General features: G+C 39.5%; 1 protein-coding gene across 2 annotated transcripts; it reads left to right on the top strand.

Annotated features, from left to right (window-relative positions):
- The first annotated feature begins 45,402 nt into the window (after positions 1–45,402).
- Positions 45,403–58,876, top strand: RAB33B (RAB33B, member RAS oncogene family). Of its 2 annotated transcripts, XM_081303208.1 has the most exons (3): positions 45,403–45,892; positions 46,118–46,385; positions 57,366–58,876. In XM_081303208.1, exons 2-3 carry the CDS (start codon positions 46,137–46,139, stop codon positions 57,804–57,806), a joined length of 690 nt encoding a protein of 229 aa, XP_081159334.1. In that variant the 5' UTR covers positions 45,403–45,892; positions 46,118–46,136; the 3' UTR covers positions 57,807–58,876. The 2 variants fall into 2 exon arrangements, with proteins under 2 accessions (XP_081159334.1, XP_081159333.1); XM_081303207.1 differs by lacking the exon at positions 45,403–45,892 and having other exon boundaries at positions 45,908–46,385.
- The last annotated feature ends 4,580 nt before the right edge of the window (positions 58,877–63,456 follow it).

Here is a 63,456-nt window from a genome sequence, read left to right as displayed (position 1 = left end):
GGTAGTATTTCTGTTTATCATCCTCTTGTCCCTCTGTTGAACCTAAGGAATTTCCTCAAAATACTCTGAGCCATTATACTTTATTTATGTTAAGAATATATTTGTCACATGTAATTTTTTTCCCCCTCCTATAGTTTTTCAGACGAATGGTTGTGACTGGTCTTGTAGGAAGCAGATGCCTGGAGAACCTCTAATTTTCTATTGTCTGTTCTTTGTGGCATTGGTTGGCAGTGAATCTACTCATCCTTCATTTCTTTAGCAACCAGCCACCCAGGTAACATCATGCCCATTGAAATTGTTATGTGAGGATCATCACTGTTTTTCTTCTTTCAAATAACAGGGTACTGGTAACACCATCTATGTAGAATACATTTTTAATAGCCTGGTATCTCTGCTTTTAATCATTACAAAGAAAGAGACCCAAGGCATGAATCCACTATTTCTATCTGAACACTTAGAGCCAGTCAATACCTGCGATTCATGCTGATCTCAATTTGGGTTAGGTGGTTGAATCATTTAAGTCATAAACTTGACACTTATAATTATAAGAGTCCTAAGGGAACTAGGATGCCCAGGCTCACGAGCAAAGATTCTGATGTATATGATCTGGAGTCACTGTTGGTGATTGGCTTGCCTTCCTTTTTCTCTTTCCTTTTCTTCTGACCCTTTCTGTCCCCAGGGATCCAAAATTGAGAACTACCGAAATATTTTACAATATTGGATTGCCCCTCCCAAGGGATCAAAGGGTAAATAACTGTGGAAGTGCAAAGATATTAAAAGTTTGACTTGCTTTACATTAAGCGGCAGAATGTAGGTTTTAATTTTGTTAAGAGCTTTTGTAGTTTCAAAGTCCATGCTTTTCATGCTGTTACTATTGTACCAGAGACGATAATAGAGAAAAAAAAAATCACCTCTCAAGTTTTATTAGATGTATGGTAATGACTCCATTCAAACAACTTTTTAATTATAATTGCCATAGATAGGACCTTGAGTTTTTAAGTGAATGAATACCAGAGCAAAACAGAATCAGGAGGTAAATATTAAATAAGAACAGGTAGATAGATATATTATTTAATATATCCATATTCCATAACCCTGAATCAAGTGCCCATTTGTTCCCCTATAGGTATTATAGGACTGCATTTTCCATAAATGAATGAATCACTATTATAAATCTTGTGAAAGGAACCATGATTCTAGGATAGGTGGAAATTAGGATGAGAGTGTTTGCCTGGTAGAGACTGCATGTAGCCTGGCATTGTGGCACTGAGACAGGAGGATTGCAAGTTTAAGGCCAGCCTACCAATTCGGTGAGACCCTATTTCAAAATTTAAAAAACAGAAGGTCTGTGTATATAGCTCAGTGGTGGAGTTGAATCAGTCGTACTTGGAGTGGGGGGAGATGATGTGAAAGAAGCTAGGTTTATCTTTGTAAATGTAGGACAGTTGTTGAATTTGAAGACCATGCACATTTGAAATGGTGCTGCTAGCAATGGGATAAGAAGCAGAACAGGAGGCACCAGGATTTGTAGTTGGGCTAATAAATAATCCATTCTCTGAACTCTTTACTATGTGCCAGGCAGACATTTGGCATTTAGCTTTAATTTAATTCTTGGAAAACACCACAGGAGTTAGGTGGTATTACCATTAAAAGGAAATGTAAGGGCCGAAGAAATACAGTAACTTGCCACTTATCACAGTTTATAAATGATAACATCTGGAGTTGAGCCCAGGTGTGTATTAGCTGCAAAGTGTTTGCTTCTGAAAACTAGAAAATATAGAATGCCCCAGAAAGAAAGTAGTTAGGACAACAACTGCAAATATGAAAAGCAAGAAAATGGGAGTTGTTTAAGAAGGTAGGACTGCATCAGCTAATTCCTCAGACGAGGTTAGCAGATGAAGAAGGAAATGAGTTGACATTGATGTCCAGGGTTTTGGTTTGCCTCAAAACAGATAAAGTGGGAAGAAGAAACTAAGGGGGAAAGAGAGATCCATTTTAGACAATTTTAGATGCTTTGGGTACATCTAAGTGAAGATGCTTATATATCATCAGCTAAGGCTCAGTTTAGATTGAAAATGAAGAGGTAGGTGAGTTGAATGAGTTGTGTGTGGTATGGGCTGGACAAGACTGCTCCAAAAAAAAAAAAAAGTACAAATCATAGTCAAAAAACTAGGCAAAAGCCAGGTGCAGTAGCCCATACCTGTAATTCCAGCAGCTTGGGGAGCCCGAGACAAGGATCACAAGTTCAAAGCCTCAGCAACTTAAGACCCTGTCTCAAAATTTAAGAAGGGCTGGGAATGTGGCTCATTGATTAATTACCCCTGGGCTCAATCCTTTGTACCAAAAAAAAAAAAAAAAAAAAGATGATAATGGTGTTGAGGAAAAGTGTTTCAATGATGGGCATCAGTAGGGTCAATATCAAAATACCATGTAATTCACACCTATAAAATTGGTGAAACTTTTAAAGTCAATATCAAATTGTTGGTGAAGATGTTGTAAAACAATGTAGGAATTCTCAAGCGCTGTCTTAAAATATAAATTGATACAAATTAAATATAAAATATCTGTGAAGGAATTCAGCAATATACATTAAAAAAATGAAACATGCATATCCTATGAACCAGCAATATCACTTGGATATATGCCCTAAAAACATCCTCGCATATTTTCCAGAGAGCCACATGCAAGAATATTTAGTGTAGCATCGTTTATAATGAAATTTGAAAAAAAAAGAAAATGTAAACATAAAAAAGGATAAATTATGCTATATTCATATGTTCTGTTAAAATGACTTAAGTTAGCATTAAGTGAATCAAAGATGACCTTCCAGTGGGGTATGGTGGTGCATACCTGTGATTTCAGCAGCTCCGGAGGCTGAGGCAGGAGGATTGTGAGCGCAAAACCAGCCTCAGCAAAAACAAGGTGCTAAGCAAGTCGGAACTATCTTAAATAAAATACAAAATAGGGCTGGAGATGTGGCTCAGTGGTTGAGTGCCCCCAAATTCAATCCCCAGTTCTACCACCCCCGTGCCACCCCCCCACCACCACCAAATGATGACCTTTCAAAACAATGGTGATCTTGGGCTGGGGATGTGGCTCAAGCGGTAGCGCGCTCGCCTGGCATGCGTGCGGCCCAGGTTCAATCCTCAACACCACATACAAACAAAGATGTTGTGTCCGCTGAACACTAAAATAAATATTAAAATTAAAAAAAAAAAACAATGGTGATCTCCAAAGGAACAATTGACATATTCTACAGATATATAATTTCATATAAAGTAAAAATAGGCTTGGGAATCATAAACACAAAATTTAAGACATTAGTTCTCTTAGAGGAGAGAGGGAGATATGGGTGGCTTTAGCTATATAATCTACCTAGGCCTTGTGCAGGACTTTAATATGTACGATAGGCATCTAGATAGAGAAGGCCACAGCTTAACTCTTTTCCTATCATGTGTGAGACAGGAAGAGAGTTAGCTGTGGCTTCTCTACCATGTGTGAAAAATGATTTAACTACAAAGGCATGAGTGAGTAGGAAAATGTGAGTAGGAAATAATATATAATATATATATATAATATATTGTATGAAAAATAGATGGCAAATGGAAGCATTGATAGAGGCCAATTAAAAGATGTAAACCAGATAACAGAAGAAAGTGGGACCAAGAATAAACTGGAAGAGGCCCCCACTGTGCTTGTTCTACCTGACCCAGACTTGTCCTTTGCTATGATGAGCAAAAGAGTGCAAGCATGAAATTTAACATGGCCTCAGGGAGAGAGTACCATGCATCAAACCAGACCCACCAAGGTGACACCATGATTGTCATGTTACTGTTGGGAAAGACAGATCCCAGAATATATGATTCATTAGAATGGGTGAAACTGAAGCTGGGATAGATGGGCAGTCAAAGATCATTTACTTTGTGATGCTAAAGAAAGTTGAAGATTACAGGATAAATTGGCAAGAAAAACCATAGTGCACGCCCCGCCCCAAGTGCTACAGGTTGCTTAGTGTTACTTTGTCTTAAAAAGCCCCTTGTGTTGAAGAAAGTGACAAAATCTCCAGTAAATATTCCCTGTGATGTGACTTCACTATTTCTATAAGTGAAGAAAGTGATGTTGAGGAGAATGAAGTGAAAGAACTGCAAAAAAGAAGAAGAAGAAGGAGCAATAACTAGAAATCCTTGAAGTGAAGAAGCAGCTGAGGATGACTGGGTTCGATATTCTCAAAAGGGAATGTTGATGAAACTTCGATGCCACACCAACGATTACTTTGGCATCCTGGAGGAAGCATTTTCTATCATTGCTGCCTTTTCAGCCAGTAGAGGGCCTTGGCACCTTCGTGCTGCTTACCATCATGAGTGTGTGTTTCATCCCAGCTGCAGAGAACATGGGCCTTTGTTAGGCAATGCTGGATGAACTAAGAATAGCTTTTGACTGCATTCTCCTGATGGTTTTGCTCTATCCATATGAACAAGCTTGGTTTTAAAAGGTGACTTCCTCTAAAATTTTTCTTCCAATTAAGGAAGAAGGCCACAAACACTAATGGGAGCCAGAAGGAGCTCGTTCCCAGCCTGCCTTTGTTGAAACTGCCACAATCCACAAGGTCGCCAGCCACAAGTGAATTGGCCACCTCAAAAGATACAAAGCTGAACCAGAAGTATTGCAGTCTCGAGGTGGATGACACACCATACTGTGACAAACTGTCTGACAGCATCCTCTCCTCCAGCTAAGTGCCTACAGCAGAATGTGCTTGCCAGCAGCCCAGGCTGTCCTGCACCTGGCAAAGAGGATTCTCCCTGTGCTCTGTGGAGCATTTGAAGCACTTTAGTCTCTTGGTTTTTAGTAGACAACCATGATGACTTCTTCCCAGACTCGGCTTGTGTTACTGCACACTGCTACACAAGAAACTGAATGTAGTTTATTGAAGTTTTGATGGCTGTCAGATCTGCTCTGTCTAGTTTTGCACCCATGTTTCCAGGTGATGAATTAACACAATTGTGGATGGTTGTCACACAGTGCAAATGAAAGGCCCAGTCACACGGGCTCTGTTGTTTGAGTTGCTCACATTCTTGTAGTTATTTCTGTTAAGAATTACTTTCTAGTTTAAGTAAGTCCCATTTGTTGATTCTTGTTATTAACTCTTGTGCTATGGGTGTCCTATTAAGGAATTTGGAGCCCGACCCTACAATATGTAGATCGGAGCCAACTTTTTCTTCTATCAGACGCAGAGTCTCTGATTTGATATCAAGCTCCTTGATCCATTTTGAGTTAACTTTTGTGCATGGCGAGAGAAAGGGATTCAGTTTCATTTTGTTGCATATGGATTTCCAGTTTTCCCAACACCATTTGTTGAAGATGCTATCCTTCCTCCATTGCATGCTTTTAGCCCCTTTATCAAATATAAGATAGTTGTAACTTTGTGGATTAGTCTGTGTCCTCTATTCTATACCATTGGTCCACCCGCCTGTTTTGGTACCAGTACCATGCTGTTTTTGTCACTATTGCTCTGTAATATAGTTTGAAATCTGGTATCGCTATACCGCCTGATTCACACTTCCTGCTTAGAATTGCTTTTGCTATTCTGGGTCTTTTATTTTTCCATATGAATTTCATGATTGCTTTATCTATTTCTACAAGAAATGCCGTTGGGATTTTGATTGGTATTGCATTAAACCTATAGAAAACTTTTGGTAATATCGCCATTTTGATAATGTTAGTTCTGTCTATCCATGAACAGGGTATATTTTTCCATCTTCTAAGATCTTCTACTTCTCTCTTTAGGGTTCTGTAGTTTTCATTGTATAAATCTTTCACCTCTTTTGTTAGGTTGATTCCCAAGTATTTTTTTTTTTTTGAGGATATTGTGAATGGAGTGTTTTTCCTCATTTCCGTTTCAGAAGTTTTGTCGCTGATATACAGAAATGCCTTTGATTTATGCGTGTTGATTTTATATCCTGCCACTTTGCTGAATTCATTTATTAGTTCTAGTAGTTTCTTTGTAGATCCTTTTGGGTCTTCTAGGTATAGAATCATGTCGTCTGCAAATAGTGATAATTTAAGTTCTTCTTTACCTATTTTTATGCCTTTAATTTCTTTTGTCTGTCTAATTGCTCTGGCTAGTATTTCAAGGACTAAATTAAATAGAAGTGGTGAGAGAGGGCATCCCTGTCTTAAAAAGTTTTTTTTTCAGCAAGAGAAACAATAAGAGAGGTAAATAGGGAGCCTACATCCTGGGAACAAATTTTTACTCCTCACACTTCAGATAGAGCCCTAATATACAGAGTATACAAAGAACTCAAAAAATTAGACAATAAGATAACAAATAACCCAATCAACAAATGGGCCAAGGACCTGAACAGACACTTCTCAGAGGAGGATATACAATCAATCAACAAGTACATGAAAAAATGCTCTCCATCTCTAGCAGTCAGAGAAATGCAAATCAAAACCACCCTAAGATACCATCTCACTCCAGTAAGATTGGCAGCCACTATGAAGTCAAACAACAAGTGCTGGCAAGGATGTGGAGAAAAGGGTACACTTGTACATTGCTGGTGGGACTGCAAATTGGTGCGGCCAATTTGGAAAGCAGTACGGAGATTCCTGGGAAAGCTGGGAATGGAACCACCATTTGACCCTGCTATTGCCCTTCTTGGACTATTTCCTGAAGACCTTAAAAGAGCATGCTACAGGGATACTGCCACATCGATTTTCATAGCAGCACAATTCACAATAGCTAGACTGTGGAACCAACCCAGATGCCCTTCAATAGATGAATGGATAAAAAAATGTGGCATCTATACACAATGGAGTACTATGCAGCAATAAAAAATGACAAAATCATAGAATTTGCAGGGAAATGGATGGCACTAGAGCAGATTATGCTTAGTGAAGCTAGCCAATCCCTAAAAAACAAATACCAAATGTCTTCTTTGATATAATGAGAGCAACTATGAACAGAGTAGGGAGGAAGAGCAGGAAGAAAAGATTAACTTTAAACAGAGACATGAGACGGGAGGGAAAGAGAGAGAAAAGGGAAATTGCATGGAAATGAAGGGAGACCCTCATTGCTATACAAAATTACATATAAGAGGTTGTGAGGGGAATGGGAAAATTAACAAGGAGAGAAATGAATTACAGTAGATGGGGTAGAGAGAGAAGATGTGAGGGAAGGGGAGGGGGGATAGTAGGGGATAGGAAAGGTAGCAGAATACAATAGTCACTAATATGGCAGTATGTAAAAATGTGGATGTGTAACCGACGTGATTCTGCAATCTGCATTTGGGGTAAAATTGGGAGTTTATAACCCACTTCAATCTAATGTATGAAATATGATATGTCAAGAGCTTTGTAATGTTGTGAACAACCAATAAAAAAATAAATAAAAAAAAAGAATTACTTTCTGGGTGCCTGAAAGTGCTCTGATGCAACACTTATCCCTGAACAATCCATTTGTGATGGCAGGAAAAAACAGTGAGTCATTGGTGAAAATAGGTGGTTCTGGTAGATGTTGCTTTGTTGCTGTTAGTTGTTAATGAAAACCACATTGTTTAGTTATTTGTTAGCATTTAAACAAGTGGGTTTTTGGTTTTGTTTTTTTTTTTTTTTTTGGCAAACTGTTTTCATTCTGATGCTGAGCAACTCTGTTCAACAAATTTTAATTTGTACTAGGAAGCTGCAAAGCAGTCTCAAGTATTTTAGAGGAAATCCATATTGATGGCAAGGAAAATTTTCAGCTGTACATTTGCTTATAAGTTCCTTCTCTGCGAAACATTATTTTCAGCGATAAGAATAAAGCATTGCCTGACTTCCTTGAAAAATAAAAAAATAAATGGAGGTGCTGATGAGGTTGAGGGTCAGGCATACCCAGCATCCACAATCAGTTTTATAAAAAGTTGGGAGTTGTGGCTAAGGTTTTAGACCTGTGGTGCCTGGTGTTCAATAGATTTGTCACATGAAGAGTGAAGTCTAGTAATAATTATTTAAATAAATTGGGGCTTAAAGGAATAAATAACGTGTTCCAGATCAATTTATTGTGGGGGAAAGATCTGCAGCTTAGTGGGTGTTAGCTAGGGACAAAGCAAGGTAAATGTGACAGTTGGAGAGAATGAGCTTTGAAGAATTTTACAGGAGAATGAAATGGTTTGGAAGAGAGATACATAATGGCAATACCAATTCTGAGCCTTCTGGCACACAGAATTTGAAGGAATCATAAAGGAAACTGTCCTTGAAGGAAGTCAAGGAAATAGAAGACATTCATCCAAAAAACTGAGTGCATCATGGAGTTTATTTATAGTGGAATAGGTTGCGAAGCCCAAGCTAGAATGGGGAAATGGCACTATTAGGTGTAGAGAGCAGTGTGAAGATAATGAGAAACCTTAGGATGGCAAGGGTTCTGCCTTCTAAGCAGTGACAAATATAATGGAACTGAAAAGTTGGGACTAAAGTTTCTCAGCTTTTGACCAAGTTGTTTTGAGCAAAACTGATAAGGTTGAACCGTGCCTGGAACCTTTAGCTTATCTTTGTGGGGGGTGTCTCTAGGTTTGTGGTATAGGGTAATTGGTGGGTCCCTGCAAGGGCTGTTCCACAAAACATGAAGTAATAGTATTCAGCTTAGTCTCTGTTGAACTGCCTTGTGGTATACGGTTGATTTCATACACTCTGGCAATTATGGCACACCGAAGACATAACCCAAAGACTTTTCTCCATAGAGCTGCATATTATTCAGCCTAAGGATCAGTATCTGTGCTTTATATATGACAAAATAATGGGTATAATAGACCTTGTATATGAAGTGTGTAGAACACAAAGTACTGTAGAACATTTTCTCATCATTAATTATTTAATAAAAGTCTTACTAAAGACCATCTATCAGGCACTATGTAAGTCCTGAGAATCCAGAGATGAGTATGACATGATCCTTGCCTTAAGATCCTTTAGTAGGAGAGACAAAGATAAGCATATTCTTCAACACTTGAGGGGTGTTTCAACAAAAGTAGAGATAGAAAACAATAGGAGCTTAAGGGCACAGTAGCTCCTTCTACCTGCCTGCTTGTCTGAAGCAGAAGGCAGGGAGCTTCCTTGGCTATTCCTTCTGTGCCTCTGCGCTCTGTGGGTCTATATTCAGTATGAGCACATTTGCTGAAAGAGATCTGGTGTGCCTTTCACCTACTCCTATGGTGCCAATGATAATCTATGTGCTGAGGAGTTCAGCATCTCTTTAGTGAACATCACATAAATAGATGTCTGTTCTCAGATATACCACGAATGCCTCCAGCTCAACAGCAGTAAAAACAGCTTTATAATCTTTCCTCAAAACCTGCTCCTCAACTTTCTGGGTACCGCCATCTACTTAGTTGTCAAGTCTGAAACGTGGAAGCTCTCTTTGGTGTTTCCCTCTTTCTAATTTTCCAGAGTTAACTTTTAGAAAGTTACATTTATTATATATGCAAAACATCTTTCAAATCCACCCATTTCTCTCCATTTCCATTTTTATAATCCTAGTTAAGTAGTATTATCATCTCTTGCCTAAATTAACAACCTCTATTTGTCTTTTTGTCTCTAATCTTATTTCCTTTTAATCTACTCTCCAAACTGCAACCAGAATATTATTTCTAAAATACAAATCTAATTACTTCATTCCCTGGTTTAAAATTCTTCAAAAGCTTCCCATTTGCTTCTAGAGTAAAACAGCTTACAGGGTACTGCAGAATCTGATCTGTCCTTACCTCTGTAGCCTTCTCAGTTCTGAGTCTTGCTGTTTTCATTTTAGATAAACTTCTTTCCACTAGTCTCCCCTAAATCCTCCATGTTCCTGGTGCTCATTATATGCTTCTGCTCTCATTGCATCTGCTATACTATATTCAAATTAATTGTCTGTTTCCCTGAGTAGACTAATCTCAGGGCAGCGATCAAGTAGTTTATTTGTGTGGGTGTGTGTATGTGTGTCCACACACACATGCGTGTGTGGTTTAGCATGGGAAGGCCTTGATCCTGAGTGGTCATAGGATCCCCATCACCTACTTGGATTGAGGCCTGAATTCCTGAGGGCAACATAGACTGCACTATGGTAGTCATAATCAACATCCTTGGAAAGGAAATGTAATTGGCTGGGGCCTTCTGTGTGATCCTTGAATGGCTAACTGAAAAAATTTGAACACTGTTCAAAATGTTTTAATGATATACTCCATATTCAACATTGGTAGTTTTGTTTCTGTAGTTTACATCAAAATGAAGAAGTGGATTAAAATTAGACTTACAGAGTTGCTTGCTTATACATTACTGTTTATTCTTCTCTTTGTACTCAGAACTTAAATATTCCCTAATATTTTATTTCTTCCTAATAGAGTTGAACAATTTCTGTCTATAGGAATAAAAAATTGGATATCATTTTACCTTATGCAAGGCTTTTAATCATTCACCTATAATAGTTTATCACTAAATTTGTCATGTAAATACTTCTGTCTTCACTACCATCATTGTCTCATATGGTCCATAAATAAAAACACACATGTAGAACTTAAAGCTTTACACTAATCTTTTACTTAGATTTGACTAAAATGGTCTAAAAGACCAGGTGAAGAAAGAAGGGAAGGGAAGAAAAGGAGAGGAGGTGAAGTTGATGGCCCTCCGGGGGAAGTATAGTTTTAAACATTTTATTGTGTACCTGACACACATACATACTTATGAAATTATCACCAGAATCAATGTAGTAAACAAATCCATTATCCCCAAAGTCCCTCTGTAATCCCTGTCTCCTTTCTTCTTACTCCCTGACTTTGTTGCATTTTCCAGAGTTGCATATAAATGAGCTCATACAGTATTTCCTGTTTTGTCTGGGGGAGGTCTGGTTTCTTTCACTCCATGTAATTTTCTGAGATTCATCTGTGTTGTATATAGCAATGGTTAATTCCTTTTTAAAAATTTTTGAATAATATTCCCCTGGAGATGTTCTAGAAAAAAAATTTTTTTAAATTATCTCCTCTTATTGGAATAAATAATTACAGACAGCACTGGGACTTTTGCCTCTTATACATTTAAATAAACCTGTCTTACCAAAATAAGCTGGTATCAGCTTATATTAATGTGCCTTGTGCGCTGTTTTGTTGTTGTTAGTGGAAACTTCAGAGTTCATCTTACTAATTATGTAGTGAAGAGAACCAATTGGCTGTTTGTTAAAAAAATAGTACCTTAAAAAGACAAGAAAAAGAGCCACTTTTATTGTATAGTGTCTTTCTCAGATGGAACGTTAGCTTCTTATAATTTAAAAACTGGACATCTGCTTTCTAGACATCTGTGAACAGACAGGCCGAGAGCTGGGCTCTTCATGGCTCTGCAGACATTCCCCCTGCTTTCCACACCAGGTCTTTGACCAAGATTCTTGCTCTGGCTGGAATCACCTTTCCTCTTTTACCCCCCAAGCAAATTGTGTCCATTTTTAAGGACCTCTTTAACTAGATGAAAATCCTATCTGTGATCTTTTTATAAGACATTCCATCTTCCTTTTAGTTATCTTTGCATGTATTGTAAGTTTCTTTTGAGCATTTATCTTATTTTTATACTATTATGAACTCTTCATGGAAAGAACTTCCCAAGGTACCCTGGTAAGTATTTGTTGTTGAGTGGATAAATCTAATTAAAGAAGTGGAAAAATTATATGCATTTCTATTATTAGTCTACAATAGAACAGTGCTAAGATTTCAAAGGGAGCAATTCACTGAACACTTAAATACATTTACAGCCATATGAACTTTATGTAAAACCCCGTACCAACATTAAAATTGGGATTTTTACCATGATATTGTGCTCCACCATGTTTCAGCTTTCTGTACTCTTAATATGGTGAGAGCATTTAAGATTTTTTTTTTTTTTTTTTTTTTTTTTGGTGCTGGGCATCGAACCCAGCATGCAAGGCAAGCACTGTACCAACTGAGCTATATCTTCAGCCCCGAGAGCATCTAATATGAAAAAAGAAATTCATCCATTCTAAAGTGAATCTTCATAGCACACAGAGCATCTGACTCTGACCTTATAGGCAACAAGCCCAGTCTGGCTTCGCTACCTTTGCAATCTGATTTCTTGCCCATTTAGAACAAACCCCCTCCCAGCCAACCTTTAAAGCCTGAGCTTCTAGTCATCCCTCCCCCAGTGGGGAATTCACCATGCAATTCCTGTTCCTTTCCAAGGCCCAACATATTTCTTTTTTTTTTGGGGGGGAGGGGTCAGTGCTGGGGATTAAAGTAGGGGCCTCACACATGCTAGGCAAGCACTTTACCACTGAGCCACTTTCCCAGCCCCCATATTTATTTCTTTGAGAAGCATTTGTAAACATTTTAACCCATAGCAATGCTTCCCTTCCTGTAAATTCAGCTTTTGACCTTACTACTCACATAACTTCATAAACATCAGAATACCTGATGTTTGTGACAGCTCGTATTATTCCTGGTGACTTAACATTTTATTTGTAGAGATCTTTTCTCCAAACTAGATTGGGACCAGGGACCATGTTTTTTAATTTCTTCTTTACTGGGAATAAGCCCAGGGCTTTGCATATGCCAGACAAGTTCTCTGCCACTAAGCCACATCCCCCCTTTTTAATTTTGAGACAGGGTCTAACTAAATTGTCCAGGTTGGCTTGCAAATCCTCCTTCCTCAACTTCCCATGAATGTGGGATTACAGGTGTTTACCACTTTACCCAGTGAATTTAGTTTTTTTATGTCTCTTGCTATCCCTACCATAAGGCTTTCTACAAAGGTAATGCTCATTGAGTATTAAATAGGTAAGTTTTATCTTACATGGAAATGCATTGTGAAAACGTACATGCCCTTAATTTGATTAATAATTTCCGTCATCAAAGTCAATTAGACAATTTCCTACATCAAAATATGATATAGGCCAGGTGCTGTGGTGCATGCTTGTAATTCCAGCAGTTTGGGAAGCTGAGACAGGAGGATCCAGAGTTTAAAGCCAGCCTCAGCAACCATGAGGCACTAAGTAACTCAGTGAGACTCTGTCTCTAATAAAATAGAAAAATTGGGTTGGGGATGTGACTCAGTGGTTGAGTGCCCCTGAGTTCAATCCCTGGTATTCCCCCCTCCAAAAAAAGATGATATAAAAGATGTAGACATTGATGTAGATGGTGTAAAAGATATAGACGTAGACCAAGCCAATTGTATTTCCTTGGGACCTATAGTAGTTATGATTTTACATATGACTAATAGGTTACTTCATATAATTGTATATTATGGCAGACAGCAGGTTTGGGGCCTACTTTGTGGCTTAGGATCAGAAACTCCAATATTAAAGTTTATACACTTGGTGGTCAAGTTCTGGGAGATCATTTCACACAAACTGAATTAGATTTTCAGCTTCAGTACATTAACTTACCACAGAAAGATCATCATACAGGATGATTAATCCACTTTAGACCAATCATAGAAGATGACATTTTGGCTCAACTAACAGTTGAGCTCTAATTTACACAGTCCACCAAGAAATATATCTGAAAAATAAAGGAAATAACAGTCTTATTAATACAAAGTTTAAAAATTGTATTTTGAATTAAACTTATACTTGAAAAAAAACCAGTTTTAATTTTGAAAAGAAGATGATGTAAAGATGTGTATTTGTTTTATGGCCAGTTCTAAGAGCCTTTTGGGGTTTTCAAGGGCTTTAGAGGCTACCGGAACTAGTTATTTAAGATTTCTAAACAACTTTTCCATTTAGTAGCATAGATGCTTCCCCCCTGCCTTGGTACTAGGGATCGAACACAGGGCCTTGTAAATGCTAAGCATTTACTCTATCTGTGAGCTATACTTCCAGACCCACATGATATACAAAGAGGGAAAGATCCATATCTGGAGACTATATTCCCTGAGAATTTGGCAAAAATTTGGAGAGAGAACTTTAGTGGTGATATTAACTCTAAGCTCTGATAGATGAAGATTCAAGGGTGGGGACACAGCATAGGTAAATGAGCTAAGAACCCAAGGAAGCCTGTCTGTAGAGGTTCTTAGTAAATGTAAGTCAGTTTCTATTTTAACAAGGTCTTACAGGGAGCTAGGGTAAGGTTATTTAGTTTCCTTATAGTTTCTGCAGTAAATGTTTAAATTTTACACTGTCTTTAAAACATGAAGAACATAACACAAAGGCAGGGCATATATGCTAAGAGTTGTCATCAAAATATTGCGGAAAGAGGCGATAGAGTGTAGTGGCAAGGGCAATTCAGAGGCTGGGTCTGTACAACAGAGTAGAGGAGGTCCCAGAGAGGAAGCAGTTCCAAATGCCTGATCTACCCAAGTATGCAAATTTGCATAAGTCTCTTCCTGTTTCTGAGTCTCCGGATCCTCATCAGCTAAATGAGGATAAAACCTGAGCCTACCTCATATGCTCCTGTGAAGATAAAATGAGACAGTCCATGCAAAATACTGAGCAAAAGGGCTCAACCAGCAGGGCATGGTGGCACACAACTGTAATCAGTGACTCAGGAGGCTGAGGCAAGAGGATTACAAGTTCAAGGCCAACCTGGATCTTGAGAAGTAAAATGGATTGGGAATATAGCTCAGTAGTGAATGCCCCTGGGTTCAATTTTCAGTACTGACCAACCCCCCAAAAAGGGCTCAACCAATGTGTGCTACTATTAAGCTTTACTAACAGTGTGAATTTAGACAAGTGGTTAAACATTTTGCCCTTTAATTCTTCAACTAAAAAATGATGGCTAGAACTAGGTAATACTGAAAATTATTTTATTTGGAATTGGGAATTTAACCCAGGAGTGCTTTACTACTGAGCCACATCCCCAGCCCTTTTTAAAAATTTTATTTTGAGAGAGGATCTCACTAAATTTCTGAGGGCCTTGCTAAGTTTGTGAGGCTGGCCTCAAACTTGGGATCCTCCCATCTCAGTCTCAAGTGTATAGGCATATGCCACCGTGCCCAGTCTGAAGATTTTTAAAGTAATTTTACTTAGTTTTGGTTTGGAAATTGAACCTGAGGCGCTCTGGCTGTGTCGGAGCTATCCCGACCCTTTCCTGATGAGAGAGCCCATCCGTGTGGGGGTGTGCGTGACCACTGACCCCGGAGACCCAATCACTGACCCTGACCTTGGAGTGCAGCCCCCCCTCAACCTTCATTGGATGGAATTCTCCCCTGAATCTCTTGTTCCCCCAAATAAAAGGCTGCTCCCCGGCGTGTTCGCTCTCTCTCTCTCCTGCTAGCCCAGAGTAATCCTCACTGCCCTGCTGGGCGGCTGGAGGCGGGGAACCAGGGAGGCAAGCCGTCTCGGACCTAGCAATATAAAATAAGGTACTGGTTTGTGTGTTTTATTTTGATCTCTTCTAACTAACTTAATGCCAGAACCTCATTAATGAAACCACTGCGCAGGCCGCGTGGTAGAATTGGCGCCCAACGTGGGGCGCATTCTGAATTAGTTAGATTGAGTGGGAGCGCGCGCTAAAAAGATAAGGAAAAGAATAAAAAGGAAGATAAGGAATAAAGAGATAAAGAGAAAATAAGGAAGATAAGGAATAAAGAGAAAAATAAAGGAAGAAATGACATTTGGGTCACAAAAGTACCTGGAGATATTGAAGGAAAGAGACATTAAATTACTTAAAATGGGAAATTCTACTTCTTCGGATAAGGAAATGTATCTGACTATTTTAGACAGTATAATTAATCAGAAAGGAAAACAGATAAAGAAAACTCAGTTATTACAATTTTTAAAGATTGTAGGTGAATATTGTCCTTGGTTTTGTGACCAAGAGTCTCCAAATTTACTTACTTGGGAGAAATTAAGAAGGAAAATGTTTGTCTTTTTAAAAATATGGGCCAGAGTTCGCAGCCCCCTGAAGACCTTTTAAAAACCATTCAAGGAGCTGTTAAGTCTATTCAAATGGAAAATCAGCCTAAGGCTAAGTTAATTTCCTTTCCTTTGAGCCGTTTTAAAACAAAAGCGCTAGGAGCTAAAACAAAGGTTAAAATTATGCAAGCTAGCCCGCAGACAGATTGTACAAAACAGCATGATAAAGAAGAAGCATCTCTAATCTTGGAGAGCCCTCCGGAATTGGTAAACAATCTTCCTGGAGAGGAAAATACAGAGGAAACTCCTAGAGGGGCTCAGGTTTCTTCTCAGCCACGTGAGTTAGAAACCCAAATTCCAAATGGCGATAGTACAGAGTCTGATAGCAGCTCACAATCTGAGGAAGAAGAATTAGACGTGGAAACTCAGGACTTAGAGAGAAATTTTAATAGACTGCATTTAGCACCACCTGCCCAAGCTTTTAAAATTCGGCCAGTACCTGCTAGAAGGACCAAATTTAACAGGTGTGCTGAATTAAAGATGACTTTTCTTACCCCAGTTCAGCAAGGTATTAGGAAGGCTCAAGAAATGGGAGAGGATACTACTGGTTTTCACCTCTTTCCAGTTTTTGAGCAAACTAATGAACAAGATCAAAGAGTTAGAGTTCATGCTGTAATCCCTTTTAAAACTATCAAGGAATTGAAAAATGCATGTGAAACGTATGGCCCAAATTCGCCTTTTGTTCAGAGTCTGATAGAAAATATTTGCTCACAACCCCTTCCTCCTAGTGATTGGATTTTTTTAGCCAGATCTTGTCTGAGCAGGGGAGATTACTTGCTTTGGAAAACTTACTGGACTGATTTTTGTAATGAACAGGCAGAAAGAAACAGGAGACAGGGCATAGAGACGCCAGTAACGATGTTTTTAGGGACTGAAAATTTCGCTAATTTAGAAAGACAGTTAAATTATGATTTTGTAGTGTACAATCAAATAACTGATTGTGCAAAACGTGCCTGGAGACAAATCGTCCCCAAGGACCAGTCTAATTTAGTTCTTACCAAAATCAGACAAGGTGCCAATGAGACTTATTCAAATTTCGTAGCCCGACTGTATCAGGCTGCGAACAGGTCCATCGGGGACCCAGGAGCTAGCGAATTTATCGTTAGGCAATTGGCTTTTGAGAATGCAAATAAAATCTGTCAGGATGTTCTCCGACCCATTGCGGAGAATTCAGATGGCGCGGATCAGCCCGCTTTCTCACCGCCGCCGCCGCCGGCATTTCCTCCTGGCGGGAGCCCGGAAATTCCAGGGGAAGTCGCACAGTGTGACGTCATCGCGCCGGTCATGGGGGCCACCATCTTTAGATTTACCGGAGCAAAACAAACAGTTTCCATGCCGACCATGGGGGCCGCCATCTTTAATTTTACCGGAGCGGAACCACAGTTTCTGTACAAACCCCTAATGATTTTCAAGGCTTTTAAGAGAGATATTTCAGCCTATGGGATCATTACAGCCAGGACTTCCCTCCCCCACAGCCATTCCTTTAGATTATAGCTTGATGGTAATAGATTTAAAAGACTGTTTTTTCTCTATAAGGTTACATCCTGAAGATTGTGAGAGATTTGCTTTCACTGTCCCAGCAATTAATTTTAAGGAACCTGTTAAAAGATACTGCTGGAAGGTGCTTCCTCAGGGAATGCATAATAGCCCTACACTGTGCCAAAAATATGTTGACCAGGCAATAGATCCCATTAGAAATAGCTTCCCTGATGCCTATATTATTCATTTTATGGATGATATATTACTGGCTCATACTAATCCAGAAGTACTTTCAGAAATTTTTACTCAGTTAGAGACTTCACTTACAACAATGGGTTTATGTATAGCTCCTCAAAAAATTCAAACGGTATCTCCTTTTCAATATCTAGGTCAGATAATTCAAGGGAGTACAATCCGTCCTCAAAATCTTCAGATAAGAGTTAAAGAGTTACATACCCTTAATGATTTTCAAAAGCTATTAGGAGATATTAACTGGCTAAGACCATCTTTAAAGCTAACTACTTCTGAGTTAAGTCCTTTATTTCAGATATTACAAGGAAATCCTTCTCCAACCTCTCCACGTCAACTAACTTTAGAAGCTAAGGCAGCCTTAAGGAAAATGGAAATTGCAATTAAAAATGCACAGCTTACTAAAATAGATCCTAAAAAAATAATGTATTTATTAATATTTCCAACTGAGCATACCCCAACAGGAGCCATATGGCAAAGATTAGGAGTTATTAAATGGATTTATTTATCCCATTCCCCTCAAAAAACATTAATTGCTTTTCATGATTCTATAGCTCAATTAGTAATTAAGGGTAGAACTATGATTTTACAATTAATTGGATCTGAGCCTGATATCATAATTATTCCATTTTCTGTTCAACAGACTAATTGGCTTTTTCAAACTTCTAGTTCATGGCAGATAGCTTTTGCAGATTTCCCTGGCCAGATAGATAGCCATTATCCTCGTGATAAGATTGTACAATTTGCATCATTAACATCACTTATTTTTCCAAAGATTGTACGTTCTCATCCAATAGAGGAAGCTTTATCGGTGTTCACGGATGGTTCCAACTCTGGTAAGGCAGGTTTCTTCAGCCGTGTTCACACAGAGGTAATACAAACTTCTTATACTTCTGCCCAAAGAGCAGAGCTCCAAGCTCTGATTTGTGCCTTAGATTATTTTTCAAATGAGCCTATTAATATTTATTCTGACAGCTTATATGCAGTCGGAGTTGCCAAAAATATTGAAACCTCAGTTATTGGGTTTACTTCATCACAGGAGTTATTTGAATTATTTCATAATTTACAAAAGACAGTGCTAATGCGAAAGTACCCATGTTTCATTGGACACATCCGTGCACATACTATCCTTCCTGGACCTTTAGTTGCAGGTAATGATAAAATTGATAAATTAGTAGCTTTTTGTCAACAGATGTCTTCATATGACTGTGCACTAGCTTCCCATTCCTTGCATCATCAAAATGCTTCTAGCTTACGTAAAAAATTTAATATTACCAGAGAACAAGCTCGTCAGATTGTAAGCCAATGTCCTAAGTGTGTTATTCACACTCCATCTCTGCCATCAGGGGTAAATCCCCGTGGATTAAAACCAAATCAGATATGGCAAATGGATGTAACTCATATTCCTCAATTTGGTAAGCAATGTTATGTGCATGTCATAGTGGACACTTATTCTAGATTTATTTTTGCCACAGCACGTACTAAGGAAAATACTCAACATGTAATTTCTCATTGCTTAGCAGCTTTTTCCGTTTTAGGGTGCCCTATGCAGATTAAAACAGATAATGCTCCAGCTTATGTAAGCTCTTCTTTTCAACAATTTTGCCAAGAGTTTCAAATTAATCATAAAACAGGAATTCCTTATAACCCCCAAGGTCAAGCCATTGTAGAACGAGCTCATTTATCTATTAAGCTTCAATTACAAAAATTGAAAAGGGGGAATAAGATACTGACTCCCCAAAATAGTCTTAATCATGCCTTGTTTGTTTTAAATTTTTTAAACTGTGACACAGAAGGTCACACTGCTGCTGAGAGACAAATGTCTCCCTCAGTAACAGGCCCCTTAGGCAGAGTTCTGTGGAAAGATTTACAGACTGGTCAATGGAAGGGGCCGGACCCGGTAATAACATGGGGCCGAGGGCATGCCTGTATTTTTCCAGAAGGTGCTTTTCGTCCTATTTGGGCGCCTGAACGTGCTATCAGACATGGAGGAAATAGAACCCAGACTCAAGCGACTGAGGATCGACCCGGAGGAGCCACAACCCAGAAGGAGGAGATATCGGAAAAGGATGAAGAAAAACCAGATTGAACCAGCCGAAAAGCTGATTTCATGGAAAGATGTGAAGAAATTGACAACCCAGGCTTCCCAAATACTTCGACGCCTAGGAAAGAACAGGACCCCAGTCTTGATGGTAGCGACAGTAATTGCCCTACTGGGATGTCAGGTAAAAGGGAATCAAGTAGACACTTATTGGACATATTTCCCAGATCCACCCCTGGTACACCCAGCTGTGTGGACTGGAGAATCTATTCCAGTATTTACTAATGACTCATTCATGATGGGAGGATTTACAGATACTCATATTACTCCCAATCATGTGACTAGATTTAATTATTCTGGCTACAGTGCCCAATTACCTTTGTGTTGGTCACATGATAAACATGCTGGCTGTCTGAAAGTATCATTTGAAGAAAAGACAGTGATTGGTAAACCTAGACTGACAAATAATTCTATTTATGGGGACTTAAAACCTAATACTAGATCAGTAATTAACAAGCCAGTCATTTCTGCAAAACCTCCACCGGTACCCCACTGTCCAAATAGTTCTATAATTGAAATTGGCACCTTTCCTAAATGGATGGATTGTGTAAATACCTTTCCTGTACAACATAAGGTGTCTAAAGCTAGTGGGTATATTTTAGACTGGTCTCCAAAAATTGATAAGAGACAATTACGAAGAAATTCTGCTATGACACCTGCAGGATTTGTTAGTAATATTTTGACTTATAGTGAAGGAGGTATTCAAAAAGATATTTGGCGTTTAATTGCTGCCTCAGAATATTTACATTTTACAGATAAACCTTTACCAAAATTTGTCAGCAAGAACTGTAAAGAGGGATCTTGCTATGGCTTAAGAGCCTGTGTCCAATCTCCTTATGTTTTAATTATTGGAAATGTAAAAGTTAAATGGATAGATGACAGATATTTTGTTACTTGTAATAAGTGCAACCTAACTAATTGTATTTCTAGGTATAATGGAGGAAAAGGAGTGCTGATACTTCATCAGCCCTCTTTTGTTTTATTACCTGCTAATATTTCAGAGCCATGGTATGCTGATGCTGGTTTACAAGTCCTGCAGCAAATTCATGCCCAGCTAACAAGACCTAAACGTGCTATTGGAGTCATAATTGTTGGTGTCTTAGCACTGGTCTCATTTATTGCCTCAACTGTCTCTGCATCGCTGACATTGTCTCAGAATATTCAGCATACAAAATTTCTTAATAATTTAGCTCAAAATACTTCCAAGGCTCTACGTAATCAAGTAAATATTGATGAAAGGATTGAGACTAAATTAAACGCCTTAGAGGCGACTGTTATAAACATTGGTAATGAACTTTCAGCCTTAAAATTTAAGGAAAGGCTTAAATGCCATGCTAATTATAAGTATGTATGTGTTACAGCTGCCAAGTACAATGCTTCTCTCTGGGATTGGGAGAAGGTTAAAAACCATTTATTAGGTATTTGGCAAAATAGTAATAATAGCTTGGATATTCTGGAACTTCATCACCATATCCAAGACATTCAAAATAATAGAGCTGATTTTTCAGATCCTTCTTCTTTGGCTAACCAAATATTGAAGGAGTTAAATGGATTCAACCCTGGAAATATTCTTAAACACTCCGCTTGGTACATTATTGGATTATTCTCTTTGCTGTTAATTCTCTTTTGTATTGTAACTATAGGATGGCGAGTCCTCCAATCAAGAATCCGGGGACTCCAGAAAGTGAACCGCCACCTCATTGTTAAGAAAAGAAAGGGGGAATATGTGGGGAGCCATTCTGACATATGATTGGGTGACTCCCGTTAAGGGCCTGAGGCGCTCTGGCTGTGCCGGAGCTATCCCGACCCTTTCCTGATGAGAGAGCCCATCCGTGTGGGGGTGTGCGTGACCACTGACCCCGGAGACCCAATCACTGACCCTGACCTTGGAGTGCAGCCCCCCCTCAACCTTCATTGGATGGAATTCTCCCCTGAATCTCTTGTTCCCCCAAATAAAAGGCTGCTCCCCGGCGTGTTCGCTCTCTCTCTCTCCTGCTAGCCCAGAGTAATCCTCGCTGCCCTGCTGGGCGGCTGGAGGCGGGAATCAGGGAGGCGAGCCGTCTCGGACTTAGCAATATAAAATAAGGTACTGTCTGTGTGTTTTATTTTGATCTCTTCTAACTAACTTAATGCCAGAACCTCATTAATGAAACCACTGCGCAGGCCGCGTGGTAGAGGCCTTGCTAAGTTTGTGAGGCTGGCCTCAAACTTGGGATCCTCCCATCTCAGTCTCAAGTGTATAGGCATATGCCACCGTGCCCAGTCTGAAGATTTTTAAAATAATTTTACTTAGTTTTGGTTTGGAAATTGAACGTGGAGCCACACATGTAAAATACATGTTAAATACATGTTCTACCACTAAGCTACACTGCCAGTCCAATATAAGTTATTAATTATGGTATGTGTGTTATTACTTCAGGTGATATAAAAAAATAAGACACTTTCCTGTTGTAGCCACCAGATGGCAGGTGTGAAGAGCTTAACTGCCATCCTACTTTTGGGAAAACTTGAGTATAGCTTGTGGCAAAGCACTTGCCTAGCATGTGTGAGGCCCTTAGTTCAGTTCCTAGCTCTGCAAACAACAACTAAACTGTGATAGTAGAAGCAAACGTGACTCCATTTTGTTTTATGACTTCATCCTGTAAAACAACCATGCCAAGTAGAAGGGTCATGACTGGGGCAAGATGTTCTTTTCCTTTTGCTATAGAAACCTTTAAGAACACAGAACTACCTAATGGGGCATTGTTTCTGTAACTAGAGTATCAGGGCTCTATTTCTGTAACTGGGGTGACTGGGCTAACTGTGATTGGTTAGGCTTCCCACCACTTGACTGCACTCTCCTGCTTCTGTAATCTGGCTTGCTTGCATTGCATTTACCCCCCTGAACATGAACATCCCTTTTGCAGTTTTCAGGCTTATAAAGAGCACCCTTGCAATTGTTTGGGGCTGATCAGGGGAACAGCTTTATGTTCTGGTCAGTTGCCACTGGTGTGCTTCAATAAAGGCTTGATTCTATTATTCTTGAGTGGTCTGGAGGTCAGTTTATGAAACCCCAGGTCGAAGCTTTAACTATAACATTTGGGGGCTCGTCCGGCATCCATTTCTTCCCTACCCTCACGCCAAATTCGCCTTCAACGACGGCCTTTGGACCTTGGCCCCAAGGTCCAAAGTAGAGGGGAGTAGAGGGGGAGCTCCTGAGAGACGTTCCTCAGCCTCACTCCCGAGGGTGACTCCAATCTGTCCTCGGACACTCTGAAAAGCCTCCTGCTGGCCTGTCCGTTCTGGTGAGTCGGCTCTTCTGGGGAAAAGGTCAGATTGGACGAAGTTGCTTACACCTTTCCCAGGACTGGACAAGACGTTGTCACTATCTCCCTGGAGGTCTCCCTGTGTGACCTCATCTGTCTGTATCTGGGGCCCACTGGAGGCCTCCTTGCGAGGCCTCATCTATCTGGGGGCAGGACAAGACATCGTCTCTGCCCCATTAGAGGTCTCCCTGTGTGACCTCAGCGATTGTTGCTTGTCCTGCGTCTGTTCTGCTGTTTGTCGTTTCTCCAGCATCTTCTTGCTGTTTGTCATTTATCCAGTGTCAGTTCGCTGGCCATTTGTTTTGTGTTTATCTGTCCGGCCCTTTTCTTGTTCTCATAACTGCTCTTCTTTCATCAGGACTCCTTCGCTCCACCGACATCATGGGACAAGGAAGCGCTACAGAGATCTCTACCTGGACCCCTTTATCTTATTTTCTTAACAATTTTCAGGACTCTGTCTGTTGGTTGGTTTTTGTTTGTTCCCTTTGTGTTCTGTGTTAATTTCTACCTCAGTTTGTTTCTAATGGAAAAAAAATGGTTAAAAGGGTTTTAACTGTGCTCAGTACAGCTTGCATTAAAATGTAAAGTGCTGCCAACAGGACTAAAAGAATTGTCAAAAGCAAAACCTAAAGGTAAAAAGAAAAAGGCATTCTAGAGATTACCTTCATTTAGGAGCTGGGCCAAGTGGCCAACTGGGTAAATCATGTCAGTTCCTATAGAGGACAGATTAAAACTAAAGTGTTTTATAAAATTATTATTCCTAAATTATATAACAAAAAGCATAATTTTGTCTAGAAAATTTGGCTTTTGTCTCTCAGTATTTGCAAGCATGAATAACTCCCAACTATTAAAAAATGGTCTAAAGATTTTTCAAGGTCAGGCTAAAAGTTGGTGGCTGCTATCCAAGAAACCAGAAAAACCAGTTTAAAATGGAACCCCAATCTGGGGGACTCTCCCAAGGAGACCAATGAAGCTGTGTCTTTGGGAAGTTCCTCCAGGGAGAAATAAGCCCCCTTTGTTTGTCTATGTTCCCTCAACTCTTTTCAGCTTTCATAATCAGGACCACCTCAGGAAAAAGGTTGGAAAACTTTTAAAATTCTATATTTGTTAAATTTATAATTTTGATCCCATACGCTTAGGTTAATATGTTTTTCTGATTACACTCTGCTTTATTCTAAGGCCAATTTATAAAGGCTAACTCTCAATCTAATAGATTTTTTAAAAAATAAGCTATAAGGCTCTGTTTGTCTGTTTGCTTTGTGTGGGTGCACCGGTGTACTGTCCGTCTACATGTATTGCCATGTCTACATATATTTGGTACCAAAAAAAAAATTGACATATGAGCTCATAAATTATAATTTTAAAAAATGGATCCAAATACCTTTGGTTAGTATGATTTAAAAGGTTCAATTCAAATTGGGAAAAATAGTTAAAAGTACAAATGTCTTTAATGTTACTAATGAACAGTTTTGTTTCTAGATGGTTAAATAGCTGTTAAAATGTTAATGTCTATAACGTGTCTGACATCCATTGTCTCTAGGATTTTTTTTCAACAGGAAAAATAGATTACTAATACTATTCAATGCACTTGTCTGATACCTTGTTTAAAAAAAAGATACGTAAATTTCATCTAAATGATATGAAATTAATCATGGATGTGTTTGTTAGAGACATCTGATTGGTTTACAAAGTTAAAATGCTAACTGTTAAATATAATATCAAGTACTCTTAACTCCTTAAATTCCATAAGGAAAAATACTTAAACAATGTTGGTGTTTTCATAAGTTGGTAAACTAAAAAGAAATTTGAAATTATTTTGTGTTATCATAAAAACAAGGTTACTATAAATTACAAAGTCCCAACAGGTATAATTCTATATACAAGGAGTCAAGAGGTTTCAACTGTATTTCAATTAAAGTACTGTAAATAACAAATATTTCATCTTATTAAAATGGATTAATTTATCTAAATTCAGAAATTTATAAGGGTTATTTCAAGGTACAAACAGAAAAAAAGGATCAATGGATTAAAAATTATTAAAAGGTACTAGATATAAAAATATACTTAATGAAAAATGTTTCCAGGTAAAAAGTCTTTATGTGGTAAAGTATAATTATAATACATCTAAGTAAACAACAAAAGGATCTAATTAAGTAATATAAAGGTCTACAAATAAAAAACAATATTAAAAGGTTTATATGTAACTAAGTTGGTTATATATGTAACACAAATAGTTAAAACTATTCAAGGTTATTCCATAAGGACAAATAATAATGTACTGATATATTTATATGTTAAAATGACAAAAACTTCTAAAAATATTAATTACATTGTGTCTGTTAAGTTTTATCCCCTAGAACAAGTATTCTTGGAAAAATTAAGGTTTGTACATCTGTGGTTGAACTGCAACTGTTATTTTAAAGTCTGTCCTACCTTACAGAGTCTAGATTTTCCTTTAAAAGCTAACCATGGTTAATATAAAAACATTAATAAAAGTGTGGTACATTACTCTTCTTTACAGATTAAATGTGTTCATATCTTTCAGGTATACAAGTCTTTAAGGTAAAAGATTTAAAGGAACATTTTATCAAGCTGGTGTTCTCCAAACTAAAGTTGTCTGTAATGGTAATTTAAACTTATAAAGATAATAGATTTTATTGGGGATTTAACCAAATCTTATGTTACCTTTTACACTAAAATATAAAAATTTAAAGATATTTTAAAAAGTAATGAGAGCCTAATCTATTTAAAGATTAATATTATGAAACATTTTGCCACTTTTCCACATGGAAAAAAATGTTAAGGGTTCTCAGCCTTTCCTTAATTAATGTTTCAGATGTATGTCATATTGCATTCATACAGAGTCAGGAAACAATATATGTAAACTTCATAAAATTATATTTAAAAAGAGAGACAAAGATCAGCTTTAGAACTAAAACATTTTACCTAAGATTTGTAAAGAGCCCTACCTTACCTGAGATAAGGTGCCGCAGTCTAGCTGGGCACAGAATCACGAGCCACTCAAGCAGGAACAAAACTTTATTTTTGAAAATGCCGCCAATACCACGTACACGTCCGACAAGCAAGCCGGTTCACCCACGCGCTCGCGTCTACCGAACCGGGGCCCCGGACCTCCCCCGGAATTCCCTCCTACTATCCTTCCCCAACCAATGGGAACTCTCCAGGAGTCCCGTAACATGAGTCCCGTAGCAGGCCAAGGTGAACTGCAGGAGTCCAATTTCCATATGAATGTAAATCTTAACATAATCATATCATCTCAATGGCTAGCTGGCGTCACCTTACAACCAAAAGTGCCATGCATCATTTTATTTGGTTGTGGCTCCTAGCATTAAGGCTCTGCCTCCCACCTTACAGCATGTCAAAATTACTTCAAAGTAGGCCAGATGTGAGTTGATTTAAAGTTATATTCAAAGATTGATTTTATTAAAAAGATTACTATGATCTCAAATAAAAAATATATAACTCAGCCAAGGTTCAAAAGTATATACAAGCTAAATGTGTTTTTATAATTATTAATTTCACTTTGTATTTTTATTATAACTAAAAAAAAAGTGACCACGACACTCAGAGCAACCAAGAGATCTTTATTGTGGCAGTCACTGATTAACACAAAGAGAGAGAGAGAGAGAGAGAGAGAGAGAGAGAGAGAGAGAGAGAGATATTGAGAGGGAGAATGAGAGGGAAAGTGAGAGAAGAAGGAGAGAGCAAGAGAGGAGGACCTGGCAGGAGAGAGTTTTTTTAGCCAAAATCTAATGGGGTCTCTGGGTCTGCAAGATGCTTTGTTGGATCATACAGTAGATGCTAAGGTGTCATCTTCTGCCTTCAGGCAGATCTTCAGCATTACATAAATTAATAAATAAAATAAAGATATTGTGTTATGTAAAAATTAACTGTAAAGTTATAAACATTAAAGTTAAAGCCCAGCATTCTTACTTTAAAACTGGTAAAACTGACTTGCTGGATTGTTTAAGGCCAAAATTAAATATTAAGGTTAAAATAAAGGGGCCAAAGAAACCAATATTTGGCTCTGGCCTTCTGAGTCATCCTGAACCCAGGACAGGGGGAAAAGCTTTACAACTCTGGGCCACATAAACTCCCGATAAGGGAGATTAATGAGACCACTAGAGAACAGAAAGCCAATCGGTGTGCATACTGCAAAAGAGGAGGGTCATTAAAAAGGGGAGACATGCCTGATGCTTCCAAGGGAAGCCATATGGTCAGCAAGACCTTGACCCATCCTAATGCAGGAGACACTAACAGAGCTAAAATGTTGCTCACAAGTTCCCCAAGAATGTCCTCCAAGGAAACTCAGCTGACTTACCAATAGATAGAAATAAGGTCAGTTTTACCAGCTTGGTCTTAAACACTCAGCAAAAAAACAGTTTAAAACCAAAACACAGCCATTCCTGGGCATTAAAAAAAAAACAGTTATTTTAATTAACTTAAAATGTACACTAGTGTTAACACCCCCCAAAATAAGTAAGACTGGAGACAACAAAAGAGAGATTCTAGGCAAAAATGCCTGATAACTACCAATAAACATTGCCAGAAGTTTTTAGTCAGTTTAAGGCTTACAGATCTTCCTAAATTCCTACACAGGTAGACTTAATCAATGTTTGCTAGTATAATTATCCTGCCCTAAATAACAAAGATAAAGGGATCTCTACTAAACACAGAGGTCATACCAATAAAGATATTTTACAAAACTCAGATGACATTACCTAACTTACCTAAATGTTGTGTCTACATTCCTGATAACTCTGACAATGTTAATGATTTATATTCCCTAAAAGGGGGGCCTTATTAGGCATAGTTAGGCCTTGTTATGGGGTCAATTTTTAATGTCTTCCACCTTCTGGTAAACAATTGTTAATTTTTATCATTTTCATGATATTCATGGACAGGTTTCAGATGCTACAACAGCTATTGTGTATTAATCTTACTTCAGTACTCATGTCTTTTTGTTTCTCTCATAGAAGTGCCAACCCCCAGGTGAATTTACAATCTGTTTTTCCTGAGCCAGATTTTTACCATGGACTCCTTGACCCTCTCAGTTTCTAAAAAGGGACTCCAAACTGCTTGCCCACTGCACGTTGCCCCCTCTCAGCTCAAAGTATCAAGAATGGTCATCGCCCTTTTCCCTTACAGCAGTAGGAGGTCCCTAACATTAGAGGGAAATTATGGTCAATATAGACGTTTGCCAATATGTCTAGCTCAGGAAGATGTACCTGGGGAACTATTCCCAAGATCACCCTGGGTGATCTCCCAGAAAGAGACACTTGTTCCACAACCCAACTTATAAGTGGGACAACTCCCCGTTCACCAAAAATTGTGCTTCCTGGGTCCCACTTCGAACTCCTTGCCTAAATCTCCAAACTGTCAATAACTCTGAACTATGTAACCTACTATTTTGATGGAGTAAAAGGAAAAAAAAAAAAACACCTGGACTTATTAGAAGGCCAGGCCCCACTGATTTATCAACATAGACTGGCTACCCCCATTTTATTTCCCCCTGGCTAGTATGGAAATAGCTGGATCTACTGCTTTGGGAACTGCAGCTCTTATCACAGGCTCTAAAAATTTTAAGTCCCTCAGCCATCAAATAAATACAGATTTAGGAAAACTAAAAAGGTCAATCTCCAAACTAGAGGTTTCACTAGACTCCCTGACAGAAATAGTCATACAAAACAGATGAGGTCTAGATCTTCTCTTTCTAAAACAAGGAAGACTTTGTATGGCTCCACGAGAAACTTGTTGTTTCTATGCAAACCATTCTGGGATAATAAAGGACAGTTTGGCACTAGTGAAAAACAGGTTAAAGGAAAGAGAGAAAGCACTAGAAACTTCAGGCAATTGGTTCCAAAACCTATTCTCATGGTCCCCTTGGTTAACTACCATCATTTCAGCCATAGTTGGGCCCCTAGTCCTTCTCCTGATTGGGATTACTGTAGGACCCTGTCTCTTAAAAACCCTCATAAACTATATATACAAAAATGTAGGTAAGGTCAGACTTATGGTCTTGTGAGCCCAGTGTGGTCACTTAGACACAGAAAGATGGAAAAAAACTGAGGCTTAATGATGTGGAAGATTGATATCAAACCTAAAACCAATGGGGAATGTGATAGTAGAAGCAAATGTGACTCCATTTTGTTTTATGACTTCATCCTGTAAAACAACCATGCCAAGTAGAAGGGTCATGACTGGGGCAAGATGTTCTTTTCCTTTTGCTATAGAAACCTTTAAGAACACAGAACTACCTAATGGGGCATTGTTTCTATAACTAGGGTATCAGGAATCTGTTTCTGTAACTGGGGTGACTGGGCTAACTGTGATTGATTAGGCTTCCCACCACTTGACTGCACTCTCCTGCTTCTGTAACCTGGCTTGCTTGCATTGGCTAGACCCCCAAACATCCCTTTTGCAGTTTTCAGGCTTATAAGGAGTGCCCTTGCAATTGTTTGGGGCTGATCAGGGGAACAGCTTTATGTTCTGGTCAGTTGCCACTAGTGTGCTTCAAAAAGGCTTGATTCTATTATTCTTGAGTGGTCTGGAAGTCAGTTTATGAAACCCCAAGTCGAAGCTTTAACTATAACAAACCTGCTCATCCAAGATTTTTCTTCATGTTATTTTTTTTATTTTTTAAAAAGTACACTATTAACCATACTGTTTTTATAATAAGCTTTTTCTTTTTAAACACAAAAATATAGGATGAGCACCTTCTATGTCAATTAATGTAGTTGTATATATATATATTTTTAATACTGGAGATTGAATGCCAAGTCTTGCACATATTGAGCATGTACTCTATCTACCACAGAATATACTCCAGTCCCTTAAAATCATTCTTAAAAGCTCCATGGTATTCCACAGTTACGTGTTGAAACCATAATTTGTTGAAACCACCCTCTAATTGTTATGTATTGACTACTTCCATTGTTTTGGCATTACATACAGTGGTTCGATAAACAGCTTTGCCTAGCTGTTTTTCAGGGAAGTTTCCAGAAGCAGAATGTCTTGGCAAATCCTATGCACATTTTAAATCATTTTGTCAAATTTTGCCCCTCACTTTTTTCTGTAAATTCCATTGGAATTTTGATTGATATCCTATTATTTATATATTGGCTTGAAGGAAATTTGCATCATTACACTGTTATGCAGCCTTATGTCTTACCATCAAGCAATATAGTATGTTTCTACATTCATTCAATTCTTCTGTCAGTAATATTCGAATGCTATTTAGTTTCCAATTAGTTTATTTCTAGTTATTTTATATTTTTGTTATTATTTTTTCCTGTATTTTTCTAAAAGTCTTTGTTAGTATATAGAAACTATTAATTTTAAAGTTACTGATTTTGTGCTCTACTAAATTACTGAATGTGCTTAATGGTTCTAATATCCTTTAGTTTATATATAAATTCATCAATAATTTATTGAGTATGCACAATGTGCCAGATACTATTCTGAGTCCTGGAAATAAGCAGGAAGAAGTCTGTTTTCAAGGTCTTTACATTCCACTGAAAGGAAATCCTATTTGGACATATGCATAACAGGGCTGATTATTACTGCCAAGGTGGAGGCTGGGAGGAGCATGGGAAGAGGATGGCAAATGACCAGGCAAAATATGATTTCAAATAATGTATTCAGATAATCCCTTTTGATATGATGAAGTTTGGGGAGAGACCTCAAATGATTTTTGCTGTTCTTGGGTTTCCCAGGTAGATGTTTATAAACGTCACGAAGTCCTTCCCCACTCCCATTGAGAATTCCAGGCTCCTGGAAGATTGCCCAGCTGCAACACCCAAGATTTAATCTACAGAGGAAGCCTCCAGGATTCCCAATGTTCTTGGATTGAAATAAGCCATACAGAGTTGCTCTCAGCCACCACCCCAGCTGATTTTACAAGGTCCACAGCATTCATTGTGCACCTGCTTCACCTCTGTAAATAACCTAACAGAACAGTTCTAAGGGTCATAATTAAAATCTATAAATTTACCAGGCCTGGTGGCACACGCCTGTAATCCCGAATACACGGGATGCTGAGGCAGAATGATTCCAAGTTCAAGGCCAGCCTCAGCAATTTAGACCCAGTTTAAAATTAAAAAGGACTGGGGATGTAACTCAAAGGGAGACTCAAAGGCCTTCCTCCCCTTTTTCTAAGGAAAAAAAAAAAAGCTATAAACTCCCTGAAGAGAAAAATCCCAGAAGACTATGAGAACTTCCTTTTTTAAAAAAATTAGAGCCAGGCTTGGTGGTGCATGCCGTAATCCCAGCAGCTCAGGACGCTGAGGCAGGTAGATTGCAAGTTCAAAGCCAGCCTCAGCAATTTAGTGAGTCACTAAGTAACTCAGTGAGACCCTGTCTCTAAATAAAATACAAAATAGGAGTAGGGATGTAGCTCAGCGGCTGAGTGCAACCCCTGGTACCCCACCCCCCAAGTTAGAAATGACCCCATCTTACCTTCTGCCTCTTTACCTCTCACCAGCTCAAGTCCATTATATAGAATCCGAACACCATAATGCTTTAATTTAGTCTCACTACTCTTATCCTACTTTGATCCTTCCACTGCACCATCCTCAGTCAAATCCAATATGTGCTAACAATTTTTCTAAACATTTCTTTCATCATCTTTATCTAATCAAAATCTAGTTTTTTCATAATATTGTCTCTGCTGCAATATCCCACTTACAAAAGGATCTCAACATGAAGTTGGTGTCCTGCTTACTCCCCATTGTCAATTTCAGAATATGTTTTCTTCCTTACAAAATTCTCATTTCCTTGAGGTGCACACTATTAGACTATATCATCCGTTCTTTCTTCCGATGGTCATCTGCTGTCCTCCTGGTCACTCATCATTACAAAAAAAGCTTAGCAAGGGCTGGGGATGTGGCACCACATACAAACAAAGATGTTGTGTCTGCCGAAAACTAAAAAAATAAATAAATATTAAAAAATTAAAAAAAAAAAAGCTTAGCATGTTTTGTCCTGTCCTCCTCTCCAAGGCTGCTGCTGTCAATATTGTTGACACCATAGCTGTGGTCCTGTGATGTATCTGAGAGTACCCTTCTTGGAAGCTAACAGCCTGCCACCATTTTGCATACACATGCTGACAAAGACACCAGACCTCTGGGCTAAGGCCGTAAAAATTTTGTCTTTGAAAACAAAAGCTCTTACAGCAATATCTGGGGTCAGTCCCTGTGCCCCAATTCCCACAAAGTGACTAGGTGGGGACCAGGTATTTTCTGCAAGTGCAGAGGGCAGTATCACAGAAGGATCCTGAATTTAATAGGCTCCAAGTTCTGTCAGAGCTGCTGGCAAACTACCCAATCCCCACTCAGGAGAGAAATTACTCTTTTTGGGGCTGGGGATGTGGCTCAAGTGGTAGCGCGCTCGCTTGGCATGCGTGCGGCCCGGGTTCGATCCTCAGCACCACATACCAACAAAGATGTTGTGTCCGCCGAGAACTAAAAAATAAATATTAAAAAAAAAAAAGAAATTACTCTTTTTTTGCAGGGCACTGGGGAGAGGGTGAACAACTGGCGATATACCACTGAGCATATCCCCAGCCCTTTTAAAAAATATGTATATTATTATAGATGGACATACTACTTTTATTTTATTTTACTTTTTATGTGGTACTGAGGATCAAACCTAGTGTCTCACACACAATAGGCAAGTGCTCTATCACTGAGCCACAACCCCAGCCCATGCCCAGCCCCCTTATTTATTTATTTATTTATATCCTAATTTGTTATATATGACAGCAGAATGCCTCAGCCCTTTTAAAATTTTTATTTAGAGACAGGGCCTTGCTGAGTTTTAGGGCCTCACTATTTTGCTAAGGCTGGATTTGAACTCCTAATCTTCCAGCCTGAAACTCCCCAACTGGTGGGATTACAAGCATAATCCACCGTGCCTGGCAAGATTATTCATTATCTTTTTTTAAAAATATTTACAGACACAATATATTTACTTTGTTTATTTTATGTGATGCTGAGGATTAAACCCAGTGCCTCACATGTCTCTGCCACTGAGCCACAACCCCAGCCCTTGAAGGGTAAGCAAAATTCCCCTAGAGTCAAGGAGGAAAGCCTCTCTAGGTTTATTCTCTAGTTTATTCCCTGGAATTTAATAGACATTGTTTTGTTTTTTCTTTTTTGGTAGGTAATTCTACCACGCGGCCTGCGCAGTGGTTTCATTAATGAGGTTCTGGCATTAAGTTAGTTAGAAGAGATCAAAATAAAACACACAGACAGTACCTTATTTTACATTGCTAGGTCCGAGACGGCTCGCCTCCCTGTTTCCTTGCCTCTAGCCGCCCAGCAGGGCAGCGAGGATTACTCTGGGCTAGCAGGAGAGAGAGAGAGCGAACACGCCGGGTGGTAGCCTTTTATTTGGGGGGACAAGAGATTCAGGGGAGAATTCCATCCAATGAAGGTTGAGGGGGGGCTGCACTCCAAGGTCAGGGTCAGTGATTGGGTCTCCAGGGTCAGTGGTCAGGCACACCCCCACACGGATGGGCTCTCTCATCAGGAAAGGGTCGGGATAACTCCGACACAGCCAGAGTGCCTCAGGCCCTTAACGGGAGTCACCCAATCACGTGTCAGAATGGCTCCCCACATATTCCCCCTTTCTTTTCTTAACAATGAGGCGGCGGTTCACTCTCTGGAGTCCCCGGATTCTTGATTGGAAGACTCGCCATCCTATAGTTACAATACAAAAGAGAATTAACAGCAAAGAGAATAATCCAATAATGTACCAAGCGGAGTGTTTAAGAATATTTCCAGGGTTGAATCCATTTAACTCCTTCAATATTTGGTTAGCCAAAGAAGAAGGATCTGAAAATTCAGCTCTATTATTTTGAATGTCTTGGATATGGTGATGAAGTTCCAGAATATCCAAGCTATTATTACTATTTTGCCAAATGCCTAATAAATGGTTTTTAACCTTCTCCCAATCCCAGAGAGAAGCATTGTACTTGGCAGCTGTAACACATACATACTTATAATTAGCATGGCATTTAAGCCTTTCCTTAAATTTTAAGGCTGAAAGTTCATTACCAATGTTTATAACAGTTGCCTCTAAGGCGTTTAACTTAGTCTCAATCCTTTCATCAATATTTACTTGATTACGCAGAGCCTTGGAAGTATTTTGAGCTAAATTATTAAGAAATTTTGCATGCTGAATATTCTGAGACAATGTCAGAGATGCAGAGACGGTTGAGGCAATAAATGAGACCAGTGCTAAGACACCAACAATTATGACTCTAATAGCACGTTTAGGTCTTGTTAGCTGGGCATGAATTTGCTGCAAAACTTGTAAGCCAGCATCAGTATACCATGGCTCTGAGATATTAGCAGGTAATAAAACAAAAGAGGGCTGATGAAGTATCAGCACTCCTTTTCCTTCATTATACCTAGAAATACAATTGGTTAGGTTGTACTTATTACAAGTAACAAAATATCTATCATCTATCCATTTAACCTTTACATTTCCAATAATTAAAACATAAGGAGATTGGACACAGGCTCTTAAGCCATAGCAAGATCCCTCTTTACAGTTCTTGCCAACAAATTTTGGTAAAGGTTTATCTGTAAAATGTAAATATTCTGAGGCAGCAATTAAACGCCAAATATCTCTTTGAATGCCTCCTTCACTATAAGTCAAAATATTACTAACAAATCCTGTAGGTGTCATAGCAGAATTTCTTCGTAATTGTCTCTTATCAATTTTTGGAGACCAGTCTAAAATATACCCACTAGCTTTAGACACCTTATGTTGTACAGGAAAGGTATTTACACAATCCATCCATTTAGGAAAGGTGCCAATTTCAATTGTAGAACTATTTGGACAGTGGGGTACCGGTGGAGGTTTTGCAGAAATGACTGGCTTGTTATGGGAAAGTCCCATCTTAATTCCTGATCTAGTATTAGGTTTTAAGTCTCCATAAATAGAATTATTTGTCAGTCTAGGTTTACCAATTGCTGTCTTTTCTTCAAATGATACTTTCAGACAGCCAGCATGTTTATCATGTGACCAACATAAAAGTAATTGGGCACTGTAGCCAGAATAATTAAATCTAGTCACATGACTGGGAGTAATATGAGTATCTGTAAATCCTCCCATCATAAATGAGTCATTAGTAAATACTGGAATAGATTCTCCAGTCCACACAGCTGGGTGTACCAGGAGTGGATCTGGGAAATATGTCCAATAAGTGTCTACTTGATTCCCTTTTACCTGACAGCCCAGTAGGGCAATTACTGTCGCTACCATCAAGACTGGTGTCCTGTTCTTTCCTAGGCGTCGAAGTATTTGGGAGGCCTGGGTTGTCAGTTTCTTCACATCTTTCCATGAAATCAGCTTCTCGGCTGGTTCAATCTGGTCTTTCTTCATCTTTTTTCGATATCTCCTCCTTCTGGGTTGTGGCTCCTCCGGGTCGCACCCAAATAGGACGGAAAGCACCTTCTGGAAAAATACAAGCATGCCCTCGGCCCCATGATATTACCGGATCTGGGCCCTTCCACTGACCAGTCTGTAAATCTTTCCACAGAACTCTGCCTAAAGGGCCTGTCACCGAGGGAGACATTTGCCTCTCAGCAGCAGTGTGACCTTCTGCGTCACAGTTTAAAAAATTTAAAACAAACAAGGCATGATTAAGGCTATTTTGGGGAGTCACTATCTTATCCCCCCTTTTTAATTTTTGTAATTGAAGCTTAATAGATAAATGAGCTCGTTCTACAATGGCTTGACCTTGGGGGTTATAAGGAATTCCTGTTTTATGATTAATTTTAAACTCTTGGCAAAATTGTTGAAAAGCAGAGCTTACGTAAGCTGGAGCATTATCTGTTTTAATCTGTATAGGACACCCTAAAACGGAAAAAGCTGCTAAGCAATGAGAAATTACATGTTGAGTATTTTCCTTAGTACGTGCTGTTGTTTCGCTCCGGTAAATCTAAAGATGGCGGCCCCCATGGTCGGCGCAATGACGTCACATTGCGCGACCATCTACTTCCTCATTTTCGTCCCGGGGGCGGGCCGACCGGAAGTTTGTGTTCCGGCTAGGCGGAAATGATGACAAGAAGGCGGGCTCATCCGCGCCATCTGAATCAACCATGTGGCGCTGAGTCCTGCAATATCTATTATCGCCAGTAGATGGAGCCCTAAACCTAAAATTGCGTAGGCGACATTCGCGGGCGAAATGACCGGTTTTTCCGCAAACGTAACACCTGCCGCGGGACTTCTGAACTGAATTTTGTGGCCCCAAAGTTTCCTTTAATACTGTTGCTAAGGCCACCGTTTGTAACTGAGTGGAATCTAAGTCAGAACACAAGCGAATATACTCAGAAATTGTTCCTTTTTTACGATGGGGACGGAGAACATCTTGACAGATTTTATTTGCGTTCTCAAAAGCCAATTGCCTAACGATAAATTCGCTAGCTCCTGGGTCCCCGATGGACCTGTTTGCAGCCTGATACAGTCGGGCTACGAAATCTGAATAAGTCTCACTGGCACCTTGTCTGATTTTGGTAAGAACTAAATTGGACTGGTCCTTGGGGACAATTTGCCTCCAGGCACGTTTTGCACAATCAGTTATTTGATTGTACACTACAAAATCATAATTTAACTGTCTTTCTAAATCAGCAAAATCTTCAGTCCCTAAAAACATCGTTACTGGCGTTTCTATGCCCTGTCTCCTGTTCCTTTCTGCTTGTTCATTACAAAAATCAGTCCAGTAAGTTTTCCAAAGCAAGTAATCTCCCCCGCTCAGACAAGATCTGGCTAAAAAAATCCAATCACTAGGAGGAAGGGGTTGTGAGCAAATATTTTCTATTAGACTCTGAACAAAAGGCGAATTTGGGCCGTACGTTTCACATGCATTTTTCAATTCCTTGATAGTTTTAAAAGGGATTACAGCATGAACTCTAACTCTCTGATCTTGTTCATTAGTTTGCTCAAAAACTGGAAAGAGGTGAAAACCAGTAGTATCCTTTCCCATTTCTTGAGCCTTTCTTATACCTTGCTGAACTGGGGTAAGAAAAGTCATCTTTAATTCAGCACACTTGTTAAATTTGGTCCTTCTAGCAGGTACCGGCCGAATTTTAAAAGCTTGGGCAGGTGGTGCTAAATGCAGTCTATTAAAATTTCTCTCTAAGTCCTGAGTTTCTATGTCTAATTCTTCTTCCTCAGACTGTGAGCTGCTATCAGACTCTGTACTATCGCCATTTGGAATTTGGGTTTCTAACTCACGTGGTTGAGAAGAAACCTGAGCCCCACTAGGAGTTTCCTTTGTATTTTCCTCTCCAGGAAGATTGTTTACCACTTCTGGAGGGCTCTCCAAGATTAGAGATGCTTCTTCTTTATCATGCTGTTCTGTACAATCTGTCTGCGGGCTAGCTTGCACAATTCTAACCTTTGTTTTAGCTCCTAGCGCTTTTGTTTTAAAACGGCTCAAAGGAAAGGAAATTAATTTAGCTTCAGGCTGATTTTCCATTTGAATAGACCTAATGGCTCTTTGAATACCTCTCAGAAGGTCTTCTGGCGGCCACGGACTCTGGTCCATGTATTCAAAGAGACAGACTTCTAGGGCTGTCCAAGTTTTCTGTATATTCTCTATACCTCCAGGTATTTCAGTAGAAAGACAAACTCTCTGTAACTTTCTTCCTAATTTCTCCCAAGTAAGTAAATTTGGAGACTCTTGGTCACAAAACCAAGGACAATATTCACCTACAATCTTTAAGAATTGCAATAACTGAGTTTTCTTTATCTGTTTTCCTTTCTGATTAATTATACTGTCTAAAATAGTTAGATACATTTCCTTATCCGAAGAAGTAGAATTTCCCATTTTAAGTAAATTAACGTCTCTTTCCTTCAATATCTCCTGGTACTTTTTTGACCCAAATGTCACTTCTTCCTTTCTCTTATCTTATTTCTTATTTTCCTTATCCTCTTTATTACTTTTGTGACCCAAATGTCACCTCTTCCTTTTCTTTATTCTTTATTCCTTACTTTCCTTTATTTTCTCTTTATTTCTTTTCCTTATCTTCCTTTTTATTTTTTCCCTTAATCTTTTTAGCGCGCGCTCCCACTCAATCTAACTAATTCAGAATGCCCCACGTTGGGCGCCAATTCTGCCACGCGGCCTGCGCAGTGGTTTCATTAATGAGGTTCTGGCATTAAGTTAGTTAGAAGAGATCAAAATAAAACACACAGACAGTACCTTATTTTACATTGCTAGGTCCGAGACGGCTCGCCTCCCTGTTTCCTTGCCTCTAGCCGCCCAGCAGGGCAGCGAGGATTACTCTGGGCTAGCAGGAGAGAGAGAGAGCGAACACGCCGGGGAGTAGCCTTTTATTTGGGGGGACAAGAGATTCAGGGGAGAATTCCATCCAATGAAGGTTGAGGGGGGGCTGCACTCCAAGGTCAGGGTCAGTGATTGGGTCTCCAGGGTCAGTGGTCAGGCACACCCCCACACGGATGGGCTCTCTCATCAGGAAAGGGTCGGGATAACTCCGACACAGCCAGAGTGCCTCAGGCCCTTAACGGGAGTCACCCAATCACGTGTCAGAATGGCTCCCCACAGGTAATAATACCATTATGCCTCTTCTTACCCAAAGAAGACTAGATTGAACCTGTACCTTGGCTGCCCAGGTTAATTGCCTGCCAGAACAAAAATATCAACATTCTCCACAGAATTTAAACAAGACCCAAAGTCTTAAAATAGTATACTTAAAATGTTCAGAATTTAACCCCAAATTACTAAACATACAGAGAACCAGGAAATCTCAGTTTACCTAGGGAAAAGAGATGCCAACACTGAGAGAACCCAGGTGGTGGACATTAACTAATGAAAGCTTTAAATCAACCATTTATTAGAAGAAAATTCTTCATTTGTCCCTTGTGTTTCTGCATATCTTCTAGGCAAAGGCATTAATAGCTAATCTTTCTTTCTTCCTAGACTGTCTATTTCAGGAATATTTGTATAACAACCACCCTTGGAAGATAGTGACAATGTTTTCCTCTGAACTCAAGATTTATTAGCTGTTTAGGATTTTAAAAATTGAAAAAGTGATCTCTAGCTCAAGGATGAGGCTCGGCAGGTTTGCAGGCCCTTTATAAGGCTAAGAGTTAACCCCAGGGGCTGGGGATGTGGCTCAAGCGGTAGCGCGCTCACCTGGCATGCTTTCGGCCCGGGTTCGATTCTCAGCACCACATACAAAGATGTTGTGTCCACCGAAAACTAAAAATAAATAAATAAATAAATAAATATTAAAATTCTCTCTCTCTCTCTTAAAAAAAAAAAAGAGTTAACCCCAGAGTTATTCTCCTACAAAATCCCCCTACATATATAGGTGTCACTCACCTCTAATTGCATCACTCTGTGGGAACTGGGACTCAAAAAACTGGGCTAAAACCCATATCCTTCTAATAGTATGAGTAATACACTGTCCTTTATCCCTGATCCAGGAATCTCATGTCTTCTGCCTTTATTTATGGAATTGTGGCAGCCTAATTTATTAAAATCACAGACCAGTCAACGTTCCTGGCTCTCTTATAAAAATTCTCCTACAAGCAATCAAAAGCACTTTTGAAACCAATGGGAAAATAGGAGTTATCAGCAAAGAAAAAGAATCAAATGGATTTTTTTAAATATTTATTTTTTAGTATTAGGTGGACACAATATCTTTATTTATTTATTTTTTATGTGGAGTTGAGGATCGAACCCAGTGCCCTGCGCATGTCAGGAGAGTGTGCTACCGCTTGAGCCACATCCCCAGCCCCTCAAATGGATTTTTTAAAAACTCACTGGATGGTCTCAATAGCTGAGTGAACATGACAGAACGTGAGAATAGGTCAATGTAAATTAACCAATCTGAACAATAGAGGGGGAAAACGGTTGAAAAATCAATGAACAGAATCTCCAGGACCTGTAGGACAGGCTTAACAAGAGGTTGCTAGAACAACCTATAATCCCAGCTACTTGGGAGTCTTAGGCAGGAGGATTGCAAACTTGATGCCAGTCTCAAAAGTGCAGAAAAAATATGGGCTAGGGTTATAGTTCAGTTGGTGGAGCACTTGGCTAGCACATGTGAGGCACTGGGTTTGATCCTCAGCACCACATAAAAATTAAATAAAGGTATGTGTCCATCTACTATAAAACTATATATAGAAAAAAATAGGACTAGGGCTATAGCTCAGTAATAGAGTGCCCAAGTACTATAAATAAATTATTTATTTAACAAATAAAATAATAAATAAAGAAGGGGGCTGGGGATGTGGCTCAAGTGGTACTCTCTTTCTTTCTCTCTAAAAATAAATAAATAAATAAATAAACAAATAAATAAATAAGGAAGGATGTCAAACCCCTGGGTTCAATTCATGGTACTTAAAAAAAAAGTATTGCCAGAGAAAAAGTTTTAGAATAAATGATGGATGAGAAGGTCTTAAATTTGGAAAACATAACCAATAGAAACTCAATAAACCCCACACAGGATGAACATATAAATATATGCCCAAACATTATCATAATCAAAATGCTGAAAAATAAAATACCTTCAAAGCATCCAGAGAAATACAATATACTATCTATATGAAAAGGACAATTTGAATCACTACAGAACACTCACTAGAAACCACATAAGCTGGAAGGAAGTGGCACAACATTTTTTAAAGTTCTGAAAGGAACCATTAACACAAAATACTATATTCATTGAAAATATCCATCAGGAATTTAGGTGAAATAATGACATTTTCAGACGAAGAAAAATGAATTTGTTTCCAGCAGATCTGTTCTGAAATATTGCTAAAGATAATTTTTGAATTGGGGAAAATGATACCAGAAGGAAAACTGAAACATTAAGAATAGAGGTAGATTACCAGAAATGGCAAATATATGTAAATATAGTAAATTCTTGAATTCTTTAAAATACTGGTATAAATGCTAAAACCCATATCCTTCTAATAGGATGGATAACAAAATGATAACACTGTCTTATGAGGTTTTCCACATGGGTATATTGAATTGATGACAACTATAACATAAGGAGAGAGGGTAATTGTACCTGTATAATGATGTTTTCTTTTTCTTTTTTTTTTTTAAAGAAAGAGAGAGAGAATTTTTTAATACTTATTTTTTAGTTTTCGGCGGACACAACATCTTTGTTTATATGTGGTGCTGAGGATCGAACCCAGGCCGCACGCATGCCAGGTGAGCACGCTACCGCTTGAGCCACATCCCCAGCCCTATAATGATGTTTTCTACATTCTACTTGAAATAGGAAAAAAATATTCTAAGTAGATTCAAAATTTAACTATGGATCTGGGGGCATAACTTAGTGATAAGAATGCTTGCCAAGTATGTACAATGCTCTGGGTTTTACCCCAAGCACTTTAATAATAATAATAATAGCTAGGCATGATGGTGCACACCTGTAATCTCAGTGACTAGAGAGGCTGAGGCAGGAGGATCACAAACTTAAGGTCAGCCTTAACAACTCAGTAAGAACTTCAGCAACTTAAACCCTTTATCAAAATAAAAAATAAAAAGAACTGTAAATGCAGCTTAGTGTTAAAGCATTGCTGACTCAAATCCCCAGTACCAAAAATAATAATAATAATAGAAATAAATATGTATAATTGAATTATTTGAAACTTTTTTTCCCCTCAAGGTCTTTGTAATTCCCTTTCCCTTATTCTTAAAAGCCATGTATATAACTTGCTCCCTCATTTCATTCATATCTCTACATATATATATATATATATACACACACACACACACACACACACACACACACACACACATATATGTATATATAAAACTGGTATTAGAAAGTGTTATTACTTGGCAATGGCATTGATGTTCTTCTGTGGAGCTTAATTTTAAAAATCAGTTTTCACAACTGTTTCATGGACAAACAAGTGTCTTCATCTGCAAGTTATAGTTTAATAATTTGTTAAATCTCATATTGTTATTTAAGTCCTTTTGAAATTTGCCTATTGCTTGTCTACTGAGGTTTCAAATACAGAAATATTAAATAATGAAACATTTTAAAGGTAGAAATAAAAATGAGATAAGAGGAGCAAACAACAGGGGCCATCACAATAGAATTCTGTACATACATGAAATACTTGCAAGGCCTCCTTATCGAGAGTTTGGGTTTGTGAGGAATGCCTCTACCACAGGAACAGGCATCTCTAGCACATAGTCCTCTTCAGGAGGTCTATCATTCAAACTCCTAGTCTGCCTACAGGTGAGCAGAACCATTTACAACCCTTCTTACTGCACACTTCTTCACCTATCTAGAATTCTTCAAGTCCAGGCCAAGCATCTCTAGAATAGAATTTAGCACTTTGTTTGTTCTGATATTCATTAGTGGTTTAACTTGCTTCTGCAGTTAGATTATAAATTCCTCATGAACTAAAATCACATTTTATTTTGCATCTTTCCCCTCCCCCAATTACTAGCATAATATTGAGTATACAGTTCAAATTGCATTACCTCTACAATGACCCTTATGAAGCCAGGCCTTAAAGAATTCTGTGCCAGGCACAGTGGCACATGCCTGTAATCCCAGCAGTTTGGGAGACTTAAGGCAAAGCCAGCCTCAGCAATTTAGCAAGGCTGTAAGCAACTAAGTGACACCCTATTTCTAAATAAAATACAAAATAGGGCAGGGGATGTGACTCAGTGGTCAAGTGCCTCTGAGTTCAATCCCTGGTACAAAAAAAAAAAAAAAGTTCTAAAACTTTGTGAGCTCACCTATAAAGTGAAAGTATTCACTGTTTAGGTGGTAAAATTAAAGCTCTTCCATGATGTTTAGGCTATTAAACATAGTGATATGCTCTGGGTAACAGAATTCTGTTTTTAAGGGAGAACCCTTACTATCACCTGGTATGGATAAGAATTCAGAATTGTAAGATGAGATCTTATGTAGGCCAATGGCTCAGAAGTGGGAATCTGTGTACCCCCGAGAATTTGGTATTAGAGAGGAGAGTTGGGTTGTTATAGCTGGCGGTGGGATGTTACTGGTATTTCGTCAAAGAAGTTAATACACACCCTACAATGCAAAGGAAAGAATCTACAACAAGGCTTAAAATGTCAATTCCATCAATATTGAAAAACTCTTAGGTAGACATTCAAGGGAATTTTCCGTTGTACTGTGTAGACTGGAACTGAGAGAGTTGTCTAAAAGTTATTGCTGGGTGAGATCATTTAAAAAATGGTCTCTATCACAGGGAGGCGGGCATCTCTAGAAAAGAAAAGCTGAAATTGAGTAGTCCTGTTTTGATTGTAAGATTATCCTTATGTTATTCTATGTTTTAAGTATATAATATTCTTCTATTAGAAAAGTACACACTACTTTACCTTAAACCATTTATAATGTTCTAGTTTAAGCCATACCAAACTTAATTTCTCCCCAGCTGTGTAACAAGGTATTAAATAAAGTGTTTTATATAAGACTCCAAGGACAAAATGAGCTCTCAGAAATTAGGAAAACATAACCCATCCACTCTTCCCAATATTAGAATCTCCTCAAGGATCAATTCTGGAGCCTCTGGGGTTAATCAAGATAGCATACACTGTAATCACATTGCATTATCCTAACGTCGAGTGTCAACAATAATTTTTCAGTCTAAACAGTGCTGAACTGTGTATAATTGATAAAGGGGTCAAACTGAATTCAGACACAAGAAATTTCCCACTTAACTCATTTGTCTTTTGCTAAATAACAACGAACTTCCAGTCAGTACAATCTACTTAGTAAGACACAGCGTATAATAATGAAACTTATCAAAGATGTATTCTAAGGCTAAATGAGCAATATTAAAACGTATTAGAGATTATAAGAATAAAGAGGAGAATGTTTAACTTGAAATAATGAGTGAGAAATGCACAGAGATGGATGTGAAGAATAAATAGGATTTGGAAAAATATAAAGAGAATCTTTACATTTTTTTTCTATTTAGTTAGACAACTTTTATTATGAAGAAATTCAACCATAAACAACCAAGACTAGTATAATGACTCTTCATGTACCCATTATCCAGGGTCAGTCATCGTTGACTCTTCACTCTGGTGAATGCCTACTCTTTCATCAAGTATCTGTCTGAACATCACTTCCTTGGAGAAACTTCCTACCTGCCCATCTCACAGGTTTTCTTTGCTGCTGTTACCCTCCTCCATCTCCTCTTCCCTGTCTTCTTAACAAAACACTTAACATCATCATTTGTTTCATCCATATAGCCACCGTGTCCAGTCTCCCCAGGGCTGTTTTGAAGAAAATCCCACAAGGAACATCATTTCACATCTGTGAAACTTTCTATGTATTTCCAGATAAATATGTATCACCAAACTTCTCTAATAAAAGTGTTTTTTAAATGTAAGCATAATCATGGAAAGGATTTTGTTACAGTTCAGCGGGAGCTAAATTGAAAGAATACAAAAAAGAAAGAAGAGAGGTGGTCTTGGGGTGCAAGGATGTTAATAAATCATCCTTCGAAATCCCTGATTACTCACAGCTTTGAATTCAACTTAAATCTTTAGTTTCCCTCCTTTGACAGGAATAGAATAGGGGGATAATATATTCCAAGGTCCTCTAATAGTTGTTTCTGGATGAATTTTTTTGGGGGGGTGGTGCTGAAGATTGAACGCTCGGGTGCTTTACCACTGAGCTACATCCTCAGTCTTTTATTTTGAGACAGGGTCTGGCTAAATTGCTCAGGCTGGCCTGGAACCTGATACTCCTGCTTCAGTCTCCAAAGTCGCTGGGATACAGGTGTGCACCACCACACCTGGTTAGAGGATTAATCTTCGTGGAAGTAACCTTAGAGACAAACAATTTCGATATTCCAGCCCATATTCTAGTTTCTGTAGCAGGAAAGTAGGTAAGCGCAATTGCCTTATTTGTTAAACGAGGTGAGTAAACTTTTTTTTCTGGTTAACATAACGTGGTATATTAGTGATTGCATTTTTTTCTTCAGCAACAGAAATTATATTAAGGCTTTTGTAAATTTCTGGCAACTCCAGGTATGTTTAGATCCTACCACTCTGATTACGTTTTCATTTCATCTGATGGAATAAGCAGCTTATCTCCTTTCCTACAATTCTAGAGTTCTGTTGTCCTCCTTTTCATAGTCCTTGACTTTTAACTACATCACCATCTGCTCAAAACAGAAAGTAAAATAGTTTTGTTATTGCAAAACAAGGCAGCACTGTTAACGAAAAGCGGTCTGTCTGCCCTTTGGGACCTTTTGTACGACAACGTATAGTAGGTCTCCTCCGAAGAATTCTAGGCCATTCCTTAAGGCTGCCGTCTCACCTATTAACACCCTCTGGTGGCAGCCGACCCGGGTGCGCTGGTATTTAACCACTACATCATCGCCGCCCAGACGCTAACACACAACTGGGGCACAATGGGTTTTATTTTCACCAGGCAGGCTGGGGTCACAGGCCCCCGAGTGGCCCTCAGGTGACTTGCTCCACCTTTGGACCTGGGATACTGGCCGACCGGGCCCTGGGCGCCAGCCCCCGCCGGCTCACTGACAAGAAGGCGCCCGCGAGGCTGAGGGCGGCCCGAGCTGCAAGCCACGGAGCCCGCCGCCGGCAGAGCCCGCCGACGTCCTCCCCGTCGCTGGGCAGGCGCACGCCGCCGCCAAGGCGGCTCCCGGCCCTCTCGCGAGAGAGCCCGGCGGCACCTCCTTCCTCTCGGCAGTCCCCTTCTCCCCGCCCCGGAGGACTCGCGCGGCTTCCTCCGGAGGGCGGCAACCTCGGACGTGGCGGGTGCGGGGCCGGAGGCGCTGTGCTCTGCCGTCCTCAAGCAGAAGGCCTGTCCCGCTCCAGCCCCGCGCTCCCTGGGCCTGAAGGGCTGCGGCGCGAGCGCGGTAGGGGCGGAGCCACGCGCTGCGGGCGCCTGCGCGGGCGGGGCGGCGGCGGCGGCCGGCGCCACACCTGTGCGAGGCGGGGCGGGAGGTGCGCACGCGCGCTGCGCGGCCGGCGGCGGCGGCGGCGGCACCCGGGACGTTGCGCAGTCGGGCTAGAGGGCTGGGCGCGCTCGTGGCGGTGGCGTAATTCCTCCCCCTCTCTGCGTCTCCTCTCCTCCGCCTCAGTTGGGGGCGGGTCGGGAGAATGGCTTCGGAGATGGAGTCGTCGCTCGAGGCAAGCTTCTCCTCCAGCTGCACGGTGTCCGGGGGCTCGGGGTGCCTGCCTCCGGCCCGCTCCCGCATCTTCAAGATCATCGTGATCGGCGACTCCAACGTGGGCAAGACGTGCCTGACCTACCGCTTCTGCGCCGGCCGCTTCCCCGACCGCACCGAGGCCACTATCGGGGTGGATTTCCGAGAGCGAGCGGTGGAGATTGATGGGGAGCGCATCAAGGTGAGCGGATGGGGGACTGTCAGGGAGAAGGACGCCCCGCGTGACAAGTGTCCCAACCCCTCCGTGGGCTGATTTCTGGCCCTCTGTAGAATTTTTTTTTCTTACGCTGATGTAGAGATTGGAAGAATTTATATACAGCAAAATTCTAAGGAATGTTCCTCTAACTTTGATGTGCATGCGATTTGCCTGGGAATCTTGTTTTTTTAAAAATGCACATTCTGATTTGATAAGCCCCTCAAATGACGCAGATGCAGCGAGTCCGTGGACCACTCTCTGAGTATCAAGAATGTAGAGAGTATTTACTGACTCATTGGCTGTGTCTCATATGCTGGGTGGGAGTCAGTGAAATACGACCGAAGGAAAAGCAGTGAAATTTATCAAGCAGAGGAAATCCATTATGTAAGCGTTAGTTATTGAGCATTCATTCACGCACTGCCCAAAGTCTTGTGGAAGTAAAGCCTGTTGCCTTTGAGGAAGTACTTAGGTAATTCCATACAGTTTTGCTACAGGAGTTTCTGTATGACATTGATTTGTTTGGAATAATCCATTTTCCCACAAAAAAACATTCTGTGTATGATAATTCCTATTTGGGTGCCAAAGGGTATCTTTTTTTTTTTTTTTTTTTTTGACATTGCTGGAGATGGAACCCAGGGCTTGGTGCATGCTAGGCAAGCACTCTACTACCACTGAGCTATATCTCCAGCACTTTTTTATAGAGAGAGTGTTACCCTAAGTTGTCCAGGCCAGCCTGAACTTGTGATCCTTCTGCCTCAGCCTGCCAGGTAGCTGGGATTGATTAGAGACCTGTGCCACTGTGCCCTGCTGGAAACCGCATCTCAATACCAACCCAGATCCTCTCTCAATTCTTTTTTACCTTGAAGTCATTACTGGTGGCTCCTGATACTGGGTCACTGAGTAATATTAGAGATGGTATTAGGTCTGAGGAGGGCTAGGGTCCTGAGGGGTTGGAATGAGGGCACTGGTGCCTGAGGATCAATGACAAGGCTGAGACATCCTGACGGTATACACCTTAGACACACTTCCTTTCAAACGCCCATTAAATACCACTTAATATCTTTCCTTAGGATATAGGGAGCACAGGAACTGCCCTGCCTTCCTTACTCTATAGATTTTACTTTCTGCTTTAAATTGATGGTCATCTTTACCTCAGGCCAATTGGAGATGGGTAGGAACATGCTTTCTTGGGTCATCTTGCCCTTATATCCTTGAGGCAAGCACAATTGGTTTTTCAGTTCCCTAATTACTGCCCTATCCCACCTGCAAAGGGCTTTTACTGTTAATAATAGTAAAGGAAAAATAGGCTGAGGTAAAAGAAATCAACCTTTTTGTAGCCCCCTTAGCTTTTTTTTTTGTTTTTTTTTTTTTTGTTTTTGTTTGTTTGTTTTGTTTAAACCAGGGATTAAACCCAGGGGTGCTCAACCACTGAGCCACATCCCTAGCCCTTTAATTTTTTTTTTTTTTTTTTTTTTTTTTTTTTTAATTTTGAGACAGAGTCTCACTAAGTTGCTTAGAGCCTCGCTAAGTTGCTGAGGCTGGCTTTGAACTTGCGATACTTCTGTCTCAGTCTTGGAGCAGCTGGGATTACAGGCGTGTGCTATTATCCCTGGCTCTCTTTTGCTTTTTAATTGTACAGTAATTTTTTATTATCCAGTAGTGCTTGCCTAGCATGCATGAAGCCCTGGGTTTAATTCTCAGCACTGTAAAAAAAAAAAAAAAAAAAAAAAAAGAAAAAAAAAAAAGAAAAAGAAAAACAAAGTGAACATTGTAGAGGAAAACAGAATAAGGAGAGACTAATCATTTACCAAAATTAGAGTAAGCTCAGAAGCCTGTGGGGAAGAAAATGTGGCTTCTGAAGTTTGAGAGTTTTTAGTGGGAGTAACAGGAGTTCTTGGAGAAAGTTCTCAGGCTTTGGAGCCCAATCAACCTGGGTTCAAATATGAACCTATGAAAGGTTAAGAACTAGGCATGGTGGCATACACTTGTAATCCTAGTGATTTGGGAGGCTGAGACAGGAGGATCACACATTTGAGGCCAGTCTTAGCAAATTAATGAGGGCCTCAGCAACTTATGAAACCCTGTCTCATAATAAAAAATAAAAAGGGATGGGAATGTAGCTTGTGGTAAAATGCCCCTGATTTAAATACCCAGTACCAAAAAAAAAAAAAAAAAAAAAAGAAAGAAAGAAAGAAAGTATGGTTTGAGTATGTCCCCCAGACCCCCAGATTCATGTGTTGGAAACTTAATCTCCAAATTCATATGTTAGCATATGTGAGTATGGGTCCTTTGGGAAGCGATTGGGTGGTGAAGGCTCTGTCCTCATGATGGGTCAATATGTTCATGGATTCATGGGTTATCATGGAGTGGCTTTGTTGTAAAAGCAGGCTTGTTCTGCCTCAATCATGCAGTGCCCTCCACCTTGTTGTAATTCAGTGAAAGACCCCCACCAGATCTGGGCTCTGTGTGTGTACATCCCAGCCTCCAGAAGTACTAGCTGTATAAACCTCTATACTTTAGAAATTACTCAGTCTCAGGATTCTTTAGAAAAGCAACACATAGTGGACTAAGATAGACTATGTGTTCTTTGTAGAGTGATCAACTGCCTGAGACTGTACAGGTTTTAAAATTAGGAACCCCTAAGGCACACTGGGATAGTTGGTCACCCTGGTCCTTGAGCAGGTTCCTTAACTTCTCAGAATCTGAAAAATTAGGGTCATAATACTTTATCAGACTGATAGGAGGATTAAATGAGAGCATATATGAAGTACCAGGTTCATAGTTGATGTCTGTAGATAGACTGCCTTTCCTGATGTCTTGAACATTACTTTTTGTGCTTGTTACCATTAGGGTTGGAGTTAGGGTTAGTGCCCAAAGAAGAAAACTAGAGGTAGAGGAGGGCACGAGTAGACAGCTGAAGGGGAGAGAAATTCTCCCAAAAGTTGGACTGGAAAATTGCTCACAGATGAATCAGGTGCAAATTTTAAGAGTTATTAATACCAAAAAACTACACAGTATGTCCAGTGTATAAAGTTGTTGAATACTTAACTACAGGGCCGAGGGCTGGCAGGGATCTGTAGTCCAGACCCACAGGCAGGATGGAGCTGAGAACTTTGTGTGTTGGTTCTTTTTGTTTTGTTTGTTTTGTGTGTTGGTGTCTTGCCTTCATCTGTAAGACTTAAGGGTTTTGTTTTGTTTTATTTTTACTGGGGATTGAACCTAGGGGTACTTTACCACTGAGCTACATCCTCAATTCTTTTTATGTTTTATTTTGAAACAGGGTATCACTAAGTTGCTTAGGGCCTCCCTAATTTTCTGAGGCTGTCCTCAGACTTGGGATCTGCCTGCCTCAGTCTCCTAAGTAGCTGGGATTGCAGGCATGTGCCACTGTGCCCAGCAAGACTTGAGATTTTATGGGTGAAAAGATTACAGAAATATTCTGAGGCTTCTGTAGTAGAAAAAGATGGCAGCTATGTTGGAAAGAACAAAACTTTTTTAGTGCCTATTTTGTTTTATATATATATATTTTAAATATACACTTAAATGTGCCATATTCTTCTCCATTTTTTTAAAACAATACCTTTATTTTATTTATTTATTTCTATGTGGTGCTGAGGATTGAACCCAGGGCCTCACATGTGCTAGAGGAGCACTCTACCACTGAGCCATAATCCCAGCCCCTAATATATATATATTTTTAGTTATAGGTGGAGACAATACCTTTATTTTATTTATTTCTATGTGGTGCTGAGGATTGAACCCAGGGCCTCACACATGCTAGGTGAGCGCTCTACTGCTGAGCCACAACCCCAGCCCACTAGTGCCTTTTTTTTTTTTTTAACTGAAAATTGATAGAGAAAATCTTTATCCCATTTACTGCTGCTTCCCTGGTTTTGCTAACCTGTGAATCATAAGCGCTGATGAAATATTCATGTCATGTTCATGTCTCCTTGGAATATCGTACGCCGGATCTGACTGGCATTTCTTTTTTTTTTTAAGAGAGAGTGAGAGAGGAGAGAGAGAGAGAGAGAATTTTTAATATTTATTTTTTAGTTCTTGGCGGACACAACATCTTTGTATGTGGTGCTGAGGATCGAACCCGGGCCGCACGCATGCCAGGCGAGCCCTCTACCGCTTGAGCCACATCTCCAGCCCTGACTGGCATTTCTTAAAAATTTTTTGGTCTTAAGCTGGAGAATTCTATACAACTTTACCAATACAATGACATTCCAGATATTTTTTGTTTGGTTAAAGTGAGATATTGTGTTAAAATGTCTTCATAATTGTGGACTGGAAAATTTTTCAGAGCCCATGATTTAAAGCAGTGCCCTTTCAGTTTAAATGCTTCATGAAATGAAAGTTTGTATTCACTAAGCTAATTCTAGGCACTATGAATATATAATTGAAAGTAGAAAGTCTTGTTTGCAGAATTTTGGGAGTTGAATAGAATTTATAGAAGTAATCCCTTAAATAAAGATGCATTTGACTTTTAAATCGAATCTCCCAACTGTAAGCCATATGCTCCTTCCCTACATTTGTCCCCATCCGGACTAGCAATATTTCTTTCTCCCATCTATGGCAGACACATTATAAAAAGCCTCGTGCTTTTAGATTTAATTAATCCTCCCATTTGGGGTCAGTAGCTCCTGCTTGAACATTTCAATAGCTTCCTTATTTGTAAAAGTAGGAAAGAAATTTTGCCATGTTAAATACAAGATGTTAATATTAACTTAAGGGGAAAAACCAGGCTCCTCTGCCCCTGTTAGTGAATCAAATATTTGATGAGTAATAGTTAGCCAAAAAAAAAAAAAAGACATTTTGTTGAATATAAAGAATTACAAAATATTGCAAGGGTTCCTGAACTGTGCTTAGGGGCAAAAATGGTCTGCTGCTGGTTTTTATGTGGCCTGTAATCTAAGAAAGATTTTCAAATTTTATTACTCTTTTTTTTAGTTCTGGGGGTCAAACACAAGGCCTCAAGAATGCTACACAGTGCTTTACCATTGAGCCACACCCCTAGTCTGATGTTTAGATATCTGGCTGGGAAAGACAATAAGATTTCCTGACAAATCAAACTTATGAAATTCAGAGTTCACCCAGTTCATGCTCTTCTTCCTGAGGCCTAGCCCCTCTCCTTTGCTTTCTAAATCCAATTGGTCATCTAGCTGCATAATTTCTCCTGCTTCAAAATCCTAGCTCAAGTGTTTTTTCCAGATCTCTGAACTGTCACAGCAAGCCAGATGAGCTCCCACACCTACTCTTCAACTTCTATTTTGTTCATTGTTGCCTAAAATGCCAGACTAGTGGGATCCAGGGAGATAAATTTTCCCCGCCTCATGTTATAAAATTCCAATTATTAAAATAGCACAAGCCTTCCTTCATTGGTCTATTTGCTATTGTTGTTGTTTTGTTTTTTGAAACAGGATCTTGGTAAATTGCCCAGGCTGGCCTTGAACTTGAGATCCTCCTGCTCAGTCTCCCCTGCAGCCTGAATTACAGGTGGACGCCACAGTGGCGCCTGGCTTCCACGCTGCTTTTCTAACATTATTTCCCACTTATTTCCTTCACATATCCTATGGTCGAGCAAACGATATATTGGACCCTGTTTCTTCTTTCCCCTACTCTCTGCTTGGAATATCCCCCTTCCCATATTGACCACATGTCATTCTTCTTTACTCAAGTCTGTGATCTCCATCAAGGACTCCCTCCACTCTTCTCAAGTGCACTCCCTGTAGACCCTGTAAGTGACCTCCATCTCACTGTTAAATGTGTGTCATGCTCCCTTGCTACGTTAGATTTGAGGTGGGATCCATGTCTAGTTATCCCATGGACTCCGTGTCTAGCCTCATACCTAAACCACGTAGTAGGTAGGTACCCTGGATAAGTGTTGAGTTATAGAGACAGGAGACCCATTGGCAGTCTGCTCTAGAAATGCAGAGTTGAACTGATGAGAGAAGCTCATGAAAAGACAGAGCTAAATTAAAAAAAAAAAAAAGGTAGTTTGAAGATGAAGCTCAAGGTTTAACTAGCTGGCTTTTGGTGATGACTAGGCAATGAGGTTGAGTCTGGGTGACTGGAAGTGGCACAGTTAGAGACTAAGGGCGTTTTCTGGAACTTTGAATTTTATAAGCCCCTGTTTTATTTTTATTTTTATTTTTAGTTGTAGTTGGACACAGTACCTATTTATTTATTATTTTATGTGGTGCTGAGGATTGAACCCAGGGCCCCAAATGTGCTAGGTGAATGCTCTACCACTGAGCCACTACCCCAGCCTAAGCCCCTGTCTTAGCCAGGAGTTTGGTGGCATATTCAAGTGAAAATGTCTGATTGGTTGCTAGGACCATGGGGTTGGAGCATAGGGAGATCATTATGGATATGAAAGTGAAGTGTGGAGCAAAGATAAGAACAAAATGCCTGATGTAGCTGTAGAGAATAGAAGTTTGAAGTCAACTTGTACCTTAAAAGAATTAAGTTAAGACATGGAGCGCTGAGGCAGGAGGATCACAAGTTCAACTTAGCAAGGCCCTAAGCAACTCAGTAAGATCCTATCACTAATAAAATATAAAAAAGTGCTGGGGATAATGCAATGCCCCTGGGATAATCCCTGGGTACCAAAAAAAAAAAAAAAAAAAAAAGAAATCAATACTTTATCTCTTAAAATGTGTTGGTGGTTAGAAGACCTAATTGGTCCCTTGGATTCAGTGAACTGGAGTATTAGCAGATGGGGCACCCTATGAAGAATCTTAATTTGTGACCCCTTGGTTCACAGACTGGTGGAGAGCTTGGGTGTCATCTGACAGACTGGAAATTGCTGAGGTCTGGTGCTAAAGGCCTGCGTGGTAGCAGAAGTTAGTTTCTCTGTTTGCCTAAACCAGGGCGGTGATGGCGTGGGGTGCGGTGCTGCCTAGTCAGGTCTAGGTCACATGCCTAACCTAAGAGCCAGGGGCTCACATGAATTGAAAGCAGGGAAGGGATGGTTCCCCAGGGAGAATGAGGTGCTTTTAACAGAAGCAGGAATGGATATTAGACTTCCGGAAACATTGAGCACACTGTAGAATCAGGCAGCCCAGGTTTGAATCTTGGCCTTAAGACTTAGTAATTCTGTGACCTTGGGTGAATCTTTTTTTTTTTTTTTTTTTAGTTCTAAATGGACACAATGTCTTTATTTATTTATTTTTATGTGGTGCTGAGGATCGAACCCAGTGCCTCATGCATGAGAGGCAAGTGCTCTACCACTGAGCTGTAACCCCTTGGGTGAATTCTTAATTTGGTAGACCTTGGCTTCCTCTTCTTTGCTTCGAGGTTGGGTAGTTACTCCATGGCACTGAACACAGGAAAGTGATACTTGTAAAGGATCTAGCCTAGTCCCTGGAAGGTACCCTGATGTGTGAAGCCCCAGAGAAATAATTAGTAGATTAACAAGTCTCCTTTCATTGTTGGGAGAGACAGTAACTGGTGAGACAGGGAGGAGAAGGATAGTAAAGCTTCTCTTCCCAACTGGGTGTGTTATCCCAGCCAGGCAGGAAGATCGAAAGTTCAAGGCCAGCCTGGACAATGTATTGAGACCCTGTTTCAAAATACAAAAAAGTTTTAGTAAGGGCTGGTTGTGTAGCTCAGTGGTAGAGCACTTGCCTAGCAAGTGGGTTGCCTCCCCAGTCCTGAGGGGGGTGAAAAAGATTTCTTTGCTCAAACGTGGGGAAATGGACCCATAATGTTAGCCCTGGTTTTAAGATTAAACAGCCTCTGAAAGCCAAGTGACGCATCAGCTGAAGTTTTTAGTCATACTTGTCTTTCCTCAAAGTCTTGGTAGATTGGAATGCATAGGGTTTCCAGCAGGACCCATGGTAGAGGTGCAGAACTACTGCATCGGTATCCCAAATAAAAGGGTTTCTGTGGGTGAAAATTCTTAAGTTTGAGTTTGTTTTTATAAAAGAAATGTGTGCTCAGAAAGGTAGAATTAAAAGGGGGAGTTGCATGCCATGTCCTTGTGCATGCCAGCCAAGCGCTGTACCACTGAGCTCCATCCCAGCCCCTGTGAGTATACTTAAAACCTCGCGAATTGTCCTTTATTATTTGAGTGAATTTTGAATACCCAAACAACAGGAAATGTTATTTAAAGAGAAAACTCAGCTCCAGTTTATTTGGATAGCTTTTATGTGGTCATTAGATTTGTTATCAAAATCACAATGTCCTTCTAAATGCTAAAGAAAGAGTTTGAAGGGGCTGGGGATGTGGCTCAAGCGGTAGCACGCTCGCCTGGCATGTGTGCGGCCCGGGTTCGATCCTCAACACCACATACCAACAAAGATGTTGTGTCCGCCGAGAACTAAAAAAAAAATATTAAAAATTCTCTCTCTCTCTCTCTCTCTCTCTCTCTCTCTCACTCTCTCTTTAAAAAAAAAAAGTCTGACTTCTATAGTTTGAAACATGTTTAATTGTACATAGAGTGTTTTTTTTTTAAATTTTCAATGATCAGTTAGTTCAATTTAGGTCATTTACTAGAGTCTTTTTTTTTTTTTTGAGAGAGAGAAGTTTTTGATATTTATTTATTTATTTATTTATTTTTAGTTCTGGGCGGACACAACATCTTTGTTGGTATGTGGTGCTGAGGCTCGAACCCGGGCCACACGCATGCCAGGCGAGCGCGCTACCGCTTGAGCCACATCCCCAGCCCTACATAGAGTGCTTTTATTCTTAGCGTGCTAGTTGGGGTGAAAAAAAAAAGGTGAATTTTTTTAGAAAAGGAAAGTTGTAGCTGGGTGTGGGGTATGCTCCTGTAATCCCAGCTCCTCTGGAGCTTGAGGGAGGAGGAATGCAAGTTTGAGTCCAGCTTCAGCAACTTAGTGGGACTGTTGCAGAATTAAATAAAAAGGCTGAGATTGTAGCTTGCAGGTAGAGCATTTGCCTAGCAAGTGCAAGGCCATGAAAGGAGGGAGAGAAGGAGGGAGGGAAGGAAGGAAAGTAAATGAATTATATATATTTTTAGTTGTTGATAGACCTTTATTTTATTTATTTATATGTGGTGCTGAGAATTGAACCCAGTGCCTCACACATGCTAGGCAAGTGCCCTACCACTGAGCCCCAGCCCTAGCCCCATAAGTTGTATTTTTAAAGAATTATACATTTGTTTTATTGGCTCTCTGCAAAGTCATGTAGCTAGTATTTAGTATTCATTTGTAAGGTCTGGAACTAGCTTTCCTTTTATCATTGAGGGCACTAAGGCCTAAAAGTGTAGCCATAACCTACAAGTTGGTCTAGGTGTTGAGTAAATATTTGTTGATGTTAGTTGTTAGTGTGCTTTGTAAACAGCTAATGATTTATGTGACACTGAGTCTTTATGACCCATCTGTTAATTATGTTGTTCATATCACAAAATGTGTATTGTGCAGTACTGAAGAAAACTTTGTGCTTTCTGATTTATGTGAGTGCGAGGAGCATGGGTTTCAAGTGGTATATAGGAAGTAATACTTGGATGGTATTCAGCCACATGGAAGAGAAATTCAGCTGTGCAATTTATCCATATGAGGTCTTGCTTTTGTCATGTACTCAGGAGACCAGAGGTGGCAGTCCATCTGATGGCACCCGCCAGCTGGGTGTTAGCTTTATGCTTCTGCTGTGCCTTTCTTGTGGGTCTAGCTTCATGGCATAGGATGGCTGCTGTATCTCCAGGCATTGTATCCCATGCCAGGCAGAAAGGGAAGGGGTAAGAGAGGAGCAGGAGACCGTGCTAAATGCTCTTTCTTCTTCTTCTTCTTCTTCTTCTTCTTTTTTTTTTTTTTGGCAGGGGGTAAAATGGGGTTTGAACCCAGGGGCACTTAACTACTCAGCCACATCCCCAGCCCTTTTATTTTTTTATTTTTAGACAGGGTCTCACTAATTTGCTGAGGCTGGCCTCAAGCTTGAGATTCCCTGCCTCAACCTCCCAAGTTGCTGCGATTACAGGTGTGCACCACCGATGCATGGCCCAAATGGCCCTTTTTTTTTTTTTTTAATCATAAAAGCAGTAGTTTTCCTGGAAACCCATAATGAGAGGACTATCTACAAATTGGCTAGAATTATATCACCCCCACCTCCCAGTGCTAGGAGAACACAGGAAATCAAGATTGTATAGTATCTTTTGTTTTTGCCTGGAACAAAAGTAAAAGGACTTACCATTCATACCAGCGGGCAAATTCTGAGGAGTTCATACCTTCTAACCTACATTTTGGCCATGTATGGTGTCCCCTCAGGTGGTTTCCTTCTATTTCCACATCACTGTGTGAGAAATTACTAGTTCAGGCTTTCAGGCTTACTCTGTCTAGATGTCATGCAAATCTTTCAGTATAAAGTTATCTAAGTAAATCTGCATGACCAGTACCCTCGTCATTTAACTTTGTTTTATTCATTGTTTCACGTGAATCATGATATGGCTTACATTTGGCCATGAACATCATTGCCCTGGATCCCTTCCAGTGTTCCCACTAGGAGATACTGAGATAGTTTTGTTGAAAGAAATGTTTAGAATTAGATAATTTGAGTGTTTAGCACTTTAAAATTTTCAAGTGACCCATACCTTACAGAATGTGTATGTGTGTTGGTTTGAGGGTTGGACCTCTTATCACCATGTTTCTTAAGTCTAAATATTTTAAGTTAGACTAGGAAAGGTACAGAGGAGCATACAATAACCAAATTTATAGGAGTTAAGTGTTTGTTAAAACCCAATATATTTTTCTCTTAACATTTTAAAATAAATTTTTGAGGTATGATTTTTATCAGAGAAAATTTGATGTAATGAAATTTAGAAAATGCCAAATGGAAATATTTGTCCTGCCACTGGTACTGGGATTTAATTGTGGGGTACTCTGCTAGTGTCGTGCAGTCTGAATCCCAGAGGCCACACTGGACGGCTCTAGAAGAGAGCAGTTAAGGAGGACATTTCTTGACAGACTTTCTGTTTTTCTTTTTTTTTTTTTTTTCCATTTTAAGATCCAGTTGTGGGACACGGCAGGACAAGAGCGGTTCAGGAAGAGCATGGTACAGCACTACTACAGAAATGTGCACGCTGTCGTCTTCGTGTATGACATGACCAACATGGCTAGTTTTCACAGCCTGCCATCTTGGATCGAGGAATGCAAACAGCATTTGCTGGCAAATGATATACCACGGATTCTCGTTGGAAATAAATGTGACTTGAGAAGTGCCATTCAGGTACCCACAGACTTGGCACAGAAATTTGCTGACACACACAGTATGCCTTTGTTTGAAACCTCTGCTAAAAACCCCAATGATAATGACCATGTGGAAGCTATATTTATGACCTTGGCTCATAAGCTTAAGAGCCACAAACCATTAATGCTTAGTCAACCCCCTGATAATGGAATTATCCTGAAACCTGAAGCAAAGCCTGCAGTGACATGCTGGTGCTAAATAACAGCTTTATTGCACTATCTCATTTTGACTAAAAATGCTTTTGAAGAATGACAGTGATAAGTCTTAAGATTTAATCTCAAATATAATGGATCATCCTGACACCTCACTGTTATCAGTGTCATGCTTACTTTTGTATTGTGTATCCACTTAATCAAGTTTGTCACTGTGACAACACAAGGGAAAAGTTGGTTTTGAAGTGAGATTGACAATGAAGCAAGGCTAGGAGGAATACCAGCTCTTCTCATGGAGAGCCCCATGAAGGAGGCCTCCAGGGAGCGATGCTGGAAGTGCCAGTCAGGAACCCTTCCATCCCACGCTCCTGGGACTGAAAAAGAAAATCTGTTCAGGGTACACCTCCTGATGTTAAGTCTGGTGTGAGGGCAGATGCTGTGACTTCACAAGGTGCTTTATACTTTATTTTATCATCTTTAAGCAGCAAAAAACGAATTGAAAGCATCTGAGGAGTTGTAACTTTGGGGTGGGGTTTTGGTGACAGGGGTTCCTGGTATTTCTTGCTCCCCGTCACCCTGAGCAACTTCATGACTAAGTGCTGGGTGAACTCAGATTGCGTTTGGATTGTAGCTCCGAGGGCATTGCTCTGATTGATTTGAGTCTGTGTGTATTTCTGTAATAGTATTGTTTTATCAATTTTTAAAATGTTTGAAACTTATGGTCACAATAAACAGTTCCTCCTCATTGTGAAAAAATGAGTTAGATATCGTCTGTTCCCTCGGTGATGGAAAGAATATTTCAAAATTTTTTGCCCTAAGTATTTTAATTTTGAATTTAAGACTTTGCACATAGAAAAGAGCACGTTTGACTCTGAAGCTCTTTACGTAAATGGAATATAAGCCATGGACTGAACTGCAGTGTGCACATAAACTGATTCTGACACTTTGCTGCCCTTGAGAATTTTAGATGAAAGTAAGCCAAAAAGATGATTGTACTTAAAATATTTGCAGAATGTGGAAAACCAATTAAACATGTCCTCTAATCTAGTTGAGGATTTTCTGTTTAATCATTAGGGTGATCCTAACTGGATAATTTAGTTACCAAAAAAATAAAAATCATTCTATAAATAAACTAAATGAAAGTAGTGATTATAATAAATATTCAGCTTTAAGTATTAGGGCTCAAATTGGCTTTATTTGTATTTAAGATTAATCCATTTTTCTTAAACATGCTGGATTTAAAAAATAAAAATCCTTTTACCTTTATCTAAATTAATATTGATTTGTAACTATTTTTATAGTAAAACGACAGCTGGAGTAGTTGTGATGGCTGTAGTAGTTTTTTAAAGAAGGGAATCTGTTGCTTTTCAGAACATTTCCTAAAGTGGGGGAAGAAAATTTATAGACTTTCCAAGCACATTTGTGTTTTTTCAGTACTGTTATTATGATTTTAAAAAGAAGTAATGTAACTTTCTTTTTTGTAAGAAGTTAGTACTAAGTGTCCTTTATACTTCTGTGAAAGGACTTATTTTTTCACTTTAATAATTTATTAATTTTAAAATATTTGTATCATTTGCAACAACTTACATTTTAATTTTTGGTATGTTATCAGTTGAATGGGGATAAAGCTTTTAGATATTCCAAAATATTTATAAAACATCTTATTGACTGTTGAAATCACTTCCAAAATGGTGACTATCTAATAACTAATTATAAATTTTTTTTAAGCACAAATCACACATTTTGTAAGTCTGTGAATTTATTTTAACTCTCACTTTTAATTGATATATCAGGTATGTTTTAGAAAAATCTTTGAGAACACCAAAGGAAACTACCCCAGAATCTAATGTAGTTTGTTGTTAACAATGCTTTAATGAAAGTATATTGCTAATAACATATTTCCTCAAGAAATCTAAAGTTGAATAATTTTATTGTAGAAAAGTATGTTACATTTATCCATGAAGTTCAATAAATCATCTTTGTTATGAAGAAATGGTGTTTTGTTTTCTTTGTTTACTGGGTTGAATATAAAATTTTTTAAGAATCCCTTTCCCCCACCTCACTTTCCAGATAATATATGTACACAGGTTGAAAATGCCTAATCTGCAAATCCAAAATCCAAAACTTTTTCCATTCAAAAATGTATGGATTTTGGAGCATTTGGGTGTTTCAGATTAGGGATATTCAACCAGCAGTAAAGTCTATGCAGATATTCTAAAGTCCAGAAAAACTCCCAAATCCAAAATACTTCTGGTTCTAAGCATTGTGGGTAGGGGTAGTCAAAAGTCTTAATTGTAAGCAGAAAATGCTATAAAAGTGGTTGACATCTATTTGGACATAAAAGAATTCAGCAGAATGAATAGATGCAACTATAAAAAACGTGGAAGGACAGAAGCTATTCGAGGTATAAGACTGCAATTCAGGCCCTTGAGGAGAGTGAGCCTGGGGCTTTGGGGCCTCTGAAGTTGAGACTGCTGCCCCTGGTCACTTTAATCCACAAGTTACTTTTGTGTCCAAACAATTACACTAGTGAACGACTGCTTTCTCAATCATCTGTGGAGTCAATGAGTTGGTCATGTCTTTTTGAGGCACCTGGGGGACAAAGGTTGACTCACTTGGAATAAGCTGATCGTGGAAAACGTTTAATCAAGCATCTGCCATGTGTGCCCCAGTGATGGTAAAAGTGGAGTTACATAGACCGGTAAGACTGTTCTGTAAGAACTTGCAAAATAGGATATAAGCAAGTAGGAATTCTACCATACGATGTGGTAAATGTAATCAAAGAAGCATATACAAAGGACAGTGAGCACAGAATGGACTTAGATGAAGGAAACAGCAGATAATCCAAAACTTTGCAGCCGAGGGGACATAGTTGCTGCACCTTGAGGTAGATGTGAGGCAGTCTTGTAACAGGAGAAATCTGCAGCCCAGGTGGGTGCACCAGAAGACTCTGGGAACTGAACTTGGAGAGAATGGCTAATGGTTGAGTAGTTGGGGTGGTGGTGTGGTCGGAACACTGGGAAATGAAGCTGGCTGATAGGATGTGGTTAAACTGCCAAGGTGCCATGTGCAGTGGTTTAGGGCTGATTTGAGCGCAGGTTTTGGAAACAGTTTAAATCAGCCCACAAGGGAGAATACATTATAATGGTCTGATAAAGTTTTTCCCTGGATTCAGGAGAGCTGGGATTGACACTCAGGTTCCTAACTCCGAGCCCAGCTTCTCTGTACATCTTCATTCTTCCTTACAACTGGATTTCTGCATGTTTCTGGTTATTTGGCAGAAGATGTGGCCACTGATTGCGTATGAACTTCTGCTTGCTGCAGCTGTCCCAAGAGCGATGAACCGATTGCCAGCCCACATTGAAATATCTAGGATGAACTCAATTGGCCTGGCTAGAGCCAGGTGCCCTCCCAAGACTAACAACCGAGAAGGAGAAGTCATTTCCACATTGTGGAGGAGAAGTAATTGCAGGGGAAGGAAGTGAAAAATGAAGATAGCTGTTACAGCCACACAAAAGCATTTGAAGTTTAATACTTATGTAATGAGTACAAAATGAAAGCATTTAGCAAGGGAGTGAGATCATCTTTATACTGGGAATTCCAGCAGCAGGGGGAAGGACACAGGGGATGAAGGCATGGTGACAGTCAGTTTACCATAATAGCCTGGAAGAAAGCTTTAACTGGGACATACACAAAAGAACACAGAGTTGAGACATTTCAGCTAAAATCCCAGGTGGAGGGCTGCTCATTGTAGAGCACTTGTTCAGTTCGAGGTTCTCGGTTCAATCCCAAGCATACATAATAAAAATTTAAAAAATTATAAAAAGAACTCCCCAGGAGTTGAGGATGGATAAAATCTAAAAGGCCAAGGTCAAGTATTTACTTCCATGAACCAGTTAGTGTTCTTTCCTAGAGCTAGCCATTGCATGCATGTCTGAGGTCAGATGTTTTAATAATGTCTGATTTTGGTTTTACTTTTTGGGACAAATGATTGTTTTAATTTACCTTTATCCAGAGTTTGGTTCTTATTATTTGTAATCATAATATTTTTTAAAAAATTTCAAATTTATTTAAAATGATCTGACTTTTGGATTCTAAAGCCTTTTAGGTATTTTTAAAAGTAATTTAATTATAGAAGATATTTTATATTTTTCTTGGAATTCCACAATATTCTTTGAATTACATTCAATTTTTGTTTTGGATCATTCATTCCATGGAATTAACAAGAGTATAGGAAGGCATTTTATTATTTATTAGCTCCTCATTATTAATCCTTCATTGCCAGAAATTAAAGAGCTTCAGTTTCAATAAAACATGGCCAGTAATAGGACTTATGTTTTAAAACTTATCTGTGTGTGTGTGGTGCTGGGGGTTGAACCCAGGGCCTGGCATGAGCCAGAGAGGCAATCTACCATTGAGCTCTACTCCAGATCTTGATTATCATGGTTTTAGCATGAAAATAATTTTAATGCAGTGAAACTTAGCAGTCTTTTTATGGCTTTAGATTTTGTTGTTATTGTCTGTTTTTGCAGTCTGGAGATTGAACCCAGGGGCATTCTACCACTGAGCCATATCCCAGCCCTTTTAATTTATTTTAAGATAGGATCTTGCTAAGTTGCTAAGGCTGGCCTCAAACTTGCTATCTTTCTGCTTCAGCATCCGAAATTTCTGGGATTGCAGTACCGGTATATGCTACATACCCAGCAATCTCTTCCCCCCATCCCACCCCCCTCGTATCAGAGATTGAATCCAGGGGCACTTAACCACTGAGCTACATCTCCAGCATTTTAAAAAAATTTTAGACAGGGTCTCTCTAAGTTGCTTAGGACCTCACTGAGCTGCTGAGACCTGCTTTGAACTTGCAATCCTCCTGCCTCAGCCTCCCAAGTCACTGGGATCATAGGTGTGCATCACCATGTCTGGCAATTTCTCCTTTATAATATTGATCTTTGATCTATCTAAAATTGATTTTAATGAAAGGTATAAATTATCTATATCTAACTTTTTTCAGGTGACAGCTACTTATCCTACCACTTGGCCTATTATTTTTAATAACCTGTCCTCTTTGAGTTTGAGATTGCAACTTGATCACTTACTCAATGTTTAGGGACTTCTGAATTTTCTATGCTATTCCATTAATCTCCTATTAATGTGTCATATGTTTTAATAGTTATAGTTTATTGTTTTAATATCCAGTAAGGATCATTCCCAGTTTTTACTCTTCTTTTTCAAAATTTTCATGATTTTTGCACATTTTCCCCAGTGCTGGAGATTACATCCAGGGCCTCCCACATGCTAGGCCAGGGCTGTAGCACTAAACTCCCCAGCCCTCCATTGGCACTTTAAAATCAGTTTGGGATCTGAAGTCTAGTATAGAATAATCCTGGGTTTTCATTAGGCTACTGTTCAATTTTGAGATTAATTTAAAGACAATCAATACCTTGTTAAGACTTTCTGTTCAAAACCATGGTGCATGATGGCTCAGGCTGAGGATGCAGCTCAGTGGAAGAGCATTTGCTTAGCATGCAGGGAACCCTGGGCCGGATGCCCTGCACTGCAAGAAAAGAGAGGGAGATCATGACAGCTCTTCCCGTTTGTTCCAGAGCGTTTTAGAGATATTATTTCCATATGAATATTGCTCATTTCTTGAGAGGCTTATTTATTTTATTTTTTAATATTTTTTGAGGTGTCAGTGG

Source organism: Spermophilus citellus (assembly GCF_964194105.1).
Source record: "Spermophilus citellus genome assembly, chromosome: 8".
Taxonomy (NCBI): Eukaryota; Metazoa; Chordata; class Mammalia; order Rodentia; family Sciuridae; genus Spermophilus; species Spermophilus citellus.
This window is presented reverse-complemented; position numbering and strand designations above follow the sequence as displayed.

Coding starts and splice junctions, on each gene's coding strand:
- RAB33B (XM_081303208.1), top strand. CDS start 46,137: ATGGCTTCGGAGATGGAGTCGTCGCTCGAGGCAAGCTTCTCCTCCAGC. Junction 46,386..57,365: donor TTGATGGGGAGCGCATCAAG/GTGAGCGGATGG, acceptor TTCCATTTTAAG/ATCCAGTTGTGGGACACGGC.